This window comes from Melanaphis sacchari, unplaced genomic scaffold (genome assembly GCF_002803265.2).
Source record: "Melanaphis sacchari strain LSU unplaced genomic scaffold, SCAv2.0 Contig1_pilon_pilon, whole genome shotgun sequence".
NCBI lineage: Eukaryota > Metazoa > Arthropoda > Insecta > Hemiptera > Aphididae > Melanaphis > Melanaphis sacchari.
Genome location: NW_020270976.1, coordinates 5,855,535 through 5,927,623, shown reverse-complemented (window position 1 = coordinate 5,927,623; position 72,089 = coordinate 5,855,535). Strand labels below are relative to the sequence as shown.

At 27.2% G+C, this 72,089-nt stretch overlaps 1 protein-coding gene across 1 annotated transcript; it reads left to right on the top strand.

The window, feature by feature from the left end:
• Positions 1–29,114: 29,114 nt before the first annotated feature.
• On the top strand, positions 29,115–70,326 carry LOC112593136 (protein bric-a-brac 1-like). The gene is made up of 6 exons (XM_025337443.1): positions 29,115–30,521; positions 51,477–51,534; positions 59,433–59,699; positions 66,613–66,761; positions 69,162–69,437; positions 69,999–70,326. Exons 1-6 carry the CDS (start codon positions 29,502–29,504, stop codon positions 70,167–70,169), a joined length of 1,941 nt encoding a protein of 646 aa, XP_025193228.1. The 5' UTR covers positions 29,115–29,501; the 3' UTR covers positions 70,170–70,326.
• Positions 70,327–72,089: the final 1,763 nt, after the last annotated feature.

The window sequence follows — 72,089 nt, the reverse complement described above, 5'->3', positions numbered from 1 at the left end:
TTTATCATTAATTTCAAATTTAATACATTACGTTGACCTATACAAATTATGACAGGATACACTCGATATCTACAAAACAGCATGAAAAAATCCTGGTTTTTATAAAATACAATTAAAAAAAAATTATAGAATGCATTTTATTATTTTATTATAATTAGATAATAATTTATTCCCTAAAATTACTGTTGTACTAATTACTGTGATACCTAAAATTTAACTTAAATATAAATAAAGTATAAAATATAAATTAATCTTAATTTGATAAATTCTTCGTTAGTGTATTTTATAATAGGTTAGTCACTTATAATATTTTAATCTAAATCCAACTATTATGAAATTACTAAATGATCCATTAAGTATTACGTGTGTAAAAATAAAAAGATAACACATGTTGTTGTGATGTCCTCTTAAGACTATACATTGTTTTCACTTGAAAAAATAAAATACTTAATTTAAATTTATATCAACTTTGTTTAGAGTACATGATATATAATAACGTTCTTCTATATAATCTACATTTTATCAATTATTGATAAATAATATTATTTTATATACATCAAAACATATTTTATTAGAATTACTATAATGAGGTATTTATTATTAAACTATTTTTATATTTTCTGTTCATTTTTTTAAATACACCATACAACACACAAAAAATATGTGTAAATATAAAATTATAAGATTTAAGTAACGTTTATTGCTAATTTTAAATTTTAATTTATGATTTATTTAAAAATATTTAGTAATATAAAAAAATGAGTCCTGTTTTCATGACCATGAAAATACATTAACAAATAATTTTATATTTCTTATTTTTATATTTATATGAACATAATTATGTGTACATATGTACATTATTTTCAATGAATTAAATTCTCAATTTCCCTTTTACTTAAATAATTTAAACTGAAAACTTAAATAAACAATCGCGAAAGAACTAACTCACAACTTTTGAAATTATTTTACAAACCTGTTTGATGTTAGGTTTAATTTTTTACACTTATATTAGCGATGACTGATTTGAATAGAGAAGGGAATATTGAAGTATAGTTTTGTCTTCATTATAAGAAAGGTTTGATTAAAGATCAACTTTAAAAAAAAAAAACAAAAATACAATTAAAAACCTTTATTGCTAACAGAAAATTAAATGAACTAACCAAAAAATTTATTTCACATTTTCTTCTATAATATAATCATAATATTTATATTCTGTATAATTGTATATTTTTAATTTTAAGCGATTTAATCATTGGAAGTACTCGATATCACTTTGAATTTTTCATTCATTTATTTATTCAGAAAAATATTTGTCGTAAAAAATTATAAAGTTTGTATTGTACAAAATACAAAAAAAATGACCATTTTCTGCCTAAGTACTATCATCTTTGTTGTCGTTTAAAAATGGCACCGATCCGCGATCACACGGATATTTCCTTATCCCACATGTCCTACTTAAAGGCAGTGTGAACGCTTCCTACATACTTACGCAGATCAATAATTGGACACAATGTTAACAAGAGTTTCGTTCTCTCTTTCTCTCTCACATTGCACCCATTCCTCTCACGCACCCTCTCTCACTCGCCTATCGGTGTACATACCACCCCCTATCACGACCGTGGCGCTCTTCCCTACCATCTACTACTCTACCCAGCGTTCGTCCCACCCGGTCTTTACTATTAATTATATTATATTAATAGTTAGTTTGGCAACATGGCGGAGTTGTTTTGAGAGTGTGCATGCGCGTCGATTGACGCTTCCGCACACCCCTTACACTATACACTTTTCCGTCACCCCCGTAAAACTGCCTCATAACCTCATCCTTTTCATCTCTGTCCTCAATTTGAATTTTTTTGTTGTTATAAAAGGCGATAAGAAGATAATATATGAAATTACAAAAGTAAAACAAAAGGATGAAATCACTAAAAAAAATATAGTTTTCAGGTATAAACAATACAATTTAAGAAGAAAAAGTTTTGAACAATCGCAACTTGGATACTTTTACTCAACTTTCAAAGTATATAGAATACTTTTGTTAGATTAAATATAGACAACAACAATTAAGTATTCGAAGCTATCAAAAGTTTTGGAAATATTTACAAATAGCTGTATGTTTGCTTTGCTATATTTTAATAATAAACATTTATATTATTTTATTAATACAATAATATAAAGTATAAAATATATATTTTTACGGCATGGTCAAAATTTTGTTTAGTAATTAATACAATAGAAGCCAGTTTTTTCTAGGTAAAAATAACGAATATAATAACTATAAATATATTGTAAGAGCAAAATAATTATAAGCACTGTTAAAGACTCAAAATTATTATTTGGTTTATAAGAGTTAAATTACGTTATATTAAAAAAGCATAAATTTATTAAAATCATTAGTTAGGTATATAGTTTTTTTCATACGATAAAATATACTTTTACTAAGTTTTATCTATTTTGTCTTTAAAATATTAAATATACGTAAGTATGTAAAAAGTGTTCTATAAAATACATACTATAATAATATGATAATAAAAATACTATTTAATACAATCACAATTAATAATCAACTTTTATCGTGAAGTTAACTACATATTTCTACATAACATGTAATTCGTAGATACTATAATTATACATACTTCAATATGTATATTATAATTTTTACTAACTAAATATTTTAAATTTTTGATTAAAAATGTAAAACAAATTTATTTTTAATGCATCAATAATAGATATAACATGCTTTACATTAGGTAAACGTTTATTGTTTTTAAAATTATTAATGTGTCATATATTTTGTATTTAGATAACTTTTCATTAATGTATTTTATTAATTTCTACTAGGCATGTATAAACAGGACGAAATTTTAAGAGAAAGTATCTTAACTATTTTAAAACATTTTGTGATGATTGAAGTTTTGATTATTTTATACTGTAAGAATAGATAACAAAATAATAATAATTCAATAAAATACACTCTTTTAAATCTTAAAAAAACACTATCAAATTTTTTGAGTCTAGGAAATACTTTAATTAGGTATTTTTAGCCTTTTTGAATAATTGTTAAAATAAACTATTAAATATATTATCCAACAATTAAAAAAAAAAAAAATTATTAATCATGGTTTTAACTTTAACTACTTTAAAAATTATTTATCGAATTCGATGATATATTATTGTATTTCCAAATCAAGTATCACAACATACTTGCATAATTATTATGTGGTGAGGTAAGTGAAAGACTGGACGAGTGTCGGACACTTTTTGTTTCTGGTCAAGCTTTTTCCTTTACCTTATATTCAAAATTCATATTTATACCCGCGGCACAAGGTCGTTGTACTGAATTTCTATACAGGATGCGGCGAAACTTCCTTACTAATTTCAAAATGGCATTTTACAATTATCAGAGAACATAAATTGTGGGGATTGTATCGATTCATGTAGACGAATTCAAAGTTTATACATTACGAAAGGTTTCAGTCATAACCATGTTGTAAACAAACCACAGCAACGCGCTTTTGCTGTGAAAACTTGTGTTAGTAAATACGAGTTTTTAATTACTGCCCTGCGTGCGTTCCGTACTTAGTTTAAAATTTGGCCTTGCCAAACATTCCTGAATCGAAAATCATTTATATTGTGGGTGTGAAATAGTATCTGTTATCAAAAATAGAAGTGAATAGATGAACTGGGGAGGTTATTTTACTGCATACCTTGTACAAATGGCAATAACAGAATAAATTTACTTATGAATACCTACTATAGAATGAATTAATACTTTTATATATTAAAAAAATACCATAAAATATATTGTTTATTGTCCAAGTTCACGAAATTATCAATATTCCAAACCCATTTCTTGGTTATTTTTTTTTACCTTGAGGTATGACATAATTTTTAAAAATGTAGAACCATGTAATTTACCTTTAACCAGAATCCATAATACATTTATAAATAAAAACCCCAGATATTAAATATTAATCACATACGTCTAATATAAACGCAATTATATCTATAAGCCAATTGCAACTAATAAAACAAAAAATACCTTTGAAAATTTCTTAATATTACTGAAATTTCAACCATAAATAGAATAATTGTCTATTTATTTCCTTATAGGTTATTCGTTATTTTTATGATTGATAAATTTTAACTATTATATATTTTTCAGTAAAAAGGAATTCTCTAAGGATATTTTTAAAACATTAATAAATCGAATATAACCTATTTTATCATTCATAATTTATGTGAAACTTTATTTGAACATAATTCATTATATATATATAAATATATCATTTTAGATTCTGAGTGGAGTACGATGTGTATTTTTCTTATGTTTATCTGTCATAATTTTTAAGCTTTTAAGATAGTAAAAAAAGCTTTGATTTTCAAATTTAAGGATAGGAAATTAGACCTAATTGATAGTTTGATGGATTAAAAGTAAAAGTTTTACAATCATTTTCTTGATAATTAGGGAAAAAATTTAAAAAAAACGGAAATTTTTGCTTTTTTTAAGTTTTCAATAAAATTGATTTTTATATTCTATTACTTGAAAAACGAATTACCATAGATACTTGAAAGTTTCACTTGATTCTTATATTATTATTTCAAATACATGATATAATTTTTAAATTTAATTTAATTTTGTAATACTTGAACTCTTTACAAGATATTTATAGACAGTTTAAATTTTCAAATTTTTTTAATTGATATATTTATTTTTGTTTTTTTGATATTAGTGATATTATCAGTAAATATTTTTTTAACTTGGTAAAAAAGTTCAAGATTTTAATAAAAATTTCATATAAATTGTACTTTTATTTGAAAAAATATATTAAAAACACATCGATGTGATTTGTTTTAAATATATTCAAAGTTAAAATTTTGATTCAATTCGTAAAAATTTCAATAAATGAACTATTTTGTAGTAAGAGTCATAAAAAATTTTCTTTTTATATCTTAGATTTAGAAAATTAATGCAAGATTCTTTATAAGTATTTTATTCTGTAGAATCAAAAATCTAATAAAATATGTAAACACAATTATTTCTATACACAAATGAAGTTAAAATTTGGACGAATTTACTACATATTTAAATAATAAATGACGATGTTCATTATTCACAATAACTTGAAACTTTTACGTATATTATGAATTTTACTTTACACGATGACATTTTCAAAATACATAGATTAGTTTTATGATAATAACTATTAATATTACGAGTATATATCTATTCACACTATTTTACAGTAAGGTAGTATTGACTTAAAAGTTAAGAGCAATAATTATATGGTATAATGTATAAATATATATTGTTAAAAATTATAATAATTAAATATTACTAATATAATAAATACAATATTATCAAAAAAAATTATATTTACCTTGATACTAAAATAAAAATAAATGGCTTTAATAGTTATATAAAAAAAAAAAATATGTATATTATGAAACATACTTAGTAATACAAGCCAACAGACCGTTTCCATATAAAATAGTTTTTTTGTATACAATGATAAAGTATCATTGAATTTAAATTTAACTAACTCATAATAGTGATCCATTTGGCACCTAATGTACAGAAGAGCGGTACTCACTTTCTCTCCTTTTTTTTTCTTCACTTTTATACTTAATTCCCTGTATACATTATCCTGTTTAGGATACTTAACGTATATATTTGATTTTTCTTATTAGAAATAAGCTTTAATATGCTTAGTTGTATGGTCTGTATGTTTTGGGAGTTGCAACTATGAAGATCAATGATACTTTAAACTTTTACCATTATTTTTTCCGTATATATATTTTAATTTATTCTATAGATAGACGTATTATAAGCTTCTACTGCCTATTTTATGTTAATAATTCAAATCCGTAAAATATACGCAAAAGCTAATATAACTTAATACTTTTTATTACAGTAAGGGATTTAGAATAATTAAAGAAGTTTATAGATACAATTTTATAAATTAATTAAGTAATAATGATTATAATTTATACCTATATGAATTATATTATGAATATATTTTATTATTTTCATAGATTGATAGGTAATAAAATTTATCATATTTTATAATTTTTTACAATTGAGTAAATAATGTTAAATACCTACATCATAAAAATGAATTAACTATAAAATAAATAGATAATTAAAACTTAACCGATTGATTAATGTAAATTATTTGTTACAATTTTTTCAAATGATAAATATTCGTTACTGTAAATTTTAAATTAGTTTATAAATTTTAAGCATGCTCATTTTCACCCTTTTTATATTATTTAAAAAGGAATTTATTTATATTATGATTTCTGGATCAATATGATCCACATTTTTAGTACTTAAATCTTGTAAACCATTTAAGGAATGAAAAAATTTTTTTACTGTAAATCGTTATGCAGGTGATTTTTTTTTTTTATGTTATTGTGTTTATATAGCAGTATAAAATAGTATTTAAATTATTCGACCTTATTTCCTGCTAAGAATTATAATGTATAGTCCTTATAAATTATAATGGCTTAACATAAAATATAAAATAATGAAATATTTAGTCTAAAATACTAATAATTATATGTTCTATAAAGTGATATAAATCACTAATTTAAATGTAAGTGCTTGATCAGACTAGTGTTTTGTCTGCAATCAACAAAAGCGATCACAACCAAATCACTATATCATCACGACCGTTTAGACTATGCATTTTATCGGCTACCGATTATCTTACATCCACAAAAATGAAATTAAAAAGCATTTGATTCGTTTTTAATTTTAAATAATTTTTGATTTTCACGAAGTGTATTTAATATTAAATACCAAACTGGCTAACATTGTATTCGGTAATTCAGTCTGTTTGGTGTAATAAATGTGTATTTCCATTGTTTAAGAAAAACATTTTAAATCAGGTAATTGTTTATAAATTTAAAATGATTTAATTTATTAGTACAACAAAATTTAATTTTAATCATAACTATAACTACGCGTAGAAACGAGATATCTTCAGGAAATGATTTGTATGGCTGAAGCTACTTGGAAACTTAAAGAATCACCACATAAGCATTGCAGAAGGTAGTTTGTAGATAGTCAGTGAGTCCATCTTATACATATTAATAGAGAGCACGACATACAATTTCAAGTATTTTAAAATAATTTGAAAAATATCTTGAGCAATTTTTCTACTATTATCCTAAGTCAAAATTTTTGTTTGAAAAGCAGTATCTTTATCTTTAAAACCGATTATCTAAGAAAATGATCCTAAATCAATAAATTGTACCGGTTTTTTAAATTTCGACTTTGATTTATCAAAGATTTCAACAAAATTATGCATTTAACAATTTAAAATAAATAAGAATGTTTCTCATTTAAAAAAAAAATTGTATCGTTAATTGTACTCCTATATTAATTAATATAATAAAATCTAAGTATATTAAACTATAATTTGTAAGTAAGTGTATTTAAAAATTGTAAAAAATTTAATTTCTGCAGTATAAATTCGTTATTAGAGGATGAAAATATAATATTTAATATTAGAGTGAATTGACTTATTATCAAAGTTGAGTATAAGAATATTATATTTGTACTAAAGGGTTATATTTTTTGATATTTTTATTTTTAAGGTAAAAATAAGCATTTTCAAATTTTAATATTTACAATACTGGTATCGTGCTTAAAAATTACAATATTTTTTTTATTTTTAAGTACAATCTACAATCTATACCACTTGGCACTTGAACACAATAAATAGATGTGTTATAGATTAATTATATACAAGTTTTAGAAAAAATACATTACATATTTAATAACACTTTCAATTTGCTATTTTATTTTTTTCTACATATTTTCATTTTTTTTTTTTTTTTTTTTTTTTTTTTTTTTTTTTTTTTTTTTTTTTAATTAATATTAGGTGCTAACAGGTCACGACACCAAAAAATTACAGTATCAAAAGAAAAAATCACCATCGATTTAGTAAAGATAATGTTCTTCCCTTGAACTTTGATAATAATTAGTCAGTTCATTCTAACATTAAAGCTAAAAACGTGCAATTGGTTCTACTAAATGAAAATTTGTTATGTTATACCTATATTTGTAAGACTGGGGACAACATATGAAAGTTATGAAAGTATAGTATTCTCTTAAATGTTTAATCAAATGATATTTTTCCAGTTTTTTATAATACTTGTTACAAGTTGAGTTATTGGATTGAATATAATATTATAACAATAATTTTATATTTTTTTTTACTTTGGAATTGTTATGGTATTTTACTATTGCGAATAAAAAATTTCAATGTGGTAATTTATAAAAATTATAATTTTGAATAAAAAAATTATTTAATTTCTGCTCTGTCTCATAATGATTTCTTCTTAGACTAAGTAAATATTCTATTTTTTAAATCAAAATAGATAATACAATAATAATATCATTATGTAATATTCGTTACAATTATAATTTTACATAAACATTTTCACTATAAAACAGATAAAAACGTTGTCTAATATTAATTATTTTACATATAAAAACATAGTATTTGTTTATCGAATTGTAATAGTTATAATACAAATCCGTGTCAAATTTCATTCAAAGAATAATTTTTAATTGATTTTGACTTACTTTAAAATGTTTAAGATTTTATATTTACTTGGAAAAACTGTTTAATCAAATTAAAATATTATAGGTTGTATGGTTTTAAAAAAATGTGCGAAAACTATTTCTCAATGTTCTTACTAAATTGTTAACTGAGCATGCCCCCAAATCCCTGCACGTATGATGTAAAGGTTCTAATATTATGTTATGTATGTATAAAGAACTCATGATTCAAAATTATATAAATTGGCAATTTGTAGTGTTTTTATTGTACATAAAAATATTAAATTTTAAGACAAACTAAAGAAAAAGAACATAAAAAACAAAAAAACAAACGGTATTTCGTTTTCATGAAATCCCTTGTATTTATCAATAATTAATATCATCCACTGTATCATTACCAGATGGTGTTTTCGACTTTTGTCTGTTTATAGAATGTTTGTATCATTTTTTTTCACAGGAGATATTTGACGAGTTTTAACAATACTAATCATAATATTTTTGTATAGAGTGTGTTTTTATCATTATTATTTATTGATATAATTTTAGTTACTTGGTGAAACTTAATGAAACCTGGTACACGTAAATGCGTATATGTATAATTAAATATATTAAATAATAATAAATATATAACGAGATATTTATGTAAGAAAAAACAGCAGTTCGGAGCTCCTCAGTAGAGTAAAAAAGAGAAAATAGCAACTACTTTAAATTTATATCGTGCTACTATATCTATTATATTAGTAATTTTAAATTTTAAGTGTAATGAGAAATGTATTGATTTTTGAGTCTTACTTTTTTATTGTGATTTCTGTGGAAACTATATATTTTGAATTATATATTCCTATTATGTATAATCTTAAACATAAAAATTAAACGGATTTTAGCTAACAGTGCATATACTTCAAAAAGATAATTTCAATAGTTATTCGAACTGTTAAGAAGAAAATATTAAGAACTGAAAAACAATTTTGAAAAAAATATCAACAAACATGATATTTACTCCATTCAAATCGTTTTTTCAAAATTATTTTTTTATAATATGCCAACAAACCACTATCCCGTATCTGACGGGACAAAAAAAGCAAAACGAATGCCCATCACTGGGTTTTTGTCCACCGTCATATCCACCTGTTTTTATTTGATCCGAAAATATGCTTTTCGTAAATTCATAAGTTCAACATAATAATAGTGGGTTTAGAAACACTATAGTAAGAGTTTTATTTCACGATGTCATCATTTAAAAACAATCAGTTCAACATACATGCAATGTTTAACTATAATCATTATTATTTACTTATAGTTGAATTATATAAAAGTACATAATAAAAAACATTATATTACCATTATAATTGTTTTTATGATTATAAACTTAATTCGATTCAAGGTTGTAAGTTTTTAATATTTGTTGATATTTAAATTTATAAAAGATAAATAAAATGTAAATCACAGTTAGAACAATACATTTATAATAATGAAACATTCTACAGGAAATGTATTTAAAATTATATTCATTGTTTTTATATTATGTTACTGTATAAAATAAATATTTATAATTTGATAATATGAATTTTATTTTTAAATACATAATTATTATTTTATAATACTGATATCTTTGTCTATATTAATCATAGTGTGTTTAAAAAATAATAAATATTTAATCAAAAGTGAATTTGTACACACACAACATAAAATAATTAGCTATTACTGAGTTATAAGAACTTAAATATACATTTTTAGACAAATAATAAATCAATAATATTTTTAAAAAACTAAACTAATTTAGTTATAATACAATATGTCATTTATACGCGGATGATGTGGGTAATTACTATAGATAATATTTAAAATATGTATGCATCAAAATTATCATTAATCAAAAAGCATGTAATTTGCATATCTTGTGCTCAGAATCGTTTTTTCGTGTATAAGTATTCATTATTGAAGTAAATATTTGATATATCCATTATAATGACCTATTTGATGACAAAGTACACTCGAAATCAACTATACAGTTGAAACTAATTCTTTGGTTTTTATTAAAAGTTTTATTACTTTACCAGTTATAAGCTAATTAATTATCTAATGAAAATTTAACACCATATTTTGTAGACACTGAGTAGATAGATACTTCTTCCCCTTGTCTACTGTAGTTAAATTAAGTTATAGAAATATAGAATATTTTATATAGTTGTATAAAATAAGTTAAAATGACATTGGAACTTTTGTTTTATCTATATTTTTCAGTTTCTGCAATATTTTAAACGTCTATTATACTGTCTGTGTATTATAATAATTCTTAATAATATTTCCTATTTAATCCAACTTTAATTTAAAAGTCCTCTCCTATTTCTCACACAATATAATATAGTCTCTATGATTAAATCTACTTAAGTTATTCTTTATGGATTTTAAAATACTATTTACTAAATATTAAATTAAATACTTTTAATTAACGAATATAACTATTCGTTTAACACTATATTTAATTTTACAATTTTCTTATAATTTATATTCTTTAGGTGTCATTTCAAATAATATTTAATATTTAGCACAAATTATAAACAATTCGTACAACTAAATTTTCATTCAAATCGTATTTATAAAACTATAAGCTTCTATGTTTTTAACGTTATATAATTTTTTCCGAAAAGCTTTGAGAAGTAAATTTTAATTACTTTTTATTAAATTTTATGTAATATGAATATATCTTTTTTTGTAATTCACATTTCTTTCATTCGAAAAACTGGGTATGATTATAACAATATTAAACTAAGAACGATGATTAAGAAAAGCCATTAAGGCAAAAACTAATTAAATCTTACGTCCCAGACAGAATAAATATAAAGCCTACACCTACCTTAATAGTATTATATCCGTTACTTTATACAGCGAAGAAAATCGATGAGTGCTGAGTCTATTTATCACCAATAACATTGTTAATTCTAGTTGTATTCACAGTATATATATGTGTGTGTGTGTGTGTGTATGTATCATAATCAACCTATACATAATTATTTCATTCTCTATTCGAAAACCAAAACTGTTAAATAAAAAAAAAATGTATTAGATTATCACTTTATATATTATATTATAGTAAACTCGTATTAATACTTAGTAATTTATAAGTAATTTACAGAACCTAATTCTTACTATTATTAATACCATTTTAATACTACATTTAAAAAAATAAATATTTTTCAGATTTAAAATTCTAGATTTAATTAAAAGTATCATAAACTAACTGTAAAGTGAAATGACATGTTATAATAATATACCTATTCAATATATTAAATTCATAATAATGATATTTTCTTTATCGAAAAAATAAGATGCAATTACAAGTTTTTTTTACATATACATACATCATCATTAACATAATAATAAATTAATAACAAAAATAATAAGTATATAAAAAGGAAAATAAAATAAACAAGTATTTATGTTGCACAATATCCTAAAATATTTCTAAGAAAGGAGAAAGGAAAATAAAAATGAGTTGTGTTTTAAGCATATATGCCATAAAAAATTTAAAGATTTACTAAAACAATATTTTTTACAAAATTGCCTACTTGCATTAAAATGTTGACTGGTGAATTATTATATATATATATATAGTTTGTATAAGATTGTTTAAAATAAAATAAGTTAAAATATCGAAAATTTGTTGAATTTATTTTAAAATTTATATTATTTTGCAGTAATTCAGGACAATCAATCATTAGATTAAGTAATTTAAAAAAAAATTTCAATTTTACTTACTTGAATCGCTGTTTTTATATAGTATATCTGTAAGTTTGAAATCTTAAATTTTTAATAGAGATGATTCCATATAGCATTTATTTTTTGTACAGTCATATTTAAGAGATGAACTAAATCCTTTCAAAGCTGTAAAAATGTTTCTAAAAATAAATAGTTTTTCTTCTTCTTTCAAACAAATTTAAAATTATAAAATATTTTTTCGTGGCTTTTAATATACCTAGATATTTTATACTGCATACTGCATAGCATATAATACAATAATACCATAATCATACCCTTGTTTATACATAATATATATTTTAATACAACAGTATTCTACAAACTTATAATGATTTTCTAATATAACTTATACGCTGAATAATGGAATTGCATTAAATTCTAAGTAAATATTTCCAATTTTAAACTTGGATAATATTTTGGAATACCATATTATCATGGCAATTTTACCCCCTTAAAATGTACTATATATCTTTGAAAATATAAATGATTCCAAAATGTCTTCTTCAAATTAACCTAACCTTCCAACAAAAAGGTAAAAACATTGTAAAATTAATAAGTAGCTATATTATATTCATTACACACACATATTCATACATAAACAAAAATATAATAATCTATTCGATTTCAAAACATAAATTGTTCTTTAATCCTTAATTAAAACCTATTTTAAATTAATGTACATATTATTATTAATTAATATAATTAAATATTTTCAGAAAAAATATTGAAATAATGTCCACCAGTGAAAAACTACATTAATTATAATATAATAAATGTTTCTTGTAGATTTTATATCTAAACATGACTCATAAAGTCAGTTCCCTAATGGCCTAATTTACCGCATAATGGTAAATAACGCCTAATGAACGGAGACATTATAATATATAACCAGTGAGTTTTGCAATATAACACAACCGTTCATATGGCGCACCGATATTTTATGTACTACATAGAAAGTCCTTCTTTCTCCTAAATATGTCAGAAGGAATAATTATTATAAAGGGTCAGTCCCAGTATATGCTTTGACGGATAATGTACATTATTATTAAATGTTTGTCCTATGACACAAGCAATTAATTTACAATTCACCGTGTATTGTATTTTATATTACCTATACAAATAAATTCTGTTATTCGTGTCGCTTCGATGATGATAGTATTATACACCATAATTATTAAATCTATTGTGTGTCTAAAAAAATAAAACTTTGTATTTTTAAATGAAGTAAATTTTAATTGTAAAATGCATACGTTGGAACAGTTATTTGATAGTATTGTTCTTTATTATTGATCGAACACAGCTATGTAAGAAACAAAAATAAGGATTCAACTTCAAAGATAGTAAACTATATATGTATATATTTCAATTTAATTTCGTTACTATTCACACATGCACGCACAAAAAAAAAGTGTATTTCCTAATGTTCCTACACAAATAAACCAGACAAGGGCTATGGAGTACCCACTTGTCCTACACATGATAATTACTAACTATAATTGAATGTTTAAATTGTCGAAAAGGAAGAAAAGATAACCAAATGTTATTAATACGAGTGACGAGTACTTCAGACATATTATAGTAATCATGAATGAAGCCACCGCCACATATCCTACTCGTGATCACCTCAGAGAGCATAGGTTCGCGTGGGCAGTTATTATAGTAATATACAAAAATGTGTAAACGAAAATATTATGTTTTAATTTACTGATTCATAATTCTCAGAAAGGATTCTCAATTGAAGTCAATCTTGTTGAAAAATAAAATAAAAAGTTATTACTCAGGTACTTTTCCATTACAACCAAAATTCAAATGTTTAAAACTTACTTGTGCAGTTCTACATAAATTTATTTATGATTTTGTTAAAACCAAAATTTACTACAATGTGGTTGTTTCTCTTCAATCCAGTTTATACAACACGTATGTTTACGTGGACATTTTTATATTAAGTATAACTATACGAAACACGTAGTTCGAAAAATATGACATTATTGCTATTACATACCTAATGTACCTATTATTCTATTAAATTCATTATTTATTGGTGTATTAATAATACTAATAACAAAGAGTAATTAGTATCCAAAATATTTTAGATATTATAGTGTTGTATATGATATTATGATCATAAATATTAATGTTTTTAATTAAACTTAACATTAAACCTAAATAACACTAATTATGGCCGATTTATAACCAATTTATTTCTATAAACCTTTACAAAAAAATCTAATATTAAATTTAATATCATTTTTGGCATTCTGAATTTCTAATCCCAGTCCTTATTTTACATTTCAATAAACACTAAAACAATATTACAATTATATACTAAAATAAAAATTGTTTTCAATTACAAATTATTAATTACGTATAATTTTCCACGAAGGTAAGTACAATTATTTATACAACATTATGTAACCCTTTGACTATTAGGTATAAAAAATATGATTTCTTTTTAATTACATTTTATAATTTTTTAATATCCTTAAAATTAATTTTTTGAATTCAATAGTTTTTTATTACTTTAAATATTTAATAATAAATACATGCAGTTGTGTGTTATTTTGTTCAAAATATTTATATTCCTTTTTAATAATATGTAAAACAATTGATTTGAGACTGAAATATTAATACAAAATGTAATGATTAATATTTTGATTTTAAATAATTGCATTTTTAATTTTTTTCAATGCGTGCTATATAAAATAATAAGTTTTTAGATTATCCTTTACATTTTTTTATAATAAATATTAAATAAAAAAAAACACCATTGAACAACCCGCATATTATGTAATTTTCTTCATTCAGAACTCAAAATTACAAATAGCTGTATACTCATACAATTTATGAAAATAATACTATTAAATATGTGTTACCTAAACTATAAAGTTATTTGAATATTAGTAAATTTATAAATAAATATTTAAGTTTTACTAATTAGGGTCATATAATAAAATTAATGTATTCTTTTCCATACCTCTCTTATCAATTGTATACCTACATGTCAAGGACAGATATATACATTATAATATAATAGGTTATATTATTTTTATTAACTTTTAGTAATATTTTTACGGAATAAAAACCACCATTTTTACATGCGTAAATTGCCAAATTGGCATAACTATACTTTAATTATATAAATTATATATTATATTATTTTTCCTTGATGTAATCTTATATCTACCAAATTCCAATGGCAACGTTGTTCAATCTCTTATTATATTTATACAAAATATAAAATAAAAACAATTTATTCTTTACTTATATTTTGGAACATGTTTTAGTTTATTTTTATTATTTATTATTTCCCATTCCTTTATACACGCGGGACATTCCATTTATTATTTTATATTATAATTTATACTCTACGCCTGTCTTCAATATCTTAATAATTAAAGCTATTTATCACAGAATCATTCTAGTTGAACTGAACTTAAATTTCTTAAGTCCATAAAATATGTATATAAATATTTTTAATGAAACGCTTAAACTTCATTTTTATTAATTAGTAATTTTTTTGTTTTTTGTTGTTGTTATTGATGACAAAAATAAAATACTTCATCTCGTTCTAATTACCTATGTGATATTTAAGGTTATAACTTATAGGATACAGTAAATAACGGATAAGTAAATATGTTATTATAGTTATTTATGCCTAATGCGTATTATAGGGTATAGGCGATAGCGAAAACATTTCGTAACGATTTTATTACCGCTAGGTTAATTTTATTCAATTTATTGATGAAACATTAGCGAATAATTATTATTGTAAATGTGATGATACATATTAAAAATCGATGTATTAATATATATATAAATTTTTAAATATATGCGATAGATTCCTATTATTATTGTATAATATAATACTATAACTGTGTACATTTTCGTAAAATAATATTTGTTTTATTTAAATATTGTTATGATTGAAAAAAAATCCGTTGTCGTCTACCAATGTGTATATAAAAAAAAGCAACTCTCGTCGTCTCGCCGTATCCGTAGCGGCGGCGACGCGGCAGAGACGACAGGACAGATGATGATGATAATAATAATAATAATAATAATAATAATAATAAATAATAATAATAACGATAATAATAATAATAATAATAGTAATAATAATAATAATAATAATAATAATAATAATATAAGCAAATGTGACTAACGATTTTCAAAGCACGGTAGAATTTCCCAAGGGGCTCCATCGTGGCGTCGGCGGCGGTGGCGGCGACCGCCGCCACCGTCGCCTTCGTCTACGATGGGCGGGGGATAATTTCAAACGCATTGCTCACACACACACACACACACACACACACACAAACAAATGCACGTATTACACACGTATACACGAGTGGAGACGCGCGCGGGGTCCGGCCTTGACAACAGAAACGGCTCCATCCATTATTATATATTATTATTATTATTATTATTATTATTATTATTATTATATACATGCACATATTATTATTTATATAATACAGCGCTCGCACACACACACACACACACATACCCAATATAATATTATACACCGGCGCGCTCGGCTCTCCGTACGCACACAACGGCCACGACGCCATACTATTCTACATTAAATGTACACATATATGTATATATAATATATAATATAATAGCTTTCCGTATAGGCTATATAGTAATTACTAATGCATGTTTTCTATCTTTGTTTCTGTACGAGCGCATTATATATATATATATATGTGTGTGTGTGTGTGTGTGTGTGTGTGTGTGTGTGTGTGTGTGTGTATAGACGGCCGTTTTATACCGGTGGAATCCATCCGTCCCCTTCTCCCGTATAGGTATATATATATATATATATTTACATTATTATATGACTCGTAATATATGTGTATATTATTATAATAATAATAATATTATTATTATTACGTACCCCGGACCTGTGTGTGTACGGCTCCTATACATGTCGTCGTAGTCGTCTGCGACGACCGACGACGACGACGGCGGCGACGGCGGCGACGGCGACGACGGTGTGTTGGTCCGGGTGATTCGAAAACAATATAATATATATACATATTATTATTATTATTTTATATCATAAAATTATAATACTACACATTCGTCGTGTACGCATATTTATTTAATAATAATATGTATTAGAGGTATGTCTGTATTCTGTATTATATCCGAGTGCGTGCGCGCCAGAAAACCGTATTGTTTCACCGCGGTAATCTGTATTATTCTACTATACCTATCGGTATTTTGTTTCGTGTTATTATTTTTATTATTTTTTCTCGTTTTTTTTTTTTTTTTTTTTTTTTTTTTTTTATCAAATTAATATATAATACGTTTACGACGTCATGATACGATACAACGCTCGTAATATAATAATTATTTATGATGTCTTCGCGTTAAAACAGCTATACACAACAATAACGCACGTCCGACGCGCGTTCGAATCCAGACGAACGGAGGGAGTAGAAATCGAGAGCGTATAAATCGAGTGCGTTCGGGTGACGGCGATCCGACGACGATCTATAACGCCTGAATAATATCATTTAATAATAATAATAATATGGTCTGCACGCCGTGTACCTACCCACTTGCGAACTCTCCGCTTGCGGTATTGGCAAACAAATTATTGGCGACTGTAGTATGGTCAGGACACCAGCAGCGCGCGAAGTGGACGATATCCGAATCCGTTCTATAATTATCAATCTAATACATTTCGCGCAGTTTTTTCGTGGTGTTGTGTTGTAATAATTCTGCAGTGTAGATATATACGCCTCCACACTGTCATAGGCGTTTGTTTGATGCCCCCAAACCGGACATTTATTCAAAATACCGACAAAGTATAGAATCGAGTTTCGACGAGCTCGTCTGAACACGCGCATAACGCGACAAACCGTTATTGTCGATGTAATAATAGTGATAGATTTATAGAGATGAGTGGACAGGGAGGAGGAGGTCAATTTCGGTCGGACAAGGTTTTCTATTTACGTACAACTATAGATACCATGTATTATTGTATTATCGACCGGACTGTCCTAAACTCCTAACCTATCCCAAAAAACAAAAAACAAACTTGAAGACGATAGCAGAAACTTTTTATGTCTAATAGTTCCCATTTTATAATTTTAAGTATGGAAACCGGGTTTTTGACAAATGTAAGTACTTATATATACTTCAGTAACCTATATTTGTATCCAGGGAGATACTTACTTCTTCCTAAAGTCTATAGACTATAGTTATGACTAGATAATTATTTTTTTCTTTAAATAATAGAAGAAATTACTCAATAGTGTGGTTGATTCTCGAAAGATAAAATAGATAAATACAATTAAACTAATCAAACGATATTCCAGTAAAAGTATAACAACCTGTGGTTTAATGTTCGTTTCACTTTTACTTCACGTACTTGTCGTCATAAACCGTTCTTATAATGTCGTGAAATTACAGTTAAGACTTATACGCGAGTTACGAAAACCGTACCCGCTTAACAGTGCTATTTCAGAATCCATTCAAGATACAAAATGCTATTCTAAAAATTATTTATTTTTTTTTAATATTGTTGAAGTAAAAAAAAATATATCAATATTTAAATAGATGACCACCTGTATAGTAGTTATTCTTTCTTATTTTTGAATTAGTTATTTTACACTATTTTTTATTAACGCCCCACAACAAGGGTGTCTAGGATGTACGCGAACGTATTTTTTTATTTTTTGCACGTTGGATAAATGTAAACAGTAAATGAAGGTGTTGGTGTATTTTTAATAAAAATCAATTTTGTCATGTGCTATATATTTATGATTATGATTTATGCATAACACGATTATAAATATTTTTATAAAAGTGTACACAAAAAACAAAACGTATTACACATTGAATTTTATTTTTTTTCGCATTGCAGAGATATCTATTCTCTTTATAAGTCTGACCTAACCAGTTTGAATAAAAAATTATTGATTTCATTTATAAATTAGTAATTTTACATTTTCTATAGTTCCCAACTTACACAAGTTAAGAAAATTTAAAATCAATATGTCAGAACGGTACTTATTTAATCATCAACAGTTTTTAATTAACAACTAAATAACAATTCAAAGTTAAACGTTACAAATACTCGTAAAACAAAATACATAACAGATACTTAATAACATACATAGTATGCTTTGCGTTGTTAACACCTAAAAATAATATGTTTTATCTACTTTTAGCATTGATAGCAGTTTTATAATATTATATTTTTAATAGTAATTTTTTTTTATTTTTCAGTGGTATTTTGTTTTTCTTTTATAATGCGTAAAAAATAAAAATATATATAATTTTGAAATATCTAACTTTAAATTAACATTTTTGGAATTTTGAGTTATGCATCTTTCTCGTAGCTAAATATCTATAGAGTATTGACTATTGACTATGCCTATCAATTATCACTATGCATATTACATAATAACAACTAATACAAGCTGTTTTAATTTGGAAGGTATTTACTTAATATATTATACATTACACTGTCTGCATATTGGTAATAAACTAATAACTGCAGTAATATGCAGTGATAGAGTAAAATACATATTGGCTGATATTTTATAATCAAACGTTTATTATTTTTTTATTATTATGACCACCGGTTTTTGAGTTTGCTCACTGATATTCTAGTCTACTATTGTTCGTTGACATTCGGAATATAATAAATTATATGCACAAAAATATATATTGATTAAGACAATTAACAGTTTCATAGTTAATATAATGAAATGTATAGGTATTGGTTTATAGGGTACTGAAAGCAAAATATAATTAATGTGCATAATATGTTGAAATGAGTAAATGCATAAACGGTAATAATATTAATTTAAATACCTATACTGAGTTTATTCTTAAAATCTCTTCGAATTCAAAGTTAAATTGTCTTCTTTCATAATTTATTCTAATAAAACGTTTTAAATATATTGATTTTAAAATTTTTATTGACAAATTATAGTTATAATATATTATTTAAACAGTATTTATTATACTTATTAATATTTGTAGTAGTATTATATCATACCAATTACGTCATTGACACATATACCTACTTACGATTATATAATTAATATAAATTGAAAATTAACAGAAAAAAACGATATTAAATTTACATTATGTTAAAAATATTTCAGGATTATTAATTCTTTGGAGATGAATATCAACTTCTATCCTCAAAAAAATATTTCTATATAATATATTACAATAAATAAGTGTTAAAAAAAATAGAAAAATAATATCTTAAATTTAATCATTGCAAATAATTATATAAATGCTTCTGAAATAATAAAATATACTAAAATGACACAAATAGTAAAATAATTTTAGTTATGTTTATATTATATGCAATACACTATCAATTTAACAATTAAAACAAATAATTTAATGAAAATAAATATGTTTAAAATTAAATAAACTAAAACTCAATATTCTAATTTATTTGTTAAATCAAAGTTATATTATTTATTGTGTACATTTGTTCTTATGATTTTCAGTTCACACATCCTTGGTTAGTTAATAAAGATTTAACAATTAGTATAGATTGAAATATTTGACTATATGTATTTGAAGAAAAATATGTTAACATTCATTAGTAATTTTCGATAACATTTCAAAAATAAAACAGAGTATAAACAAAGGTTTTAAATAATAGATAATTGTAAATTGTTGTTTGTATCTAATTATTTACCCACTAGTACAACAATAAAATTAGTACACTGTAAATCAATCATTTAGACAAAACGTAGCTTGAATCATAATTTTTTGATATAGGTTTATCGTTTTAAATTTTACATTGGTAAATAAATATATTAAATAGAGGATATTATTTTATATTTTTTGTTTAATAAAATGTCCTCGAGGACAGTAATTTATTACTATTGTTAAATAAATGGTCGTAGATAAATGAAATTATAATATAATTCATTTTAATGCATCATAATATATTATATCTCTTAAGCTTATACATGACACGGCAATAAATAATAAAAATATAGTACTAATATGTATTTTTCATATGTTAATAAAAAAAAAAAACTTTAAAACTATGGATTTTATTAAATTGTGTTTTATAATTTGTTTATATAAAATATAAAACTAATAAAACTAACACAATAATTAGTTAAATTATAAAGTAAAACAGCTGCTCGAATAATTTAATTTCAATAGGTACCAATACCTCCATATTATTATAGTCATGAATCATAAAATCGTTTACTTTAAAATTAGGAATTATTATAATAACGGATAATGATAATTAATTTAATTCAACGGTACTGTTTTCAGCAATTTTATGAAGAAAAAAATTACTAAAATCATAAATATGGTCACTATTGTACTTAATTAAAACTAAATAAATATCAACTCGTTTAACACCTTTTTTTTTTTTGATAATAAAATAATGGTCAATAGGATAACATGTTTATTTTTAATTTGTACCTACACACTTTTACCATGATTAAAAGACTATAATATAGTAACAAATTTTAAGCTGGAATTTAATAATATTTTTTAAATATTAAAATAGATGTAATGATGCAAATTATCTATTATATTTAAAAGTTGTAAGTTTGAAACCAATTTGCTAGGTCTAGACGTAAAAGTTCTACTGAAAAGGCATATCTATTTCAAATGGTAAACTACAGTTCATCGAAATTGTAAGCGCATTATAATATTCATGTAAATATGTTTATTATTTGTATATTACGTAGAAAACAATTGTTGAATAGTTATATTAATTAGTAGCTTATTGAATCTTGAACACTCATCATAACGAAAACAAATCTAAAAATAAAATAAATCTATTATAAAACTACTCCTGTTTAATCTCAATTTTACATATTAATCTTCAAATGAATATGTTGTGATCTTGACAGTTGTACAGTTTTATAATTTCTTTAACTGATTTTAATAAATAAACAATAATTTTAAAGGATTCCTAGCTGTAAACTTGCCAATAACTAACCAAATAAGACAAACAATAAAAAGGAATGATTTAAAAATATTCTTGTAAAGATGCCTTAAAAATAGATGTCACCAGAAAATCCTCATTTTAAAATGTATTTTTTATTCGTATGGTTATATTTTATATTTTTAATAAATAAGTATAATTATTAAATAACATATTATTTTATCAACATAAACCTATCGATAATAAATAAATAAATAAATAATGACTGATCTTACTTTTTAATTAATAAATAAAACGCATTAAAAATACATTTAAAACAATAAAATATTTATATTTTTGTTGATATTCGGTAACTTGATATTAATTTTCAGAAAAACTATGAATATTTGAACTTGTTTCTTTAAAGTTTGTTTATCATATTTGAAAAGAATACTTACGTTAAAATAAATATTGAAAAGAGTGGAAATACGCAATACTTCGGTTTTTACACAATAGTTTTATTTTTATGCAAGTTATGAACATTTAAAATTTGTATTATAGTTTAAAAGTGCTCATAACTCACTTAAAAATCAAAATATTATAAAAACAACCGTACAGACACAGGTTATGTTCTATTACTTTAAAGTTTAGTAATGAGTCAATTCAAAATTGATTTATGATGAATACAAATTTGGTATTTTATATTATGTTTTTAACACATATACAGATGTAATATTCTATTAAGATGATTCCAACTATTAAACAAAACATAAAAACAAATATTACTAAAAAAAAAACCTTCAACTATTATGAAACTAAATAAATTAGTTATTAATTTATGTATATACCTATTTGTATAATAAATTAGTTTAGTCGGAATTTATTTTCTTTTTTTTATTACACAATAAATATTGTATACGTTCTGTATAAAATGAATACAATAAAAACATACAAGAAAGATACTATTATCAAACACACGACGACTTGAGTATAGAGTGTTCATTGACATTATTACTTTCTAGAATGTATTTATTAATATGCGGTCTCTTAGCTATTTATGAATTATGAATAAGCTAAACGAGATGAATTGTCAGGGAGAACGAAAGAAAAAATATTGCAAGATAAAAATAGATTAGTATGACTATGTAAGTGTTATTATTAAGAATCTTCCTATAAAAGATAATTATTTATTAGATTACTACATGGTACAATTTCGTATAGATTAAAGTTATACACTTAAAATTTAAATAGTAATATCAATTATATTTATACAACATTCGGTGATATAATAACACGATTAAGTGTTTGTTAAATTGATTTACTTACATATTTTATCGATAAGTATTGAAGTAAAGTGATTTTGTACCTATTTTTCAGAATTAAAAGCCTTAATTTTGTAATATACGTATTTAATATTATTTTATTCAAAGTTGCTGATTTAACAGAATTTTGAATTATACTTATAAAAATATAAGTATTTTACAGATATAGTGAATAATTATTTTATACTTTCTATTAATAACTAGTACTATATATATATATATATATAATTACATATACAGTTATTATATACAGTATGCTGTAATACTATCATAAGAATACAAAATGTATATTAAAAATAAAAATAAATTATATTAAACACCAATAAGATTGTTTACGATGTAAACATATTTAAAGAAATTTAAAACAAATTATTATGCTTGCTATAGTAGTAAAATATTGTCCTTGATTGAGAAAAACAGTTAATAAATATACGTAAAAAACTCGAGTGTTCATTACCTACTATACAATGTTTCTAGAAAGTTTGAATTGATGGGTAATTAAACCATAATTATTGTAAAATAATATCATTATTTCTATAATCTCTCACTTCTCTGGGAGACTTATCGATCGATACCAGCAATATAGTATTAACTTTTAATATCCTCTGATAGTATCATTATATATTAATTTATAATTATTGTTTTATGAATAGTAGATGACGAAATACATAGTTTATATAGATTAAAGGCCAATGTAATGACTTTCATTCGATAATTTTATTGATTATAAAATATTATTTTATTATATTTTATAATTTCATACCATTTTAGCAATGCATATTATCAAATGGATTGTGGTAAAAATTATTACAAGTATAAAAATAATAAATTACTTATATTGTTCCAGGTGCATTAATTATTAATAAAATATGTAAATAATTACATGATTACAATAATACATACAGTTTATTATTAGTAAATGTGACAATTTCATTATCTTAATTGAAATAATTTATAAAAGTTTATACTTATACACTATACAGGTGTATTAGGTACCTACCTAATACATTTTTTTTAAATTATAAAATAATAAAATGTAATGTGATATGTTAAATTAATTTATATAATATCTGAATTCAATAATTTTTTGAGAACCAAATAGTTATGTGTCTCCTTTAAACTTCTTAATAATATGTTGAATAATAATTTTGAAGTATAATATTTTTGTAAAAAGTCGTAATTGCATTAACTCTGTAAAAATAAATAAGAAACGATTTTATTTTATAAAATATATGCTATGACAGATTTAAATTGTAATTAATACAATGTATAAAGAAAACCATAGTTAATATATTTTATTTTTTAATATAAATTTTGACTTTAAAATTAAAAATACATATTATTTTTCAGGATCCTCTAAAAAAAATTTTGGAAATCCACCATTGCCAAATACTATTTACGATTAGTAATATTTTAGCTTGCAAGACCATAATATTTGTCAATTATTAAATGACAAATTTGCTGTACTTGACGATGACTGTCGTCTAGTCAACCGACAGCCGTCAGCAAGTTGTATATAATGTATATTATATAGGACCTACTCGTCTCGCATCACTCATTACTTACTAAATAAAAAACTGTCGCACCTGCATAGTTACTACACAGATGTTTTTAATTTAATTAAGTTTAAATATTAGGAAAACGTATGAGTGTTGTGTTAAAAAAATAATTATAAGTCCGAGTATGTAGTTACGATAAAAATAATTTAAAAATTATAGATCTATCATTAGTTTCAAATATGTCCAAAATTTTTTGAACATTTTTTGAAATATTTATGTTTTTAGATTTAAGAACTTTGAAGTGCAATATTTTTTTATTTGAAACGATATTTAGAGTGCATTCACAACTACAAAAAGTGTTTTCTCAATAAAATGTTTTGTAAGCAGTAAGCACCAAACTGGTTTTCTCGTAATATGCAGCTTACGCCTATAAATAGGTCTAAATAAATAGGAATTAAATTAATTATCACTAAGTTTATTATTATTATTCATTACCAATTCAATAATTGTCTTTATTTAAATAATTTCGATAACAGCCTATAAAATATAGTTAATATCTTAATATTTTAATAAGTATAATATGATAATACCTCAAGATGACACATTTTTACACATCCTTCAATATTGTTATAAGTTTTTTTTTTTTTACCTAAGTTTGAAAACACTTCAGTATTTATATATGTATCAAGTACCTGTACATAATTATTTCATATACTGAAAGTTAGATTTTACATACACGTATATACTATAGGCAGTACATTTTACTCATTGTAGGCACCTAACTATAAGTAACAATAACTATAGCACATTAAATGTGTTAACTCAAAATAAAATAATTTAGTCAAATGTACCTATGTGGTTTATATTTACACAATTTACCTATTGTACCTATGCTTTAATTTGTATAATATTAGAAAACAGAGTATTTAAAATAATAAAACCATGACAACTAAATATTGAGTAAATGAGAATATAGTATTGATTATATTATATTACTAAACATTATTAGCTAGTAATTATTGAACACTAAGGCCATTGGACGTCAATGTAATTTAGGTAGAATAATACGTGTAATTATAATATACCTATAGTTTATACTGTAGTAGAATAGGTGTATGTAAATATAATATGTGTATTATAATATTATGATATAGGCGCTATTTTAATTGATATATTATAATAAAAGTAAATATATCTCTTAACATATAAATAATTTGAAATTCATTCAAATATTTTATGTAAGGTATATTTATTAATTTACATTTAGCACAAAATCTAAACTTACCTGTTTACATTGAATACTTCGATACGACCAATTTTTGATTTTAAATTTGTAGTCGATAATTCTGCCATTATAGGTAGGTATAACCAAGTTCTAAAATTTAGATTTTAAAAATATATGGAATGTTAATTATAATTTACTTTCAATTAAAAATCAATAAATATTTGTGTCTTTATTAATAATTTCTAACTACCTAAGTCCTAAATATAATTATTATGTTATAAACATTAATTTAAGATAATATGTTTTGTGTTATGTACTAAATTAATAAAAATAAATGAAAAAATATTTTTTACCGTTATTTAAAATTTAAATTAAACCAATATTATGACGCCAGATAGTCCCTGGTATCGTAAACAAACTCATTCTCTTCCTCAAAGATACCAGACTGGATAAACAAAATATTTAATAATTACATTTGACCAATTTATACTCCATTGTACATTTATAAATAAAAACATGTAATTTAATATATTAAGAAGTTTTATAAAAATATGATTAAACAAAGTTATTTACGGTCAATGAAAAAATAATCCCTTATGTTATATAAATTGTGCCAACTTTTATTGGAAAATTTAATTTATTATTTTTACTGTAGATAGGTAAATTATATTAATATTTATTACTATTATTATAATATATTTTCAAATTTGGTAAACTAAATTGAAAAATAAGATTTTATTTTCAATTGTTTCTCTACCTATAAAAAAAAAAAAAATATATGTGTAATTTATATAACTTAATAAAATTACAAATACATTTTATTTATAAGCTGTATAGTTATATATTATTATTCATAATTTCTAGCTACCTATACCAGAAGTTAAAAACATTAATTACCTCATCCAAAAACGTATTTATTTTAAATTAGAATATTTATACTTATAATAATAATTTATTAAGTATTTAGAAAAATAAAACTAAACAAATTTAGTAAATGACAACATCATTAATAATTATAACTTTTTGTTTTGTTTGGGTTAGTTTATTCATGCTGAGTATGCACACCCATTGCTAATCTCTACACTGAAATTTTTTAATAGGTACAGTATAAAAAATAAATAAATAACAATATAAAAAAAAAACTTATCTTATACTGTTTATTCAATTATTTTTTATGCTTTATTATGTAGTAATAAAGGTAATATAAGTATTTAAATTTAAAATAAATATATTTATATAGGTATATTATAGAATATATATACATAATATGTAATAGTATGTTAATTGTGTATACATTTATACATAAATAAAAATTAGAAAATTTACAAAAGTTGAAAATTTTAATCAAAAAATTAATTTTATCCAATAAATAATTATATAGGTATAAACTAAAAAAAAGTTTTAAATTTTTTTAAATCATAGATTAATGTTATAATATACAAGCATAATATTACGATAGTAAATATTTTATATAATACCTATAGGTAATACTTGCCTATGTATTTTTGTAAAAATTTATAGTGAAAATATGATGTCTACAGTTTACTTTTTATTCAATATTAAAATTTTGATTAGCTCCAAACAAATATTTTCGTTTACTCAATAAAATATATTTTAATGAAATTTTGACATATTTGATCTTTAAATTATTTATAATGATTTTCTTCAAAAGTTAATTATCTTAAAATGTATATTTTATGTAATATTTGTAATTTAAATTAGAAAATACGATTTTAAATTTGAATACGTTTAGAGTTATAGTATAATATATTAATAACATTTTACAATTATTGCAATGCTTACTCCAAATAAATCCGATTAAAACACTATTTTTCCAAAGTTCGCAGAATTCTTTTATACTCTTAAAATATTTTAAAAATCAATCATTTTTAAATTTATAACATTTTTTTATTTAAATATTTTTAATTTAAAATAATAAATCAATAATGCATGAATACGTTACCCGTGCACAATACAAAACAATTATGCAACGGGAACATTTTTTCATGTATAAAACATACATTTTTGTTATTAATTAAAACAATTAAGTTGAAAAATGCAATTTTTAATAATTTTCATGATAAAATTATGTTTGATGTATCGGCATACAATATTATATCGATGAATATTTAAAAAATTTTGATATTTAATAAACAGATATATTTATTTAATGCAAATAAACTAAACAATTCTTGGTACCTGAAAGGTGCATACTGCATACCCATATACTATACAGTGCATATCGATATTACAAAATTAATCGTGTATGATGTCGTAGGTTACAAGCGTTATAGATATATTCTATTGAAAAAATTATTTGTTATGAAATATTTACACGGCATGTACGATACGAAATTCGCGTTTAAAAAATAAAAAAAAAAAACAAAAACCATACCTCCAGTTATACAAACAATATCTGCACAAGGAAAGAACGTTTTTAACATTTAAATAAAATAGTGATACATTTTTTGTCCTTGTGTATGATATAATATGGCAACAGCAGTAGCGAGTTATTTATATACGTTTATTATTTGATTCGTAACAATTAACGATTTTATCGTAAAACCAACCCGGTGGAGGGTAATTTTATAAACAAGGCAAGGCGTGTTACGATAAAAAAAAAAAAAAAAAATAATGAAAATAAAAATAAATATTAATATCGGAGCCGTGGAACGCGGACGGTGTTTTTTTTTAATTTATTTTTATGTGGTTCGGCGTGCAGAGAAGTCGGCAAAAGGCGGGCGCGGTAATTCCGTTCTGCGGCCTCTGGTCACACTGCGGCCGTGGCACAAGCACCCGCCGCGACCGGCGTTTTCGTCAGCGCGCGCCACCGCCGCCGCCAAACGGCCAGCCGCCCGCCTACCAGCCTGCCGAACGCGGCACCCGACGGCGACTACAGTCAGTTCCGCCGCGACCGGTGCTCTCGTCTGTCACGCGCGCGCACCGCTTACGCAAGCCGTACCCGCGTCGATAAAAAAACGTGTGCTCAGAGGTGATCGAACGTCTGTTTATTTGAATATTTTTTTTCGTTTCGCACCCGCAACGGACGACGTGTTATCCGCGAGCTCGTCGTTATCACACCGATTTGGCGCCGAAATTATTTTTATTTTTTTTTTCTCGACAGTCTATCCGACACGACACGGCATATAGTCTTACACACCGCAGCCCGAGCGATTAGCAGAAGCGCCAGCGGCAGCAGCAGCAGCAGCGACAGCAGCGTCCAACCGCCTCCGCCACCATGCAACCGACCAACGGCTCCAAAGACGTGCCGTCGGCGGCGGCAGAGAAGACTTGCGGCGCGACGGGCGGTTCCGGCAACCAGCAGTTCTGCTTGCGCTGGAACAACTACCAGAGCAACCTGACCAACGTGTTCGACCAGCTGCTGCAGAACGGCACGTTCGTGGACGTGACGATCGCCTGCGACGGTCACACGCTCAAAGCGCACAAGATCGTCTTGTCCGCGTGCAGCCCGTACTTCCAGAGCATGCTGGCCGAGAACAAGTGCAAGCACCCGATCGTCATACTGAAAGACGTCCAGTGGCCCGAGCTCAGGGCGGTCGTCGACTTCATGTACAAGGGCGAGATAAACGTTTACCAAGAGCAGATCGGCCCGCTGTTGCGCGTCGCCGAGACGCTGAAAGTCCGTGGTCTGGCCGACGTCAGCAACGAGCAGCTCACCGGCGGCGGTGGCGGATGCGAACCGCAAGCCGCGGCCACCGTGGTGACGCCCACGGCCGTAGCACCCGAATCTCCCAAGCAGCCGGCCCGCAAGCGGCACAGGCTGTCGCCGCCGGCGGCCAGCCCGGAGTCGGTCGTATCCGACATGGGATCGTCGTCCGCGGACACGCCGCTCAACTTGCACCACATGCCGCCACCCCCAGCCCCCCATCACCTGCAGCAGCAGGCGCAGTCACAGCTGTCGCACGTGCACCAGCACCACCAACAGCAGCAGCAGCAGCAACAGCAGCAGCAACAGCAGCAACAACAACAACAACAACAACAACAACAGCAACAGCAACAGCAACAACAACATCAGCAGCAACAACAACACCAACAGCAGCAACAGCAACAACAACAACAACAACAACAACAGCAGCAGTCGTCACAACAGCCGCCGGCATCGCAAGCCATGCCGCCGTCCGCCTCTTCCGCTTCTTCGTCGTCGTCGTCGTCGTCGTCGATTCCGCCGCCGAGCAGCGTGGCCGACGACATGGAGATAAAGCCAGGCATCGCCGAGATGATACGCGAGGAGGAAAGAGTGAGTTGCTTTCCGTCAGATTTATTTTATTCCTCTCGACATCATCTCCTCCTAAATAAATACTATACGATAGGGTCTCGTTCATAACATTTATATTTTTACCATTTGTTATTATTTATTAATATTTTATTCCGAAGGTTTTTTTTTTTTTATTTTTTTTTCTTCTACCCATTTCTCTCCCGTCCGGGACAACGTCTATTTTAAGTCATTTATTTTATATTTATATTTATATATATATATATATATTATGTATATTATATTTTATGGTATAAATAACGGACCACACAGTGCGAGTGTGTGTGTGTGTGTGTGTGTGTGTAATATGTAATAACACGTTTAAAAGGAGTTATTGATTGAAGAGCATACTCTCCTCTTCCCCTCATTCTCACTGTTTATATATATATATATAAATAAAATATGTATACATATAATATAATATATATATATACATTCATCTGTCTCTCTCTCTCTCTCTCTCTTTCTCTCTCTCTTCTTCTTCCTTCCCTCCCTTTCACGCCGCCCGTCTGCCTCTCACACTCCCCCTCACTCACTAGTCGTAGTTAAATGAGGCAAGTTGAATTTATTGCCTGAACCGCCCGCCCGTCCGCCAGCCCGCACGCCCGCCCGCCCGTTAACCCTATTTATTATTATTATTAATATAACAATAACAATGGCAGAATGCGCCTCCGTGTATATACAGTGACGTCACCGCTCGCCACCACCAACGCCTCCCCCCGACGCCGTAATTTCGTTCACACAACTTTTCGAAGCTTTCACCCGGAGCCCCCATTCCACCCCGCAATGTTAATTTTTTCACTCCGCCTTCTTTTCGTATTTAAATTGTATGCGTGCGCGTGTTCTTCCGCGTTTACTTCCTTTTATCACTATAAATAATAATATAGAAAATATTTATTTTAAAATTAATGCACAAAATAAAAACAAATAATAATAATAGTTACAAAAAAAAAATGTCGGACGATAAAAGTACCTAATACATTTTTACGAGATAAAATTCAGTAATTATTTATAATTTATCAGCGGTATTTATTTAAATTTTTTATCGTTTCAATTATTGGCTAAATTGTGTCGATAAAATTACAAATTCATTGAATTATTATTTTATTATTGGTATCCCGGGTTCTCGAACAAAATATTATATAATAGATAGGTATCTATAAATATTAGGTATATGTATTACACAGATATTATGCGAATTTCTCATTATAATATTTATTGCATTGACGGTTTTTTTTTTTTTTTTTTTTTTTACTGTTGTTTTCGATACTTTTGCTTTTTAAGCTTGCAATAACACAAATAAAAATGTCATCATTTACTAACTATATTATTATACATACATCTATACATCTAGTAAGTCTCTGACGTTATAAATATCCATTAACGATCATCGGGTTTAAGCACTCGCAGCCGATTTTAAAAGTTTCTATTTTTATTTTTAAAGTATCCGTGCAATGTGTTTTTTACGGTCGGTAGGAGGAAAATACAGTCCACACTAATTGTCAAATTGTTCGGTATTTTTCTCGTGTATTTTGTTATTCTCAAAAGTTGCGTTTTTTCTTCTGCGAACTGAATAACTTGTTGATGGGTTTATCTAATCGATTTCAATAATATTTATTTTAACGTTATTAAAATTTCTATACCAACAAAAATTTTTTCTAATAATTTAAAATAAGTATATTGTTTTATTTCATCTCTGCCACAACTGCTATACTTGCATTCTGAAAATATTTTATATTTGTATAGGTACAAAGAAAAAATGATATATCATACACTGTATATACTAAAACAATTAAAAATTAGCATATAATAAAAATCAGTTTTTCAAAAAAATCGTAACTATGCTTTTTGCTTAAAATGGTTCGGAAATGTGTTCGTGAAACGTTTAAACTTTTCATTGAAAACACTTGTCGTGTATACCGTATGGCGTGGTACGTTGAATTATTTAGTAGGTATATAGATATGCTCACTAGATGATAATTTAAACCAACCTGAGAAATAATGTGTTCAATGTAAAAAATCCTCTTTCCTAGTGAATTTTAAATCATAATAGCTTGTTGTAAAAGTGTAAAACTATATTTATATATTAAACGAAAATTTGCCCGACATATTAGTTATATTAGGAAAAAAATAGAATAAAAATTAACAAAAAATAATGAGCAGTTAGTCATTTAATTTCTCATTGTTTTACAAATAATTGTGATTTTAGTTTTAAGCGTTAAATTGAATTGAATAAATTTAAAAAGCTGTAGGCTGTGAAAACACCTCTACAAGGCGAGAAAAAATGAATTGCGTAGAAAAAACTATAAGGATCCTCAAAAGTTTGGGAAAAGTATCCCCTTTCCCGACACATTTACTCCTGACCTACAAGTTGTGGTTATAAACTTTGTGTTTTTGATTTCACTTTTTTTTTTTATCACAAAATGTATTTAACTCTTAATGAATATACCTACTTGACTTTAATCATTTGTAAAGCGTATATAAAAAAATAATATATAATGGATTTTATGCATATTATATTCTAATTTATTTATAAATTTGATACATCAAAAAAAAGCAATTTTTTATCCCAAAATTCCATACAAAACTTTGATCTGGTATTTTTAAATCCGATAAAACATACAAAATAAAAGGGGTGAAACTGCCGAGAAAAAAGATGAATACAGAGTAGGAAAAGTATAGCTATATTTTCCAGAAATCACTTCGAAGACGACAAAAACGCTTATATTTTTATTATTGTTATCATATTATTATATATACCTATATATTTTTAATGCGTGGAATCACTATACAAAGCATTACTCCGTTTTTATTATAATTTTTATTATCATTTGGCGAAAATTGACATTACCCGAACTTTACGAAAGAATGAATATTCATAGTCGGTTATGAATATGTAATTTTTGAGTCTCTGTAACATCTTTACCGAGATAAAAAAAAAAAAAATACTATAAACAAAAACATTATACCTAAGCCTATTCCTATTTAATTATTGGATTTTCATTTAATTACCAGTGGTGATAATTATTTGAAAATTGTTTTGATATTAATCACAATTATTTGTTTTTCCTAGTTCATAATATATTATGCATTCTTCATACAAAAAATCAATCACCAATTTAAATTGTTTCATTTATTTTTACAATGAAAGAAAATATGAGAGAAAAGTGAGTGTGTGTGTAAGAGAGAGAGAGAGAGAGAGAGAGAGAGAGAGAGAGAGAAAGAGAAAGAGTGAGAAAACAAGAGGAAACATATAATATGTGCCTTATGTTGTAAACGGAATACGACAGACGTCTGTATATCGAGCTGTTTCGTACTGACCTAAACGAATCGGTTTTGTGTTTTTCGTAAATAATTAATGCCTAAGAATAAGTAAACTTCCGTTCGGATTGCAAATAACGCCTAAATTTATTATAAACACAACCATCAGCAAAATTCATAAATAATTTATTTTATAAATCTCCGGTAGCCCAAGTGTTTTTTTTTTTTTTATCATTGTTATTATGTTAAGTATTTTGCAATACCACAATGTAGGCCAATCCAATAATAATAATACATAGCCTATTGTTTTATATTTATGTTCGTGGGAAACAGAACATTTATTACTAGGCTGTTATGACCTAAAGGTATGTATATTTGACAAATTATGCTGCCAACAAAATACAAATGGCATTTACATTCATTTTCATATTGTTATCTGCTGACATTAATTTTCATATATTTTGCTGAAAACTAATTTATAATATTAAATAATAAATAAATATTGTCTGCACTTATGATGCTTTTATATTTTTATGATAGATTCAAAATATGTTGTCTCTATTGGTACTTAATACTTATATACTATTTTTTCTACCGTTTTCATTAAAAATATAGTTATTTTTATATACTAAAGTTTCAAATTCAATTTGAATTCTTTATTATTGTTTTATATTATACAAGCATAAAAAATAATAAGTCTACTTGTAAAATTTAATATACTATAAAGTTTAAATCACGAAGCTGGTCTCCTAAGTCCTGATGAAAAAATAATTGTTAGAACGTAGATTACAACCTACGTATATTGGACTCAGCTGGTCAATTTCAAATGTTAATACCCTAATAATATTTTATTTTTTATTTTTTAAACTTCATTCTGATTAATTATGAAACAAAAGTTATCAAATTATTTATTTATAAGTTACTATGTATATGATGTCTGTACGGAACATTATAATGATATTTTAACCACTATGAATTCCATACATTCCATTTTTTTTTTTTATATATATATTTTTATAATAAATTATAAAAATAATAAATAATACTATTTTATTATAAATTATTTAATAGCATGATGTTATTATAATATGCAAAGATCAATACATTTAATATATATACCTATCCCATGCCTGTAGTATATCCTTTCCCTAGAATCGCTAGAAGGAGGGTTGGTATATCTGGAAATTTTATTATAATTTTAACGGAATAAAAACGAAGAGTTTTCTTTTGTAATACAATTATCTCTTCGACCAGTTCTCTTTTCTCGTAAAAGCTGATTGGGGGGCTTATTTATTTAAACAAATTAAACTTAATTTCTGGAATTTGTAAAACTTTAAACTAAAAAAACAAACCTTCGGCCATGCCGTTTCCCGGCACAGTGATAGAGATTAAAACCCCTAAAGGCTGGTACCAACTATAGTTTTAATTAAAACATTGTTTTATTTTTTTTTTCGTGGAATATTTTATTCAGATTTATACACAAATCCATGCTACAGTGTGATGAATATTATAAATATTTATTATCACGTTGTCCCTGGCAGAAAACGTATATAATATATAATATATATAATATATATATATATGTATTATTATTATTATTATACTGTATGTATAATATGCTGTTGAGAATAAATTGATCATAAGAAAAACATTTTAAAATTTGCAAAAAAATAAAAATATTTAGAATAGAACCCGGTAGAGATTATGTGTCTTTAGGTAGCTTTCGTTTTCTTATATTCATCTTGCTAGAAACAGATTATATGAAATAATATTTTAGTTTAATTATTATTCCATCTTCATCTAAAAATTAAGCTATGTAGATGACAAATGGCAGTATGCTGACTACTTTTGTCACATTTTGATTAAAATTTCAACTTTTTTCGACATACTTTGGCGTGATAATATAGTCGATTTAATAATAAATTCGTCGTTAGTTCTAAAAGAACTCACTGACGTCATCATATTATGGACATAAAATTTCACAGCATACGATTTTATTCTGAATAAAATAGGTACCTAACCGGCTTAATAACTAAAATCATTTACATAGATTAACAATAATACATTTAAATTATGTTAATTGTATAAAGACTAATTTCGAAATATTCATATTATAAATAGTAAATACTTTCTTTTACCAAGCTCGTGGCAGACATTGATAAATATTTTTACGACAATGGCTGTGAACGGCGTAGTTTGTGTAGGAAATTCATATAAAACCATAAAATATAACTGTTGTTACGTGGAGACCGATTAGCCTTTATGATTGTGATTTTTAATTAATAATTTATCATTATTATTATTATTATTATTATTACTATAAGAGGACATTAGTGGATGACAAGTTTTTCCATTATTTATATTCTGTTCAAAAATTAGCCTCGATTAATTTAGAATGCAGCCCTTGTTTTCCGAGGACATTGTTGCCGTTAAATTACTTTTGTCCGAAATATTCATTGATCACCATTATTGTTGTCACTATAAATGTGGATTTTGAATGTTTTCATTATAATAATAATAATTATGATCGTTATTATTATAACTATATTTGGAGAGAAAAAGAGAATGAAGACGTGTTCTGTGAATATCGGTCTTAACTTTAGACTTTGTTAAAATTCATAGCAAATGATAAATCCCTAAAGCCCCAGGCGGTTGCATGTATATAAATTAGAACAGATAAGGAATCATAAAATAATTTAGATTGTATTATTTTAGTGTCATTGTAATATTATTCAAATATACAAAAAATAAAATATTATGTTAATTCAATTTGAGAATTGTTTTAAGATATGAGTTACATACAAGTCTTATTTCATTTTATATATGAAATGTTAAAATGCCTTTAAAATATTAATTGAACTCATGGTTGGTACGCATATGTTCTAATACATTTAGAATTGTCTATTCTACTGTCAATTGTTTGACACGTGTCAAAAAATTAAATGCTTGTCAATGAAAATATACGCACATTTATAAATCATCATTTTTCTCATTGCCACTATTGATGTCGTTTATACGGTACCTGGAAAACTATTTAATGACAAATACCTATACCATAACGTAAAATAATATGAAAATAATTATAAAAAGATATAATTTATTTCTTTTTTATATATTTATTTTACCATAAGGATTATTGTTAATACTAGGAATAATAACTAATATCTAATAAGTACCTAATAAAACGATGTACGATTATCTTTTATTTCCCTATAGTTTATATATATATATATATTCTTACAAATAATTTATTTATGTTAAAACAGTTCTTTTTTATTGTTAGTTATAATATATGTTAATATATTATATGTCATTCCATTTTTAACTAATTATATTTATAATTATTTGCATTATACATATGTGTACTTAATGAGTGATACAAAACAATCCATTAGTAGATGCAATAATGTAACTTTAACTATTTAAAAATAATTATTCGATCTTTAAATTCTAAATTTTGAATTTACTAGAAATATTGACGTACCGTATGAATGTATAAAAAAATCTTACATGCCAACAAAATAAAGAAATAGGCTTTTGTGTGGATTTATATCGCGTTCTCCTTATGATCTCTTATTATATTAATTGGAATTAATTTATACTTAGCAATTAAAAGAAAACAACTAATAATAATAAGCGGATGGCGAAACGGGGATGTGACATTTGTGCCAACAATTAAACTCGTTAAAGTTAATTACTTCCAATAAAAGAATAATAATAAAAAAATTTAAAAAACGTCCAGCATTAATTTTAATTACTATACATTTATGTCATACTGCGGATAGCAATTCTCTTTTAGAGTTTCTTATTTTTATTACACAATGCAAACAATATTTTTTTTTTAATGTATACATACATTTATTTATACATACCTACTAAAGTTACTAAATCAATAAATAAATATTACTTTTACAAAAATAATGTTTCCAATACTTATTTTTTCTAAAACAAAAAAAAAACTTTGTTGGTTACCTATAAACTTAAATGGGTTTAATGCATGTTCAAATGTTGAAATAAATATCGCATTCCCATTATTCAGTGATATTTTTCTTGTGTAATATTTTTTTATAAATTTAGTAAATATTATCAAGTTAAGAATTTTGTACTCTACGATCCAGTTTGATAAAATATTAAATATCTATCTAATAAAATTCCTACAGTCGTTTAAATTTCCTCTTTAATTTATATTTTAAGTTCATGCAAATCTTGTTTAATATTCCTATAATATATATATATATGATTATATGAATAATATTTATTAATATTGAAACAAAACTATATAAACTCATCAGTTATGATTTGTGAAGAACTTAATATTTTAAATTAAAATTAGGAACTCTAGTATTGGTGTTCTAGTATGTTCAATTTTGTTCAGAATGATTTAAAAAAATTCAATGCTTATAACTATGATTGATCTTGATTTTAACGTATTATGGCGTTGTAACTTTAGGAAAAGGGGAAATAATGTGAGCTTATTATAATCGTATATGCGAAACAATGCTCTCCCTCGTTCTTCCGGCTGTTTGGATTATTCAAATAACCACTGTTGTCAACTGCTATGTCTGTAAAAACGCTTCTTATATATCTAGGATAATTATTTCCTATGTAGAAAAAAAACAATCTTAAAGGTGAAGTGAAAAATAATAATAACAACCATTCAAGCTAAATTTCTAGTAAATCCAACCTAACTTTTAGCAAGTTCGCCGCCATCAGTAGATATGCCGGAAGGTGGCGAGTTTTGTTCTAAATTTATTATTTACCAATACTAATTAATCGAATTAAGTTAAACCATTTTCTGTTCTCTACACCGCTTACCCTACCCGGCCACCGTTGGCTTAGCGGACTTCGCGAATGCCGGCGGCAGCCAAAACTTTTCTTTTTAAAATTTACGACTGGTAAAACCAATAAATAATTCTCTTCAGTTATATACAAGTTTTCGGGGCGGAAAACGAGCTATGAGCGTCGACCGAATAAACAATTAACGATCGATTTACATTTAATAAAGGAAATTGCGAACGCAGAAGCGACGGCTGCACTCTTTGTATAATTGGAGGAAGTCCCTTGGTTATTATTTATTGTTAAAAAAAAAAAGGCTTGTGTGTTGTTCGATATAAGCGCGCACCCCTCACTTCGAAAATAATAATAATAATAAAAAACTGGCCAAACACCGTAATTATTCATCGTCGATATTTTATGCCAAACACGCTAACCGTTCATATACTTTTATTGTGTGGACTTAGGATCTTTAATTTTACGCGTAGGGACATTAATTTAGTAAGAATTTAATTATGTTATGTGTTCCCATAACGTCAATATCAAGAAAAAAAAACTATTGACATTTGAAGGAAAGAGTAGAACGAATATAAATTTTGGTATGTACACTGTGCATATAATAATCATAATATAAATTTTGGGACTTAAAATTATTTAAAGTATGATTATATGAAAAAATATATTATACATAGTTTTTATGTAGGTATACTAACTGGATATATCAATAAATTTTATTGAATTAAATTTAGTTCTATCAGTGTGATAAGTAATAATTTAAACTAAGTATTTTAGTGAATAATATCGAATTTGTAGCTCAACCCAAAATAAGAATCACTTTTAAAACCCCTTTGGCAACTTCTATCTCCCCTCAAAATACAGCACTCACAAAAAATCACGATAAAAAAAAATAAAATCGTTTATTATAAACTTTTTTATAATACTTACTCGTGTTCTTTGGAAACTACACGAAGTCCCAGAAGTTTAATAAAAGAATGCGTCATAATATTGTCAAAAAAAGACTATAATTTATAATATATATTTTATTTTAAAAATTAACGACCTATAGTGAAAATATATTAGCAAATCGCCGATACACAGTTGCTTCATAACTCTTACTAATTATATTTTTCATTTTATATTAGACACAAAACGTTTGTTAAAAAAATATCTAAACTGTTGTATACTTATATATTTAGTATTAGTTATGGTAATAATTCAAATAACTTAAAAAATTGCTATCGAAATCACATTAAATTGATTTTGAATCAAAAAAAAAAAAAAAAAAATGACCTGGAAAATAATACTATACTACTATTTAACTATAGCGACTTTATTTCACAATTACTTCGGCAATAAGAAAAAAATATTAGATTAATACAAAAGAACTACAGTATAATGTTGCGATTGTTATCGTTGTTTTAACATTGTACAACATATTCGTCGTCGTCGCTAAGTCCACCCAGATAATTATTGTCTTTGGGTTATGTATGGTAATCGTATGAACTTTCTATAATATAATATCATGTATTCATGTAGGAATTATAAAATTGTACGTTAAAACATATTTTTCTCCATGCACTCGTCTGATTGAATAACACGGACAGGTGGAACGTAGTGGTAACATTTGGAATTATAATAATAATAATAATAATAATAATAAAAGCACGTAATATATTATTATAATAGACGTTTAGAGCCGATCGTACCGTCTCATTTATTTATACTCGGTCACCGGTACATTATAACTACAGCTGGCGTACAAGAGGTGTATCACCTATGTTATTATATGTTATTTTTTATACATAATATATTATATGTAACCTTTTTTTTCTAAATCCATTTATATTAATTTAATGTTTCAAAATATAGTGTATTTGTGAGAGCTACATTGTATCAAAAACGTTGGCGTTATTATTTTTTCTTCTTATCTGTTCTTGAATTAAAATATTTTCTTGAATATTATTAGAAATGTTCAACTAATTTACCGAAAACATATTTTATAACACGTGTCGAAACTGCAACTAAAACAATATAAAACATTAATTCATCTTTCTTTCTATTACATTTTTCTATATATATATAGTAAAAATCTAGATATTAAAGTTTCGTAATCATAAATTCGCCAAGATAGGTACCTACCTACATAGATTCCATTAGTTATTTAAAATCATATTTTGCTAAATAAAAGAACTGTATAAATTGGGGCGTTAAGTCTTGGTATAAGTGTATAATAATGTATTATGTAATAAATTTCCGAATATATATATATATATTTGTTATAATCTATTGCTATCACGACGATAATGGTAACATTATATTTTTAATCTACCTAAATATGCTTCATAGCGTGTACGTACAAATTTATACTACTATACACGTGTAGCTCTAGAGATAAGTGTAACATTTTATGATCAATAATTTTTCCCCTCGACCGGTTTTATATTGTAAACAATTGTTTCATGGATGACACCACACCGGCAGTCGTGTGGTCGTCTTAAGTCGAAGCAAGTACCTTTGCTCATAGATTATTAGATCTCAGTGTATTGGTAACGGATTCTGAATGATAAACTATTGGGCGCGGGAGGGGGATCGAGAATGAACATAAAAGGAAAGGAGTCCGTATAATTAAGGCCCCCATATGCGGGGCCCATATTATATTATTATTTTTATTATTATTATTATTATTAAATAAAAAATATATATATGTATGTATGTGCTAGTATAATAAATGTATGATTAAAAAAAATAATAAGTAGACTGTATACGTTGGGGATAAATTTAATTGAAATTGCAACAACGCACAGGCGGTCCTTATAATAAAATAATAAAAGAAAATGGAGGGCCGCAAATTGAATTTTCGAACTCTCACATTGCCCGATGACCGTGTTTATGTGTGTGTGTGCGTGTTACCATCGCGCGCGCGTATGTATCAGGGGGCTAAAAATTGCTCTGACAATATATATTTTTTCGTTATTTAATTTCCATTGGATCGATGTGCGTTATAATGTTATAATATGAATAACACACGTTGGGTCATTCAATCTCTATGTCGTGTCCCGGAGTTATTTGTTTGGAACCCTTTTTTTTTGTTTCCCAGAAAAGAACCCGTCACGTACTTGTTTCACGTCTGAGTGTTTTTTCGAAATTATTTATTTGCATAAAATGGTGAGAAATGAAAAGTTTCCACTGGCACGCCTCTGAAAATATTACAGAAGTTTTTCCGCCTACAGGACGTTTTATTTTCGTCAAGCTTATAAAATATTATAATATTATATATTATATATATATATATATACAAAAACAAATTGTGAAATATTTATGTTATAATTAATTTTAGAACATTTCCCTGCCTATAGCCACCCTTTTTTATTTAAGTTTTACCGTTTATTTTTACCCCATACCATAAAGATGTTTTCCGAATCGGAATATACATATATATATATATATATATATTATAATATTTATATTATACATATATAAATATATTTGAAACGAGGAAGAATCTTGTTCGTCTAAATACCATTTTTATACCATTACCAACAGGAAACGGTGAAATAAACAAAGTTTATAATAACACCGTGCGAGGCAATAAAACATATTATTTATAAACACGAACGAAATGTATATTTTTTAGTATTATTCGCAATAATAATAAAAAAAGAAAAAATACAAACACACATATGGTCGAATGTGAAAAAAATGCATTAATTATAAAAATAACAATCCCGCCTTGTAGGTTTATTTATTTTTTATTTTTTATTTTTATTTTTATGATTATATAATTTATGAAATAAAAGAAAAATAATAATTCGTAGGTGGAAGTGTGTGGCATATATTATACACGTATATACACTACACTATAATAATATACACGCGTGTAATAATATATATATATATATATATATATATATTATATATATACATGTAATAATAACCATGTGTATGCCGTAGAGGTTTTGTAAATACGTATACATATCTGTAATAAGCCCAGGGAGACAATCTTCATTCGATTCGGCGGACTTAAGCTCCGCCGCCGCCGCCGCCGCCGCTGTCGTGTGGTAGTGGCGGTGGTGGTTGCGGCGGCGGCGGAGGTGGAGGTAGTTGTGGTAGCGGCGGTGACTATATCACGGTGGAGGTGGATATTATGACGGCGAAGGAAATTGTACCTGCAGTGGAGGCGGCGGTGTAGCACCGCGTGTTTTAAAGAGGTCGATATTATTGTAGTAAAGTTATACCTACTATAATATATACTCATATAATATATTATAATATAATATTAATATAATACGTACCGAGTTTGAATTTTGCGCAACAATAGAGACCAAATGGCCGGACTTGTTGTCGGCCACAATATTATAATATCGTAAATAACGGCCTTATTTATACATTGCGTACATGCGGATGTAATGGAACACGTGTGTTTGTACATGAATAAACGGGATTTAAATGGCCTGTGCTAAGCGCGTACATGTATATATTTATACGTTATACGTATTTATGTATGTACGTATAAACGTATTATACATTATAATATATACCTATCCATATTATATATTATTGTGCCCAAGTGGTTTTACACGCACACACACACACTCACTCACACACACACCACGCGCGAGCGAACATTCACAGACACAAAACACACACGCAGAGAAGATACTCTACATAATATATAATATATTATTATTATTAACGTCATTATCATCGTCATCGTCGTGTACGTAACCTTCGTTCCTGTCATTATATAGCATTGTATAATAATATATATTTTTATAAATTTATGTTTTTTTTTTTTTTCCATATTCATAAAACACATAAATAATAATTATATTTGTTGACAATCGTTTCTAGTAGGAACTTTAATTAGGCGCGGTTATTATTTATACATTTATTATAGTAATATTAATAAAATATACGCGTATAATGGACGATTCTCTATAAGCGTGTTCGCTACAGTTGTTTCGATCTATTAACATTTTTTAAATCTTTTACTCATAAAAATTGTGTAATAATTTTTCTACATTACGTATAGATTGATTATTGAATTATAATTTTTTTTTAATTTTGTCAAATCATTTTTAAGAACAATATTATCCTTATTATACAATTTTTTTATAACTCATAAGCTACTCATTCGAATAAATTTGCAATAATAAAAGTGAGTTCTATTATTTGAAAAAAAAATAGGCTTGCCACAGGACACTCGTTAAATGGTATAAAAAAATATAAATTCTACTATTAAAAAATATAGTTCTTAAGTATACTTAACAATTCAAAAATCTAAATTTGAATAAATTTATAATCAAAGAAAAAAAAATTGACGTGATAATAATGTTTGAAACGTAAAATAATACTATATAGTATTTATAAGTAGGTACCTATATACATTTAATGTTGTTTTTAAATATCTTATATTATTATTTTAATGTTTAATTTTCCTTTGTAGCAGCGATGGAAAGTGCTATGAAATTATCATTTACATACCTATCTAGTACATAATATTATTTATAATATCACGAGTCTAATAGTTATTAAAATAATTATTAATATTAGAGTAGATATAGAAATAATGGGAAAATATCGGTGAAAGTAGCGTTATAAATTATAATGGTTCTCTGCAGTTAGACCGAGAAAAACACGGCAATGAATAATTAAAAGTAATATAATAATAATATATTATTCGTTTGTATGAAAACAATATTGTAATAATCCTTTCTCAATTCTTTTTTCCTAGTCACAAGTTACAACTCTTTGGCAATTGCGAGTACATGCGTTCAGTGTCCGTTTGTTTTTCGAACAATAATTATTATTTCGAGATGTATGCTGCATGGAAACAGCACATATTATTATTGTTATCTATATATAAAATAATCCAAAACTGGAAACATCACGATTACTCATTGTGCATAAAATGTGCACATAAAATAGTTTTAATGTCTCTACGTGGGGCCGAATGGTGTTTCAGTAATAGTTTCCATTATTCATTTCTGAACACAATATAATAATAATAATAATAATAATAATAATAATATTACGCACAATGCGACCCAGGGACACGGGGCATAGGGAACCCTCTGTAAATATCGATTAGAATACTGAAAGCTCTCTCTGTACATTAATTAAGCACCACAACCGTCTAGCTATGAATTTGAAATATATCATATATATTAGCTACCATTGCCGAAGGTTACAAAATGGGTTTATGTTTGATGCTTGGGTGGACCCCTTGTGCTAACACCATGGTAGACGCCAATTTTTTTATTCTACAATTTTTTTTTTGTTCTATTCAGCTTTTGTTTTCACTTACCTGAAAGCATTTACCACAAATTTTTTTTCCTGCGGTGGGTTTTTTTTTTTTCATGAAAAAGATCACGTATTATTATTTTTCGCGTTCCTATATAAAATAACCGTAGTGCACAATGCTCTTCCGCGTTTAGCTCTTGCAATATGTTATATAATGTCTGCACGATTATTCAAGTTTAATTAGGTGCCACTAAACGATGATGATTGATTTTTTACTGTAAAACCTGTACACCCCTTTCAATGTTGTAGCAGTTATAAATATGAAGTGTAATATGAATTTTTAGACTAATTATGACATTGACGATTCTCCCTCGACTTTCCAACACTACTAGATCAATTAAGCGGCCGTGTTTTTGTTTACTGTATTTTTCATAAAATCAGTTTTTCCCTTTCTATCAAAACACTATCATGTACACTCTAAATGTTGTGTTTAGCAATTTATTGTCTATTTCCATTTTATTTTATTTAATAAAGTTTTATTTTTGTAAAATTAATTTCATTTGAAATGATAATTTCTCTAAATTATAATTTAATTTTGGTCTGTTGATAATTTAATATATTTTTACTTTTATGGAAATACAATTATTTAATGATATTGGTTGAAGCTGTTAAATTTTTGTGACGTAAATAAATTATTATATGCATTACCATAAATATATACTGTAATATATATTTATATAATATAATTTATTATTAATACTAAAATGTCATATCCCATTAATACTGCAAAAAAACCGTTTATATTTTAAGAGCTTTATATTTTTTCACAGCGTAGGTAAAACATTTTTACATAATGAAAAGTGGACAACTTTACTATACAACAACAAAGAAAAATATTTTTTTTCTCAAAGTTAATAAACAGTGTTTTTAACACCGAAGTTTTACGTTTTTATCTGTAAATAATAACCATTGCATAGATTTTTAGAATAAAAAAATATTATAGTGAAGCTTTTGATACAATTAAAAAATGTATTTTTATTTTCATTCTATAAATGGTATTAATTAGTACCACTTTGATGCATGAATAAAATATAGATTGTTGAAATATATTTTTTTTTTGATTATCATGTTGGTATATTCGATTATTTTAATATCTAAAACAGGAGGTAAACGAAATCAATTTGGTGTGATTTTATATTGTATTTTCAGTAATTTTTAATTGAATTTTTGTTTTATTCAATTAAATTTTTCACTTCTTTGATCTTTTATAAGCCCATACATACCATTAGGTATACTTAATAATAATGATATTTTTAAATATATTTACCTATCGATACAATAAGTCAATATTTTGTTATTATCATGTATTTTTATTGTGACCAATGATTTAAATACATAACAAAATCATAATATTATTTTATGATATGTTCACATAACTAATAACTATTACGGATGCGTGCAATATTGTAATAAATTATTATTAATTTTCACGATAGGAAACTAGTGTTGATTTATTGGGTTTTATTATTATATTAAATCTATATACAAGTATGTATTATTATTATACTATTACGTCATCACAAATATTACATAGATATAGAACATACGAGGTGATCCTCGTATGGAATTATTCATTGTATTCAACATTCAAGTTGAGTATGTTATTCTACGGTGAGATCTACCAGTTAATCTCTATCGCATTCGCTCAGAACCCACTATTTCCCCTCTTGTCCATTTGTTTCTCCGGTTCGTGACCCGGACTAGCACCGGGTGTGACATGTCCACATATAGGGGTTAAAATTTTTTACTATTGGTTAAAATAAATATTATGCGTATATTATTATTTAATATTATTATTTTATAGTAGCGTGCGTTATGTATTTTATTATATAAAATTTAATTGATATTATATGGCCCCTATATTATTTTATTGAAACAGATGTTTTTATTTATAATAAAAATTGACAAATGAGAAAATATCAAAAACAACAGATGTTCATTGGTATTTTTAGAGACGAATAAAATTGGAAACTCACTAATGGAACTACACGTTGTATACTAATTACTCATTTCAATTCGACCGAACTATTTTTTCTCATTCAATTCTAGAATACATAGATTATAGGTTATAAAGAATTATATTATTACCTATGATAATAGGATAGAGTTTTTTTTTATTCCGTTTTTATACGCCTATCTTCCAGTGTAGGTACGCTATAATTATTTATTGTAACCCAACATAGAGTTAGGTTATATAAAGTTAAGGTTATGTATCTACACAATAAAATCTCACGAGGGAAATATATTTTTTCCAATTATATATATATATAATTACATATATAATATTTCATAGGTACCTACGTCAATTATATTATATTGTACGCAATCGTTGTCGTATATATTAATTTAAATAATTGTATGTAAGGAAGAAGTTATTTATCAGCTTTGATTGTCGCATAGGTATATAATATTATCGTACACATTATGCAATTTTTAAATTACGTTACCTTAAATTAAGCGGCGTGTATTTTGTTCCAAGAAAATGTACTTTATTTTGCACGAAGTATTATTGTTTATATTGCAATTTATTTGTGCATATTTTGCATTTTATACGGTATTGTTAACATAAAATTAAGTAGGCCAGTAAAAGTTGTTGTTTATAAAAGATTAATAAACCTCCGATATTAATATTAGAAATATTTTCATATTTCTTTTGTAACTACTAATTTATTATTTGTAATTTAATAGATAATTTCTTTTTACTGATTCTCCCGTTTTGATTTGGTGAATTTCTCGGCCAAGTCACCAATAACGAACGTTTCCGTTCGAAACACGGTAAAACTACCTATATTGTTACGTGTGTTTTCCACCACCCTCTGTTTAATAGATAAGTATTATCTCGCGAAGTGCGCCTATGTTTAAATATTAATATTTATTTTATTCCGGTTGTGCATACAACACACACATACACTGTAAATATATCCATTAGACCGTCAACGCTAACCAGTTCCCAGGTGGGCCCCAAAAACCGACACATACACAGGCATAAAATAATAATCGTTTGGTATATTATTATAATGTGTACACATAATATACGCCATCAGATATTATATTATACATTTTCTCTTCCCTTCTCTCGTCTCTCGCTGTCTCACTCGCGCGCTCTCACTCACTCTCTCTCTCTCTCTCTCTCAATGTACACACACACACACACCAGTCTTCCGTCTCTGTTTAGAGACGAGAATAGAACAAAAAGACACATAATATTCCTATATAATAATTACTTTAATGCGGAGCTACGTGACTGTATAGTTAAATATTATTATTATTATAGCCCCCCTCGGTTCTGTTCATATCTTTCCGTCTTTATAATATATACATACATACGTATATATTTATATAAATACAGTGAACGGATAGAAGGGGAAGAGGGTTACCAAATATATATTTTTATTCCGACATCAGACTTATTTTATTAATGTAGCAGTTGCTTTGGGGTACAGTCGGAATAATAATAATAGTAATAATAATAATAATAATAATAATAATAATGATAATAATAATAACCCATAACTATAATAATAATAATAATAATAGCTGCTAGGGGGTCTTGGTGGAATCGTAACAGCACAATGATAATAACGAGAATGCCTTAGTGTATGTGTGCAATAATAATAAAAATGTATTATTCAGCATAACACTATATTATTATATTTATACAATATAAACCAATACCATACTATTGTGTTCAGCGTATGTGTATAATATATTTATATATATATATATATAATATATGTATACGTATGTATGTGTGAGTTTATGTGTGTATTTGTGTGTATGTGTGTGTGCACACTATAGTCTTTAATATTTATTGTGGTTGTGTGAAACAAAATGTGTGTGTGCATGCACGTTCTGTTTCATCGATCCTTTTTTTTCGTGTGGCAAAATATTGTATTTTATATTTTTAAATAACATTCAACTGCGTCGTGTATATCGTATATGCTATTATCATTATTTTTAATATTATATTTTACGATTATTATTATTATTGTTATTATTATTATTACAATGGTATCCGGTTTTGTGTATGTGTATTTCCCCACTCTCTTTTACTCTGTCTCTCCCGTACTCTCTCCGAGTTTCGTTTGTCAGGGAAATAAATCGATGACTATCTTGTAATGGGGAAAAATGGTAAATGCTGTCCCGTGCAGTGGAAAAATAAATGTAATTCGTTCTGAAACTAAAGGGAGGGATCATTTTACTGCGGTAGGTACCTACGGATGATAAATTTCGACTATTGATTTTTTTTCATCGCAGCAGTTTCTTTGGCCACGCGAAACATTGAATATTTTGTTCAAAACTTTACAAATTACGTTGATATTACATAAAATATTTTCAGATTAAAAAAAAACTGAATATTTTATCACATATATTTAAAATTAATATTGTAGCTACATTATTTTATTTTATTTTTCATATTTTTAAATACGTGTAATAAAATATTAACACTACACTATAATACTGTAAATTATAATTAGTTTACTATACTGGCATACTTATTTTATAATTTATACAATATATTATAAAATAAGAATTTTATGAGCCGGCAATTATAATACCATGTCTTTAAAAATGTTTTTGTTATGTATATTGCGTACACTGCAATATTACCTATATAATTACATTATACATTATCGTTACATACTTACAATATGTGATTAGCTAATTTTCAATTTAAATCTAGGTTTTAGTAATGTCTAAAGTATTGATGAATATTATTGGTTTTCAATTACTTATTTGTTAGCGGTTAATTTAAAATTATTTTACTTTTATAATGATATTATAATATTTGCCATTTTATACTCTTCATGTGTATTATATAAATTCATTATATTAATTAGAATATCATTGATACAGTAATTTTTAGTTTAACCTACATAATATTGCGTATAATAATCTATAGTCAAACTTTCAATAATACGCTACCTAGTTATAAGTATTTATTTTTAAAATATATTTTGTTTACACTGTTCTTAAATAGTTTTATTCTACATACAATTAATTTAGTAGGACCTTCACGACTTCATTCAGCTAGTATTTTTCGCATTCGAAATGATGCACTTAAATATTTATTGACATGTGTCTCACGCCAATTTTTATCCTTATAGTATTGTTGAAAAATTGAACGACGTCGAGACGGTCGACGCCCCCGGACAGACGGAAAAAATAAAAATAAAACTATGTTCGCAAATACCCTTTGTCGCATAAAGTTCTGACCTGTGCATCCCAACCACGTCATTGACCCTCGTAAGCTTGATACAAACTTAACCTACCCTTTTCCATAAATTGTTTTCTAGTCCTAATCGGATATCCCTTTGGTATTATTCAGCTTAACTCACTGTTCACACTCTGAAAACTGATGTTTTACTGTTAATAAGTATCACGATTTTTCACCGGTGTTCATCTCGACAAATCAAACGAATTTTACAAACAAATAATGAAATATATAATTGAATTGTTGTTATTCGCATCGAAGGTTAAGGTATTTCATTATATGAGGTCATTTGACATTTACCCTTATTGTATACAAATGACCTTTTGATATATATTATATAATACATTTTAAATATCGATTATGAATATTCTGTTGCATTAATATTTCCAAGTGTGGTACTCATGTTTCGAATGTTATTATGAATTGTGAACAAATTCGTAAAAATATATTCAGAATAATTTTAAAGTTCATAGACCGACAGTTGATGAATATATATATACACATTCTCAACTTCGGGTCATTGGTAGTGACCATATATATCATTCAAGATTTTGGGCCGAGATAAATATAATATAATCTATGATAGCTGATTTTTTTAAAAAAAAAAGTGTTATATGTTATACTTAATGTAAATATTTTTTATTATTCTCGAATACTAGTCATGTATAATGTATTGTAAATGCGCGGGACTTTACACGCGTCAGCAGTCATTGCCCGTCCGAAGGTTCGGAATTATAAACAAATTTAAATTTCATAACTATTTTATTTAATAGACATATTACTAAGGCTCTATGTAATATTAAAGTATAATGTTTATTATTTATTGGCGCGGTTTAACTGGTTTAAGACTCAATTCAGTTCTACGTACACATATATTAGTTTTTTTTTTTTAATACACAGTAAATCATGTTCGATACAAGAATTAGGTTAACACAATACAGCACTACTGATTTGTGCTTGCTACAATAAATGTTTACAGGATGAGTGAGATATGTCTTACGAGATCTTCAGCCATACCCCTTTGGAAGATTATGACATGGTTCCCCGTAGTTTTTGGTTATTTTTAATGAATTGGGAGGGTTTGCGGAGAATTCTTTGCCTTTAACCCCAAATTAACCATTAAGTATTTAATAAATTTTAGTAGATTAACGTATGAAGTCATAGCGGTTTAAGAAGAAGTTATTAAGGTGAAAACATTTTTTGAATTCTGTATGAGCAGTATAAGTTATTTAAAATGCAATTAATTAACATTTTAAACAACTCCCTCTCTTATTAATTGTATTAAAAAATATATAACATATAGAATAGAATGTGTTAATATTATGTTTATTTATATAAATTAAATGTATACACATTTTTATAATTAAATTTTTATTTTGTGATTCTAGGCCAAAATGTTTGAAAGTTCTCAGGCCTGGCTCGCATCCACATCCTCGCCAATGACTTGTAAGTTTAATATTTATATTATAGTATACATGTATAATGATTATACAATATACCTACATATATAAATATAACATACTTGTTGTATTTATCATAGGAAGCCTTTTTGTTGTTATTACGATTTTGGCTTCAATAACATAAAACCTTATTTATTTATAAGGCATGTGTATATTCTATATAAAAAAAAAAACATATTCACTGTAGATTAATGTTATTACCCAACACTCAACAATATCCATTATTCTGTATGGTATATAATTTTATTAAAAATATCTTATTTGGAATTTTTATATCGATTGGCTAAATACCTTGTATTAATACTACACATAATTCAACAATTTTATTAAGTTTACATTGATGAAAAATTCCATATTTTACATTAATATATTTAATTTCACGTGCCTGATTAATATATGATTATACGAAATAATTTATCAAACCCAAAATCTTAAGTATTTTTACTCTCTCCCATTTGCAGCCAATGTAGATGATTTTGATATATTTTATAAAACTCAGCACTTTTTACGAAGGTTCAGACTTGATTGTTTATAATAATATATTACTTATTGAAAATCGATTTGTACCGATCGTTGATAGTGTTTTATAAATTAAAACACTATACCTATAATTGATTATATCTAACGTAAAAAAATTTTACTTGTTCTATTTCGTCTAACATATTTTTTATTTTAACTATGAATAATAACAATAGACCAGTACACTGCACGCAAAGGAAACAACTAATATTAATCCTTATGCTGCTTTTGAAGTTTTCCAAGTCCAAGTGCGGCCGTCTGATTGTGTAGAAAAAAGTTAAAAAAAAAAAAACAATAATTATTGGAGTGTATCTGCCTATTTGCTACTTATGTAATGTCATATTGAATCGACCACACTCGTTTGCAAAAATATTATTGACGAGTGACCGAATTATAGCTGACTCGTGTTCATTCGATCTGACCGAGTAAAAAAAAAAATATATATATAAATAAATAACAAAGTACGTATAGTAATATGTCTATTTTAAAGGACATATTTTATTTTCCTCGTCCACGTTAGTGGGTCACGACACGTGACGCGATGATACTATAATAATTGATTGTGTACAATACGAAAAAAGTGCATTCGGCGCGTTGGTTGCGACGGCGGCGGCGGAAGATTATCGCTACACAGCCACCGCTGCCGCCGTCCGCGTAGACTACCACCACAAAATACAACAACAAAAACAACCGTTTGCCGCCGCCGCCGCCACCGCCACCGTTTACACTTTACAGTTACCACCACTACCGCCACCACCACCGTCGTCGTCGTCGCCGCCGCCACCGCCGCCGTCGCCGCCACCACCGTCGAATCCGTTGACGGCACCGCTCACCACGTGCAAGCGGCGCCGCGCCGCCGGTCACCGGTAGTGTGATTAGTGACTGTAAACAACCGTTCGGCGGCGGGTGGGAGGGGGGAAAAACCCACGTGGACGTGTCGTCGGAAATGCGTTTCGCGTTGTCTCCGCGTACCGTTGCACCCGTCCGAGGAAGGCGCGCATTATCGGGTGCCGTTCTAACTGACCTTCGATCCTGCGCTCCGCTCGACCGACTGCAGCGTCTCGTCGTATCAGCAGCCACCCGGAACGACGCGCGCGTTATTTCATCTCATCCGGTCGTAAAATTTTGCCGAAAACCAATACGCGAGACACCTCGCCGACTGCAGGTCGTCCGGTTCGCAGGTGCGTTTCGCTCTGCACTGCGCCGCTGAAGCTGCACATTCTGTGTGTGTGTGTGTGTGTGTGTGTGTACATACCGGTGATCGTAAAATTATATTGGATGCGTATATAAATTGCATTTAACGAAACTATAGGAACTGCCGACTTGGATGACAATAAATTGTTTTAGTGTTTTCGAATAATGTCGTTACAATAATGTTATTATATCACGCATAATTGGAACGGAGAGAAATTTCACGTAACAATATGATAATATAGAGTTGTCTCGTTATCATGTGCACCTACCCTTTTAAGTTTGTAGTGATTGAAAATAATTAATTCTACATACATCCGACAGAGAGGTCCGCGTACGATCAATAATGTCGTGATGTCGAATTGATGTAATAATAATATGATATTATATAGGGTATCTACACTCTCGCGCGGGTGTTTTAAATATTTTATTATATATATTTTATCTGTGTGTGCAACAATGAATACACGATGAATATCATATTATAATGTATATAATATAGTATATTATGTATATCATTTATATATATATTATATGCGCTGAGTAATTAATCCTAATGAAGTAAATATACGTGCACCTATAGATAATTTTATGTACCTACATACATACACACTGAGTGTCATTATAATGAATTTATGAGAGAGCGATAACTTCTCGTAATGCGACGTAATATACGCGTAACATTATAATCCTAAATATTCCTATCGTATAATTTGATCTTTCGTACTTTTTAATTGTCACGTACTTTGAAAATGTTTTAAAATGTTTATCTATTTTATTTGTATAATATTAAAATGTTTTTTTTCATCGTTTTCGTGCCTTTAAAAAAAAATAAAAAAAAAAAATACGTGCCATATCTGTACTTCTCCTTTTCGACCTAATTTATATACAGGTGCCTAAATATCTTCGCCTTCGTGTTATAGAAAAATACAATCAGCAATCACCCACATAATATTGTAATAGCGAACAAATTATTTACCAACTTTTGTACCGAAAACCGAAATCTATTCCGTCGATCGATGGTTATGCGAACAAAATCCGTTCGTTTCGCTGCCGCCGCCGCCGCCGCCGCCGCCACCGCTCTTCCCTTCGCCTGGTATATTTTATTTATATACCGAGTGTCGTGGTGTATTACAATTGGCGGTCTAGTTCAAAGCAAATGCCGCACGAGCCACCTATATAAGATATCTTATTATATTGTTATTATGTCTTACAATTTTGTACCGCGACCCGCTGCGTCCCGCGTAAATTTACTCGGCCGCCCGACGATGACTTTAGTGCAGTATACCTGCAGCATTTCAATCGCTACTTAGCTATATCGTTACCTACGATACGATATTGTAATAGCGGAATGATAGATACCGACATTTCGTCTATCGTTGAGCAATTATATTAAAACGTAATCATACACATCATGGAAAATTAATCGATCAGGCCTTAAATTAAAAGACCGATGACGGTGTCACACGGTCTTTAATAATATTATAATATTATAAACCAGTATCACGCGTGACTACGATGGCTTATTTAACGCGCGATTGATATTATAATAGTAATATATTTATACCTTATCCACTTACCGCGACTTCCACAGTTCCACTACCGCTCGACGGGTGTAATCTGAACGACTCGCGCGTTAACGCCGATACGATTATGCTTTTACCGATATCGATGTAATAAAATATAATAATAGTAAATCGCCTGCAGATCTGCCACCTGGTGGTCTTAAAGAATTTCGCCGGTCCGCCGAGTAAATATTTTTAAACGTAAAATAAAACAAACAATTTATTCTGTTTTCAATTATTATTATAGATCATGAGTGTTAGTGACGAATTTATATTCTGCCGGAATTTCAGCTGGTAGATTTAAAAACGCTTTTAGTGTTTTGCGGCTGTATTACGCGGTAAGAAGAGGACATATTGTATTCAAATTGTAATTTATATAAAGGTCATTTCAAAAGTCTAAAATGTTATACACGCGCACGACATCAACATATTATCAAACTTATGCGGTGGGTTTTAGTTAAGCCTCGATCCCTTGTATTACAAATTATCAGCCTCTCCCAAGGAAAAATCCTGACTACTCCACTGCTGCACGTTGTATACAAAATATTATTATCGTACGGTATTGTATAGCTTCTGTGTATAATATTGTAGGCGGCACCTATACCCCTTCGGATAATGCGAATAAATTGTAATTCCATATAACACGGGAACTTATTAAAAATTTAACTATATAATATATATTATATAGAGTCGAGCGGTCAAACGCGCGTAATATAATGGTGGTACCTATATACTATCGTACATTATTCACCACCCAGGGCCCAAGGGATACACAACAAACGGGCTTAGCCCCATCCCCGCTACAGTGTACATACCGTCCCCGCCCGTCTTTTTTCTCTCGCCCTTTTCTCCTTTATTATTATTATTTTTTTTTTCTCGTCCGTATATACCCATTATCATTGCAGCACAACGAGGTCGAAAGGTTAATGAGTTTGTACACATACATATATATATATATAAATTATAACAATATTATATATAATATTATAATACATAGTAACGCGTAGGCACCTACCTATATATAATACACTACTTGCAGTATGCGTACATATTATATACTTACATAACTATGTACCCATTATAAAGATACGATAATATTATAACGCGTGTAACGATATATAGGAAAAGGAAACCGAATATTATTATAATAATAAGTATGCGCAGTGTGTGTCGGGAGACAATATTATTATTATTATTATTATTATTATTATTATTTGCCTTATACCGCGGTCGCGGTGGTGATGGCGGTGGTCGCGGTGTGGGGTGTTATATATACCTTATAATAATATATTATACATTCATATATTGCGGCAAGGTGAAGTGGTGTTGTACCTACCTATAGTTTAAACGGACGAGAGAAATCGGCGGTATGTATATTGTATATATTGTGCGTCCAATAAATATACAAGGCATATTTTATACGTACACAATGTGTTTGTCGTTCGGCGTAGACCAGCAATCGTATATATATATATTATAATAGCAAACGCAATATATACGTACGTATATATATATATATATTATAATATTATAGTGCGGTGACTTGTGATGGATTTACATAAAACAATTTACATAGTACATAATTTTACTGTACAATAGTTAAATGCCCTGTTTTATTATACGAAATGCTAATGAATGGACACGGCCATTACGACACACGGGTGCAGACGGCGGTAACATATTATATATATTTTATATATAATATTATACTGTTGCTTACATTATATTATTGCCGTTGTTGTTATTATTTCCAATTTTTTTTTTCTTCTTTATTCGTTGAAATATATTATTTCTCGACGAAATTGTTATTGCTATGCTACGACGTTCAAAGAAAAATATTGATACATTATACATTGCAGGTACATAATAATATGCGCACGCATAATATAAAATATTCTTGTACGTACATATAAGATATAATATATTATATATTTATACTCGTATAATCGTTCACCGTGAATCGTAAATAAATTATCAAAATTTAGTATTCCTAGCCTGGGAGAGTGGGGGGAGGGTAGTTCCGCGAGCGTATAATATGGAGGAACCTATATGTGTATGTATAATATAAACTCGATCGATTTATTTCCCAATTGCATAAAATATACACAACGCTATAAAGGTACGCCGTTTATTCATAGGCACCTATACCTACGCATATATATAATACCTACATGATGTTAAGTACATATAAACTATCCATCTGCCATATTATATCTATTATTATGCCTACACATATTTATTATTATTATTATTATTTATCTACCTATGCACAATATCCGTAAAAACAAAATATTATATGTATTTCAATCTACACAACTCCGGTGTTTGCATACCTATATTGATATATGATTATTATTTTTGTAATCGATTATTTATTATTATTATTATAATTCATATGAAACACAATTTTTCGATATACCTACCCCCCCCCCCCAAGGAATAGAAAAATACATAATAAATTATAATACATTTTTATATCATCGATTTCTGTAGAAAATGTATATCTTGAGCTTTTCAATAAATACCATCCGGAATTAACTCTTCTAGAAATTCTATACATTCGAGTGTTTACTCAATAATAATAGGCAATAAAAAAATAGATATTGATTACTACTACTCGGTTCGGCCGGTCGCATTGTTTACATTCCATACAATATTAGACTTTATTTGTATTTAAATTCTACAATACTCGCCCCTTTTTATTTTCCAATGTCAATAAACAGCAGTACGGTTATATGGATTGACACAAAATTTCTAATAAGATATTTATTACCAATTATTTTTTAATACAGCCATCCTGACCCTTTTTTCCCCTTCGCGGCACTATAAATAATATTAGTATATTCGATGGAAAAAATTGCGTGTGTCCGTATATAATGCATAATATCTATAGATATTCGTACCTATATATATATAATATGTATTATATTATATTGTATTCCGTTTTTTATTATTCTCTTTTTTTCAGTTTTTTGCACACCCCTTATTTGCCACATTGTATATATTAATAATTTGTAATAAATTCAAATTATATATGTTTTTCGACTTTTACGTGCGCTTTTTTTTTTTTTGTACGAATAACAATTGCCGCGCTTGCAGGTAGGCGAGAATTCACGATAATTATGCTGCAGGTTGTCGGAGTGTGTGCTGCTATGTGTAGTTTACCTAAACATTAATGTATATAACTCTACTGCAGTACTCGAATCATAAATACATAAAGTAGTTATGGTCGTACTCTATATGCTTGTAAATAATAATATTATATTACAATACTTTTTATTGTGCATAATATATTTTATTATAAAAGTGCAGCCTATATCGTAACCCGGCGGTGGTGCACCGGTATATATTGACAATATTCTACTACCGCCTTCTGTCACTTCTAAACCTTCGTCCTCCACCCTTCAACCACTGCTGTTAATATAAACATAAATGTGTGTGTGTGTATGTGTAGTCTAGTAAACACGTATATATATTTATATATACATAGACAACAAACGAGCAGCTTGCATTGTTAAAATTAACAGGCTACAGTCGAAATAATGTTTATAGATGTTAATATGGTATACATGTATATTTGTTTTTTGTCGTATATTTGCTTACGTTTTAGTATGTAACGCAGTAGTGTACAACGTTTTAAATTTGGTAGGAGTTAAGCCGTCTCGATTATATTATATTATATTTTTATAAGTCCCAACCGCCGCGCACATGAAAAACTCGCACGTCATCGAAGCGCACATTATATTATATTTATATTGAAGAAAAAAATTTAAATCTCCGCATATTATATTACACTCGCACACACATATATCAGTACGCAACAGCCGGGCTTAAATGTAAATCGCGTACGTATAATATAGGCTTTTTAATAATATTATGCAGTGATGCCGCCGTCGTGGCGCGCGCACACAATATTGTTATTATTGCAGCGCTCAATTCCCACCCCGTATATACAACTCACTACCCTGCAGTTGCACGGGCCTGTTTTGGCGTAAATTTCTAAATTCATTTTTTTATCGTTTCGTTTAATCGTCTAAACACGTGTTGGGGAGTTAACAATTAAAAAAAAAAAATACATGTGCAGTGTACACGAATGAAAACTTGTAAACAACAAATTTATTGTAAAATCCATTGCACCTACCCACAGACACTCGATTAGGGATTTCTAAATATTATAAACCGATATATAATATTATATGTCAATACCATCTCGAATTTCTATACATTTTGGATAAGACGATTAATCCTTCTCGAAAAATCCCAACATTCTCGCTATATACTTATTCCCTCTTTTTAGTACCGCTATAGTTCGTATACTCAGCTATTGTGCTGTAGAGAGTCTATAATATTATCTATCTTCTCCTCCGTTCTTTCCTTCTCTCGTCCTGTTTTGAGTTAAATAACGTTCACATTATACATATGACTATGCGGTTCACTTTCACGTAGGTACAGCACATTACTCGACACCCGTCGAATATATATATATATATATATACTTACCTGCAGTACTCGTAATTAATTAAAACATAATAATTCCTACTCACTCTGTTCGTGTATATACAAATATGTGCGCTCAACTAATCGGTGTGTGCTATCGTTGTTTTAACAGCCGACAGTTACCAGTACCAGCTGCAGTCCATGTGGCAAAAGTGCTGGAACACCAACCAGAGCCTGGTGCACAACCTGCGGTTCAGAGAGCGCGGCCCGCTCAAGTCGTGGAGACCAGAAACGATGGCCGAGGCCATCCTGTCCGTGCTCAAGGAGGGCCTGTCGCTGTCGCAGGCCGCCCGCAAGTACGACATACCGTATCCGACGTTCGTGCTGTACGCCAACCGGGTGCACAACTTGCTCGGTCCATCCGCGGACGGCGGCGCAGGTAAGCGGCGCTGCATATCGCGCATTTCGCTATGAATATAATAATAATAGTCAACCGCATCGTGCAGCTGCGCGTGTTTAGCGGCCAGTGTTTATTCCAGATGACCTTCTATATCCGGTTAGGGGGGTATCGTAAATTTTTAAAGGAGTACATACCGAGTGTTATGTGGTCATTGAAATCGAAAAAAAATATCATATCATTAAAAAAACTAGATACCCCCCCCCCCCCCCACCATCATGATGTGATTTATTTTATTTTATTGTTAGTTAACGTGGTAACGTCTTACATTTTTCAGGGGGGTTTTACCCTCCTCTACCCAGTTTATCCCCTGAAATAAGCACTGGCCGCGGCCGATATCCATACGCGCGCGAGATTATAGTGATTCCGCGAGCTAGGACTGCGATGACAGTAGCGTATCCATGGGGTTGGGGGGTCAGAACCCAAGATGGTAAATTAACTTTATTTATGTGAATTACGGTTTCACATTAACATTTTTATATTTTTAGAATTTTGACTTGGAAATCATATTAAAATTGTCAAAAAGTTTCAACATATTATTAGGTATGTTATATTTTTACGATAAAAATAAATATCTGATACCACGAAGTAAAGTGTGGTAAGTTTAAATTTTCTGACCCCATGAAAAGTTCCTGGCCAAGCCACCTGACAGCGAGTTAGTTCTGAGTTCATATATCTTTAGCTCTGTGCGTCTATAAACGCGCTATATAGCTCCGTTTTCGCGTCTCGAGTCAAGAGTGTAATAATATGATTGTGTCTATTATATACGTTCTGTTTTCTATTTTATTTTTTTTTTTTGACGCCACCCGCCACCGAACTGGTTTGATGATAGTTCCGCATAGCGCGTATAACGCGTATTTATGGTCGTATTATATACCGAGATCTAGGTTGTGCCGAGCCACGAGAGTCGCCCGGAAACACTACGACTATCGTCTTTTACCGCGTTAGCTTGAAATACCAGCCTCGTCTGGTAACGGGCATTATAACATGTTATAGGTGTATAATATATAATATTATCATAGATAGGTACCAATATTATGGTATATTGTACAGAGCAACATAATATACGCGGACCGTACGATAATAATAATTATTATAATAATTGTATATACGTAATAATAATATTATGTACGTGATCGTACACAATACGTGTGCGTATATTCTGTTATATACGCGCGTCACGTTAAATATACAATATAAAACTTATTATTTATTATAATTTCTCTTCTCGTAATCAAAGCGATTCCGCCGCTCCGAGTGTATCATTATTTATACTCATATATCTATCGGTATAATTCGTATATTTTAATATTATAATATATTTCGATTTCATAACGCTTATTATATATTATATACATAATAATATTATACTAGCTGTATTATTATAATGTGAACAATTAAAATCGAATTGCACAATAATATAATTTGTTATATTGTACATAATTATTACACATATATATATGTATGTGTGTGTGTGTGTGTGTGTGTGTGTGTGTGTGTGTGGATATTTTATTTATATAGAATGAATACAGGGTGTTTATCAGCGTTTGTCCTCGTAAATATGTTTACCCGCACGACGTTCACATTTTAATAATATGACAAAGTACGTCACATACTACGGTTAGTTATTATACTATAAATGGCTATTAATATACCAATGTATGAATTGTTGAATATTATATTTAAGTTTCCTGCAGCCTATGGCTTATATTTTTTTATTAAGCCATTTAAATATGCTTATCTGTCCGATGGAAATGATAACAATTCGACGTTTAATCTGTTTGATCATCCGCCTAAATTAGCAACTCTATACAGTGCCTATTGTGTGTCGGGCCGTTTCAAATTGCTGTAAGAAACTCGAAAACAAAAAATCCTATACTTATTCATTTCAAGTATTGATGGTTAGACGCAGCAATAATTTTCCCAAACTATATAATATATTCTAAAATATTTATAATATATTATATTGAAAAAAGAATTGACGGAAACGTAATGCATACACGCGGTGAGACACTCTGTATATTTTTATAATAATATATTAAATATAATAACCGCTGAACTCTTAATAATTTGTTTAATGTAATTTTTTATGTTATTAATTTCATGACGACATTGCTTATCGTCTATCAGTCTATCATTCCTATTTCTTTTTATTATTTAAATGAATACCAATAACAATATATTATTATAATATTCACAAAAAAAGTATACAAAAAATTCCAAGAATATCGTTTGAACTCTGTACTCGTAAGATTTAATATAAATAATTTATATTGTGCAATGTGTACGTAACACTAATATTATGTACGCTGACAGTTATTAAAAAATATATTTTTTTTTTCATAATATGTAAATGTCAACGTTTTTTCTTATAATCAAAATAACAATAAAATATAGTAAAAATGTTTTCGTTGAATTTCCAAACAAAGATCCTTAAAGTTATATAATTCTGGCTATGTTATTTCTGAATTTCTTGCTCGATTAGTATTACTATTAATAATTAGCTAATGATTAAATTATTTTGAATATTATATATTAAAGTTTGTTTGCAAAATAGCTCATAGTAGTATGAATCATGGGAAATATTTGTTTATACAATATTGCGTGATATTTAATTATTAAAATATCAATAATAATTAAAAAACAAACCAATTCATAAAGTTCAAATAATTTATATAAATTAATATTTTATGTGATAAGTGGTTACTTTGTTATGATTAAGTATTCAATAGGTATGCTTATTATTTAAAGATATGACTAAAAACCAATATTAAATCTCTGGTATAATGTTTTATAATAACCTACTAAAACTCTATCAAATATTTTGTATATATTTTAGTATATATATTATACAATAAATACTTTTTTTTAATGTATTCTTTTTAGATTTATTTAGTTATTTTTTTCATTATTTCGTCGAATCTTGATCACGATACATAAACATTTAAAAAAAATCATCTGCCGAACAATTTATGGTATAAAGGTTGATTCTCATTAAAAAAAAAAAAAAAAAAAATTGTATTCCATAAGACTCTTTTAATGATATAACAATTCTAAATAATTTAAAATGCTGTCCTCAAAAATCCCAAAAATCAAAATTGAATTAATTCACGAATAAATGGGAGTGAACATGTTAAGTGAAGCCTAAATCACCTTGTATTAATGGTGATATAGTAATAATTTTATCTTTAGATCTAACTAATAACTATTGTACGTTTGTTTTTTGTTTAGGCTAGAATGATGTAGCCATATATGTACCTATTATTCATTTTTATCCATTAAATATTAAAATATTAGCTTCAAAACGTCGTGGTCGTCATAGCCATTATATTATATCTAATTTAATTCGTTTGGACTTTACGAATATCACAACCACACTAATATTTTCAGTCTCTACAGATCGTTAACTCATCTTTTTTTACTATTATTATTATTATTATTATTATTAAGTACTTATGTAGTTATATGTGTTATTAACGTCGTTGTTTATTGTGAGTAAAACTCCAAAGAGCATCATAGAATTTCTTATAAATAATACGTCTTCGTCGAAGAGTATGAAGAGGGAAGAGAGGTCAGCAAGTCACTGTTATTAAGAACTGGGCAATCTCCCACATTATATAATATATATATAATATAATTTAATATTTTATAGCTATATATAACAATTTTTGGTAACGTAATAATAAATACCTACCCAAATACTGTGGACAGCTTATCGAATTTTTTTTTTATCTTCAAAACCCTTCGATTCGACAAATAATAAGGACTTGTATATAGTCGTGTTTATGGTATGTATATATGTATGTATGTACGTACGTATGTATGTATGACCCGAATTTCCAGACTTTTCCACGTCACCATACTATATATTATAACATATATATACAATATACATTTATGTATTATGAAAATCCCCAGGGCGTATAGTGGTATACATAAATATGTATGTGCGAGCACTGTGCACGCGTGCTATACTCGTACTCAATACCCCTTATACACACACACACACACACACACACACACATATTACCTATATGTATTTATATACACTATTATTATGTGCGAGGGGCGCAGAATATCATATATTATGCTCTGGATCGTTGTCGTTGCCGTCATCGTCGTCGGTCGTCATACACGTATAATACGAACACGTGTAATGAGTATAGTTATACTGCACCCTCCGTCGATCATTCCCTGCAATCCCCTCTGGCACCGTCGCGTGCGTTATATATATATATATATATATATATGTATAGAAAATAGGGGTGGTACGATTTTTAACCATATTAGCTCGCCTCGTGGTTTTGCCACCGTCCCACTCTTATCCCACCGGCGTTCCCGTCGCTGTGGTCGTGACAGTTCGGCCGCGTATTATTATATTATTATTTTATATCTACATATAAATGAACTTACCGTGCATATGTGAGTGCGTCTGCTCCGTGTACGTTGTGCACCTACGTAGGATAGGCATGTTATAAAAAAAAAAAAATAATTATATCACGATTTTTGTGTTTCATGTCTACCTACTGCCTTCATAATGCATAGTGGACACGTTAAAACTGTATTTTCCAATTTTAGTACCTTTGAGATTTTTTCTACACTCTTTGACCGGACTGTGTTCTTTTTTAGTACTACTTTTTTCGATAAGGGGCGTTCCAAAAGTTGCACGTATACAACTTTACCTTTTTTTTTTTTTTATCAGGATTTTCTAGTTATTCCCAAAATTATAACAATATAGGTAGTAACTTGAATTTTTCCTTATTTATTATAAACTTAATTTACGAATGCATTTGGTATAACTTCTGAGCTATTTAAAGGTATTACAATTTTTTATTTTTAAATTTTTACTTACAATCATATAACATATTTTTTTTTTATTTTACAAGACTTGCAATTTTTATTACTGTATAATTTGTTTGGCTTTTAAATTTTATATCACAACAAATTACTATCCTAAGCGTATGTGAGCATCAGAGCGAGACAAGTATCTCACATCCTCCCCTTGTGAACATACTCTGTATGGTAGTTATTTATATTTTTTGGGATAAAATACATTTTTAAAGATTTTAAACTTTTAGCACTTGACGTCTTGAATTAATTCAAAATTAATTTTATAATATGTATTGTATATTCTATCCAAAATATATCAGAAATATTCTATACATATTTTTATTTTTTATACACCAACGTTTTTTTTGGCTGCACACAATTTGTTTCAAAACTATACGAAGGACAGAAATTCAAAAAATAATCTCCACCAGACGATCGCCCAAAGCCGGAGTTCTCGGTTGTTGACATAAAATAAACCTCAAATATTGTCACACTTCACCGCCGTTATAATTTTTTTTTCATTTTAAACATTTTAAGATTAATTCATTTTTTACCGACCGTGTTTGCAAAGAAAATTAAAAACACAAAATGTTCTAATTAAAAGTTTTTCCGAACAACTAATGCTTTTCTTGATTGTTCGGTTCCATGAAAATTCATCAAAAGTAAAATAGTCTGTAAAATAGCCGCCAATCTATGTTGGCTTAACAAATATAACTTTAATTATTGATTAATACCTATTTTAAATAAATAATTAGATGTAAAAAAAATATACATTCAAATAGAGAGAAGTACCTAATTAATTTTTTTTTAATACAATTATTCTTGTGGTTTATACAAATTGAAAACAATTAAATGTCATTATCCGTAAATTGTATTTTATCTTTTTACACGGAAACAAGATTTATGCTTCCAATTAAAATTTTTCGTTCCTACTTATTATACATGTATACTAAATGTTAATTTATGTATAGAAATTAATTAATATAGTATGTATATATATATATTCAAAGGAAATGTAAAAATAAATATACTTCTGAGAATATGTCTAAAAATCAATTTACAATAAATTATTGAGTCAAAAATGATTTTTAAATAAGTTTATGTTATATTTATTATTTTAATATATTTTAATATACTAATTAACTATGAAAGATCTATTCACTATTTTTAAGGATAGTTTGAAAATTGTTCACAATAATACTAATAATAGTGTAGTTTAATATTATGTGTTTATATTATTTTTTGATATTAAACACCCTATTAACATACATATTATAATGTATTACACTTATAATTCATTAATCATTATATTATTATACATTTGCTTTTACTATTTAACATGAAAAGGTCAGACAGGGTACAAACGTCGGGTGTTGGGCACTCGACTTACTTCTTTGTATACATTGGCGCAGTGTAGGGTGTGTTATGATATTAAATTTAAAAACAATTTTTCCAAAATGTGTCGATATTTCTACTTTGCGTTTAAAGAAACTATTGAAAAATATTTATAAATTAGATCACCCATAAGTATCTGTTTATGTAAAATACATCAGAATATGGTGTTTGCATTTTTGATAAATTCAATTAATTGTTTTCAATAAATATAATTCACGACCTCGTAATAAAAATTAACATTTAAATAACATTTTTTATTATTTTTTTCAGAAAACTTTATTGACTTAACTTTATGTTATACCTTAGGTTAAATTTAGATTATTATTATTTATTTTTAATTCTATAAAATGAGATACTTTATTATTATTTCATAAATAATAATTATAAAACTTGGAACTTAATTATCAGATAGAATACAAATTAATTACTAGTTATATGCGCATTGTTTAACTATTCATTTATTCAGCGAACTATTCTTGATTAATAAATCATAAAGCTAACTTTAAATATTTTCAATAATTACAGGTATTGAACACAGAACATAACTTACTTTTAAGTTTACTTATATAATAATATGTCTTTATTAATAACTCCTATATTTTTATAAATAATATACATAAATAAGAAATAAATTAGAGGTATAAATTCTTAAATATATTTTTGTTTACAGACTTGAGGCCTAAGGGCAGAGGACGTCCTCAAAGGATATTGTTAGGATTTTGGCCAGAAGATCACATCCAAAATGTAATCAGGACTGTTGTATTTAGAGATGCACAAAACATCAAAGAAGAAGCATTACACCTATATCCGAGAATACCGGTAAGAAAATAAAAATATATTTTTATTTCTTTAATTTAATTAAAACCGTAATATTTAGCCATAGTTGTCAAGTACCTACCTCTTAAGAGAGTAATTTAAACGTGCAAAATATGTCTACTGTACTATAATATAAATTGATAAGTCCTAACTATTGAAAACAAATAATTTTATTATTACTTCTTGAAATTAAATAATTATTCACGTATAGTTACAATTTTCTTTAAATTTAAATATTTTTTAGTACAATAAAATATAAATTATGTGTACAGTTTGTACGTATTCTTTAATTTAATAAATATTGACAAATTACCATTATTAAATTTTAATCAAGGACGTTTCGCAAAGCTTATAATTTATGATTCAACGAAAATGGTATAATATATAATAATAAATGTACTGTACAATACGTCACAAAAAAAAAAAAAAAAAAACAGTAAAAAATATAATTATTATATTACTTATTTATTTTGCCATTATTTATAATCAAAAATAAATTTCATCAGTTGCGTGTTTGAAATAGTATTCCATAGAATCGGTTTTTTTATATTTATGTATTTTATTTTGTATAATCGTATAATAATACAATATATACATTATACATTTATAGGTACATGGTCTAAAGCCTAATTTAAATAAAATTAAAAATATATGGAATTAAAAATGTATGTACAAATAGTTATACAATGTGTGAGTCCAAGAGGGGGAAAGTCGTTTAGTGAACCGCGGTCTCTCCTGCGGTTTGTGGATAAACTTTTTCACATTAATAATGTACTCGAATTTTGATAGTTACTAGCAAAACAATTCTCGACGTACGTTTTGTAACGCTAAGTAGCCAGTGAAACCATCTGAACCATATTATTATGTATTATCTATCTACTCGTATTAAATGCATATATAAACTTGAACGGGACGTTAAAATAATGAACTATATCATATTATTTTATTTTAAATCATTAATAATAATAATTATTGTAATGATTCGTAATTTAATTTCACTACAATATAAACACCTATGTATACGGATGTAAAAATATGGTAACAAAAGTATACTTTTAATATGTGCATACTCAGGGGGACTTAGGATTTTATGGTAAAGGGGCCAAGGTTTGAGATGGGACATTCTGAGATTTTAACCTATCCTACCACGAATGTCAATGCGCACTTATATGTATACTTTAGACATTTAATATTTTTAAGCAAATGAAACGTTTCAACATCACGAAAGATTAGACGTTGTCATATTATAAAATAATAAGTATTAAGTCATCACTCGTGAATTACGTTATCAGAGTTAAAAGTTATAAGAGTATAGCTTATCTCCGATAAATTTGTCATATTATTTCTATAGTAGTAAATACAAATTATAATAGGTAGGTATGTGAGTATTTTATAATAAAAACCTACTATTTAAGTCTTATAACTTCACAATTTCATCCTGATGATTTTCTTTCTCGACCAATTTCTGTTTTAAAAAACAATATATACAATAATTATAATTTCTATAAAATATTCAACTTAAAAAATAACATGTAATATACGGATGCTTCAATAAATGGTTATTCATAATTTTATAATATTTTCGTTACACATAAAAAAAAAATTCGCTTACCTAATAATACAGTTATTCAATTGAGTAATATATTTTATTTTTTAATAATTTTGTTTTACTAAAATAGCACCTACAATTTTTCTTCTAAATGCTGACTTCACATTTTTTTTTTTTTATCTCATTTATACCTATTGTAGTAAAATGTTATTCTAGTTCACTGTTTTATGGGTTTCATTATTACCAATTAATGACTAATGTCTGACAACAAAACTGGGATATAAATTAATGTTTAATGATGACATTAAAATATTAAACGCATTGAACATTAGCTATCATCGTAACGTATTATGTAGGTACCATGTTAATATTTAATAATTGTGTTAAGATTAAAAAAAAAAAAAAATACAACAAATTTAAGCTGACAAATAAAACTCTTTTAACAAAGAATTTTATACAAAAAATGTAATTAAAAAAAAAAAAAAAACATTCAACAACAGTTGAATTTTTTCGTAAATACCTGTTTTAATTTAAATTCGCCTATTATACATTAAACATTTCGATGTAGGCTAAAACATTTTTTGTCATTATTTTTATTACTTATTAATTATACTTATTTTTCATTTAAGTAATGTCTTAAATAGGCCAATAATAATTTATCATACAATCCAATTTGTCTTTTGAAAGTATATGGCTGGAGTAAATTAATTTAAATATATGCAAATTAAAAAAAAAAAAAAAATAAAAAAATAAAAACAAAACCATTTTTAATTTAAAATAATATTTCATAAAAGATTTATTTTTCCTCCGTGAAACTTATATAATAACAATACCGATATTTTATGTTTATATAGTGTTTATCCGACCCAATGTCTGGTGGTCACTATGGTAACAACGCGGTTCAGTCGGTTGAAGGTCCCGTGTCACCAAACTCTGCCGCGGCCGCTGTGGCTGCTGTTGCGCAGGGTATTCGGCAGCAAATGATGGCTGCCGCCGGACATAACATCTCTCCCTCGTCGGGTGTTGACGCCTTCGCCCTACTCGCCTCTTCGCACCTACCCAGTCCGGCTGACATGTCACCCAATTCGTCTCCACCCGATTCACCGTTGGTTTCCAACAACAACGTCGAGGTAAGAACAACAATTCTAACAACAACAAAAACAATAATAATAACAATAACAATAATAATAATAATAACAATAATAATAATAACAATAACAATAACACAACAAACTGTATTATGTCATACCTGCAGTATAAGGGGTTTTCGGAAAGAGTATTTTAATGTCGCAATAATAATAATAATAATAATAATAATAATAATAATAATAATAATTTAGAATTACTTCTTATTCTACCCGCAATCATAGCTTCCTTTCTTAAACGCAAGTCACATCACTTTGTGTTACCTACGCAGTGATAAACCCGCTCCCGCGACATCCTTAGCGTGCGCGCAGGACCGATGCTCCCTGAACGGTCTAAACACAACCTGTATTTCTATGTTATACATGTCCTTATATAGGTTCCTATATATTATTTTATAGCTGCTATAACTCGAATTCTTCGACATAATCATATTTTTTTACCACGTATAAGTAGTGATATTACTGCCGCGCGTTTGGCGTTAATATCCCAATAAATAAATAACGCGTCACGTTTTTTACTTATATAACCATTTATTTTTCAAACAGGTGAGCCTAAGCGGTTACAAGCGATCCATCGACCACTCCAACCAAGACAACGTGTTCGTCGAAGACATTGATGAGCTCGTGAAGAACAGCCATTGTACCGGAGGCTCGTCAATGGGCAACAACATCGATCAGCAGCCGTTACCGTTAGTCATCGAGCAGCGGACTGAATAAATATAAAAAAAAAAAAAAAAACATCTTACACACAGACTGAGATAAACTATAGCGAACAAACCCAATAATACCGATGTATTAAAGACTTTGTGGTCATGTGAGTTGGTCGTCGATTAAAAATCAACAAAACTAAACAACAACAAAATAAACAAAAAAATGTTAAATAAAACAACAACAAAAAAAAAACCATTGTAAATTTAAAGCATAGACTTATATATTATTATCGATTGGCAGTCCTAGCATTTATTTTTAATAGATATTATATTTATTATTTTAAATATCGCACTATGTAATTGTTAAAATATTCGCAATTACGTCATTCGATTTCTGTATATACAATAAAAAAAAGTATAACATATATTTTATTTTAAAATGTCAGCGGTTTGAAAACAAAATTCACAAATATTTATTGAAGATAATATATTATTGTAATATAAAATTTTTTTAAATGATTAAAAAAATAAATAAATACTATAGTCAAAATAACTATGACTATAAACTATTACACGTGAATCAACAAGTAGTTTTTTTTATTACATATTTGTATATTATATAATATAATATAATATAATATAATATATTTATTCGTATACTATTATTTATGACATTATATATGTGGGCAACAAGCACCAATGTATAAAATATATTACGTAAAATATTTATATATATAATAGGTGTGTATATATTGTTTGATATGTGTCAATATACTATGTCTGACGGACAATAAAATGTGTTATTATTAATTAACAGTAGGTTGTAAAAAAAAAAAAAAATTAAAAATATTTTAAAAAAACTTATAAACAGTAATGCTTGTAAAATATGACGTGCGGTTGCCATGATAATTATTAATATTATGTAAGAGTAGTTTTTGGAGTATCGAAAAAAACAATTTAATACATACTTTTTAAGGCAAGATTGTATTGGTTACCTGTTCCTAGCACGTATCTAAATATCTATTGTAAATCATTTATTGAAAGACAAACATTCTCAACGGACTAGGCCAGTAAAATATATTTCATATTCTTATTTCCTTATAATTATTATTATTATTATTATTATTATTATTTTTTAGTTTTAGATTAATTTATTTACACACACTTTTGTTAGCATAAGCTTGTTGTATGCATAACTCTCATATTATACATTTTGATTAATTATGTATTGTTTATAATTGTATTCATTAAAATATTATTATTATTATTATAAATGGACTTAAGAAAAAAATTGTACTTGTTTTAGACTACACAAATAAATAATATTGTAAAACTCCGACGTGTATATTATTAATAGAAAAAAGGTAATACTTTTTCTTTTGTTGTATATTTTTTAAAAAAATAAACCTTGCTACATTACATACTCAATGTGTTATACTCATTATTTATTTATAGAAATTATTTTATTATTTTATTAGTTCTTGGCATCGAGCAAACAAAAAAATTAAAAATAAATAATAAATAATGTAAAAAAATATTATTCAATTAATACACATAAAATACAACTTTTAAATAAAATACTCTTATTACGTTGTCAAATTAAATTAATAGACCTTCATTAATTATTATCATAATAATAATATGTATAATATTATGTAATATATATTAAAATATTTTTGATATTAACAACAATGTGTTAATAGTATTTTTAAACAAATACTTTTAGCATTAGTATAATAATAAACAGATAAAAAAATGTTGTTGATACCATACAAATTATTATTAAAATATTAAATTAATAATAATAATAATAATAATAATAATAAATTAGACATTGATTTATGTTGTATAAATAGAATGCTAAAAGCATAAAAATATAACATAACATAACGTTAAAACGTCTCTATGTCATTCTGATCATGTAAATTTGACATGAATATGTCTATATGCAGTCGGTTTGTTCAATATCCCATCATCGATAGTCTAA

Bases quoted from the DNA above. Each gene is read 5' to 3' on its own strand.
- LOC112593136 (XM_025337443.1), top strand. From the start codon at position 29,502: ATGCAACCGACCAACGGCTCCAAAGACGTGCCGTCGGCGGCGGCAGAG. The intron at 59,700-66,612 runs GTAAGCGGCGCT...TTTTGTTTACAG, and splicing joins ATCCGCGGACGGCGGCGCAG to ACTTGAGGCCTAAGGGCAGA. The intron at 69,438-69,998 runs GTAAGAACAACA...TTTTTCAAACAG, and splicing joins TTTCCAACAACAACGTCGAG to GTGAGCCTAAGCGGTTACAA.